Here is a 72089-nt window from a genome sequence, read left to right on the forward strand (position 1 = left end):
ATTTCAGGAGGTAGACTGGAATTGCATTGAAAGCATAGGAAAAGAGGCAGAACGTCCACAATGATGCACTTGGCCAAAAAGGGCGTATGCGTTTTTTCCTGAATATATTCAGGAAAAAACGCATACGCCCTTTTTGGCCAACCAAGCAAGCTTGCAAAGGAAATCTGCACTACAATGAAGTCTCACTTCCCCCCGGTCAAAAGGGCCATCTGAAAAAAGTGTAAAATCCAGAAAGGCAGGACAGGCCATGGAGAACTGGGAGCCTTGTTATGCTGATGGGCGGGATGTAAATTGCCAACAGACACTCGGGAGAAGTGTATGGTGTTTCCTGAAACATCTAAAAAACAAAGCAACAGAGCCTAGGGCACTTCCACTTATGGTCCTATAGCTTAGGGAAATTAAAATCAAAAAGACACAGCCACCCCAAAGTTTGGGACGCCTCTGTTTACAAGAACCTCGTTTACCGTACAAGTTCAATATCACAGAAAGTGAAAAATGGATAAAGAACTTGTGGTACTTACGTACAATGCAGTATCACTCAGCAATGAAATCTATGTCATCAGGCCCGTAGCAGCATAATGAGTGGATTCAGGTACGATGATTCTAACTGAAATAAGTCACACAGAAAAAGAAACATCATAAGATATCACTAATACACGGAATGTAAACTTGGCTACACAGGAACTGAATTCCAAAACAGAACAGGGTCTCAAATTTAGAAAACCAACTTATGCTTGCTTAAGGGGAAAGGTGAGTTGGGGTGCTGCATAAAACCAGAGATTGAAATGAGCACAGATAAAGTTCCTTAAGCCAAATATGGAATAGACAAGAGCTACTCCTTGCTCAACGAAATGGACTCAACACCCCATATTAAACGCCTAAGAATGTACCTGACTAGTAAGTATCTTAAAACCTATGGATTGCTATGTCTCCAAAAGAGAATCAAGCATGTGTACAGGGGCATAAACGCAGCAGTGATAGGATTGGAGAGGTTCGGTGAGTAAATGAAGACCCTTTGAAGTCATATTGCATGGTACCCATTCCACGGGTCTCAACTCTCCAGGTTTAAGGTATTCTTCCTTCAGCTAAAACATGCATGTGGAACCCAGAGTATGATCAACCGTGTGAACAGGAGACGTGTTCAAATATGTCTCAGTTTTCCTCCCCTGGTACTCGGGTGCAACATTCCAGACGCTTTACTAACACTCTCCCCACTTGGAGAGTCAGCGCCTTTAACCTCCTGTTTGGCCCAGTTTGCAATTTCTGTGGAAGATGAACAGGAATAGGGAGAACCAATGAGAGACTAGCTGGAGGTGTCTGGACGGGCAAATTTAACTCTCATTTCCCACCAGGAAGAGGAATTAACCAAAGGCTCAGCGTGCCGTGCCGGAACCAGATTAGGGCCTGAAGCCATCCTGCGGTGTTGCGGCCAGGTCACAGGAAAGCGAGTTGAAGAAAGGAGCTCAGGGGCACTGTAGTTCACAAACGTGCAGAGTTATAAATGACAGCTATCGTCCAAAAATATACTGAAGTAAGGCTGCCAAGAGGACTTGAAAGCGGGGCACAATTGCAGGAAACCGATTTCAGGACGTAGACTGGAATTGCATTGAAAGCATAGGAAAAGAGGCAGAACGTCCACAATGATGCACTTGGCCAAAAAGGGCGTATGCGTTTTTTCCTGAATATATTCAGGAAAAAACGCATACGCCCTTTTTGGCCAACCAAGCAAACTTGCAAAGGAAATCTGCACTACAATGAAGTCTCACTTCCCCCCGGTCAAAAGGGCCATCTGAAAAAAGTGTAAAATCCAGAAAGGCAGGACAGGCCATGGAGAACTGGGAGCCTTGTTATGCTGATGGGCGGGATGTAAATTGCCAACAGACACTCGGGAGAAGTGTATGGTGTTTCCTGAAACATCTAAAAAACAAAGCAACAGAGCCTAGGGCACTTCCACTTATGGTCCTATAGCTTAGGGAAATTAAAATCAAAAAGACACAGCCACCCCAAAGTTTGGGACGCCTCTGTTTACAAGAACCTCGTTTACCGTACAAGTTCAATATCACAGAAAGTGAAAAATGGATAAAGAACTTGTGGTACTTACGTACAATGCAGTATCACTCAGCAATGAAATCTATGTCATCAGGCCCGTAGCAGCATAATGAGTGGATTCAGGTACGATGATTCTAACTGAAATAAGTCACACAGAAAAAGAAACATCATAAGATATCACTAATACACGGAATGTAAACTTGGCTACACAGGAACTGAATTCCAAAACAGAACAGGGTCTCAAATTTAGAAAACCAACTTATGCTTGCTTAAGGGGAAAGGTGAGTTGGGGTGCTGCATAAAACCAGAGATTGAAATGAGCACAGATAAAGTTCCTTAAGCCAAATATGGAATAGACAAGACCTACTCCTTGCTCAACGAAATGGACTCAACACCCCATATTAAACGCCTAAGAATGTACCTGACTAGTAAGTATCTTAAAACCTATGGATTGCTATGTCTCCAAAAGAGAATCAAACGTGTGTACAGGGGCATAAACGCAGCAGTGATAGGATTGGAGAGGTTCGGTGAGTAAATGAAGACCCTTTGAAGTCATATTGCATGGTACCCATTCCACGGGTCTCAACTCTCCAGGTTTAAGGTATTCTTCCTTCAGCTAAAACATGCATGTGGAACCCAGACTATGATCAACCGTGTGAACAGGAGACGTGTTCAAATATGTCTCAGTTTTCCTCCCCTGGTACTCGGGTGCAACATTCCAGACGCTTTACTAACACTCTCCCCACTTGGAGAGTCAGCGCCTTTAACCTCCTGTTTGGCCCAGTTTGCAATTTCTGCGGAAGATGAACAGGAATAGCGAGAACCAATGAGAGACTAGCTGGAGGTGTCTGGACGGGCAAATTTAACTCTCATTTCCCACCAGGAAGAGGAATTAACCAAAGGCTCAGCGTGCCGTGCCGGAACCAGATTAGGGCCTGAAGCCATCCTGCGGTGTTGCGGCCAGGTCACAAGAAAGCGAGTTGAAGAAAGGAGCTCAGGGGCACTGTAATTCACAAACCTGCAGAGTTATAAATGACAGCTATCGTCCAAAAATATACTGAAGTAAGGCTGCCAAGAGGACTTGAAAGCGGGGCAGAATTGCAGGAAACCGATTTCAGGAGGTAGACTGGAATTGCATTGAAAGCATAGGAAAAGAGGCAGAACGTCCACAATGATGCACTTGGCCAAAAAGGGCGTATGCGTTTTTTCCTGAATATATTCAGGAAAAAACGCATACGCCCTTTTTGGCCAACCAAGCAAGCTTGCAAACGAAATCTGCACTACAATGAAGTCTCACTTCCCCCCGGTCAAAAGGGCCATCTGAAAAAAGTGTAAAATCCAGAAAGGCAGGACAGGCCATGGAGACCTGGGAGCCTTGTTATGCTGATGGGCGGGATGTAAATTGCCAACAGACACTCGGGAGAAGTGTATGGTGTTTCCTGAAACATCTAAAAAACAAAGCAACAGAGCCTAGGGCACTTCCACTTATGGTCCTATAGCTTAGGGAAATTAAAATCAAAAAGACACAGCCACCCCAAAGTTTGGAACGGCTCTGTTTACAAGAACCTCGTTTACAGTACAAGTTCAACATCGCAGAAAGTGAAAAATGGATAAAGAACTTGTGGTGTTTACTTACAAAGCAATATCACTCAGCAATGAAATCTATGTCATCAGGCCCTTAGCAGCACAATGAGTGGATTCAGGTACGATGATTCTAACTGAAATAAGTCACACAGAAAAATAAACATCATAAGATATCAGTAATACACGGAATGTAAACTTGGCTACACAGGAACTGAATTATAGAACAGAACAGGGTCTCAAATTTAGAAAACCAACTTATGCTTCCTTAAGGGTAAAGGTGAGTTGGGGTGCTGCATAAAACCAGAGATTGAAATGAGCACAGATAAAGTTCCTTAAGCCAAATATGGAATAGACAAGAGCTACTCCTTGCTCAACGAAATGGACTCAACACCGCATATTAAACGCCTAAGAATGTACCTGACTAGTAAGTATCTTAAAACCTATGGATTGCTATGTCTCCGAAAGAGAATCAAGCATGTGTACAGGGGCATAAACGCAGCAGTGATAGGATTGGAGAGGTTCGGTGAGCAAATGAAGACCCTTTGAAGTCATATTGCATGGTACCCATTCCACGGGTTTCAACTACCCAGGTTTAAGGTATTCTTCCTTCAGCTAAAACATGCATGTGGAACCTAGAGTATGATCAACCATGTGATCGGGAGACGTGTTCAAATATGTCTCAGTTTTCGTACCCTGGTACTCGGGTGCAACATTCCAGACGCTTTACTAACACTCTCCCGACTTGGAGAGTCAGTCCCTTTAACCTCCTGTTTGGCCCAGTTTGCAATTTCTGCGGAAGATGAACAGGAATAGGGAGAACCAATGAGAGACTAGCTGGAGGTGTCTGGACGGGCAAATTTAACTCTCATTTCCCACCAGGAAGAGGAATTAACCAAAGGCTCAGCGTGCCGTGCCGGAACCAGATTAGGGCCTGAAGCCATCCTGCGGTGTTGCGGCCAGGTCACAAGAAAGCGAGTTGAAGAAAGGAGCTCAGGGGCACTGTAATTCACAAACCTGCAGAGTTATAAATGACAGCTATCGTCCAAAAATATACTGAAGTAAGGCTGCCAAGAGGACTTGAAAGCGGGGCAGAATTGCAGGAAACCGATTTCAGGAGGTAGACTGGAATTGCATTGAAAGCATAGGAAAAGAGGCAGAACGTCCACAATGATGCACTTGGCCAAAAAGGGCGTATGCGTTTTTTCCTGAATATATTCAGGAAAAAACGCATACGCCCTTTTTGGCCAACCAAGCAAACTTGCAAAGGAAATCTGCACTACAATGAAGTCTCACTTCCCCCCGGTCAAAAGGGCCATCTGAAAAAAGTGTAAAATCCAGAAAGGCAGGACAGGCCATGGAGAACTGGGAGCCTTGTTATGCTGATGGGCGGGATGTAAATTGCCAACAGACACTCGAGAGAAGTGTATGGTGTTTCCTGAAACATCTAAAAAACAAAGCAACAGAACCTAGGGCACTTCCACTTATGGTCCTATAGCTTAGGGAAATTAAAATCAAAAAGACACAGCCACCCCAAAGTTTGGGACGCCTCTGTTTACAAGAACCTCGTTTACCGTACAAGTTCAATATCACAGAAAGTGAAAAATGGATAAAGAACTTGTGGTACTTACGTACAATGCAGTATCACTCAGCAATGAAATCTATGTCATCAGGCCCGTAGCAGCATAATGAGTGGATTCAGGTACGATGATTCTAACTGAAATAAGTCACACAGAAAAAGAAACATCATAAGATATCACTAATACACGGAATGTAAACTGGGCTACACAGGAACTGAATTCCAAAACAGAAACGGGTCTCAAATTTAGAAAACCAACTTATGCTTAAGGGGAAAGGTGAGTTGGGGTGCTGCATAAAACCAGAGATTGAAATGAGCACAGATAAAGTTCCTTAAGCCAAATACGGAATAGACAAGAGCTACTCCTTGCTCAACGAAATGGACTCAACACCGCATATTAAACGCCTAACAATGTACCTGACTAGTAAGTATCTTAAAACCTATGGATTGCTATGTCTCCGAAAGAGAATCAAGCATGTGTACGGGGCATAAACGCAGCAGTGATAGGATTGGAGAGGTTCGGTGAGCAAATGAAGACCCTTTGAAGTCATATTGCATGGTACCCATTCCACGGGTTTCAACTACCCAGGTTTAAGGTATTCTTCCTTCAGCTAAAACATGCATGTGGAACCTAGAGTATGATCAACCATGTGATCGGGAGACGTGTTCAAATATGTCTCAGTTTTCGTACCCTGGTACTCGGGTGCAACATTCCAGACGCTTTACTAACACTCTCCCGACTTGGAGAGTCAGTCCCTTTAACCTCCTGTTTGGCCCAGTTTGCAATTTCTGCGGAAGATGAACAGGAATAGCGAGAACCAATGAGAGACTAGCTGGAGGTGTCTGGACGGGCAAATTTAACTCTCATTTCCCACCAGGAAGAGGAATTAAACAAAGGCTCAGCGTGCCGTGCCGGAACCAGATTAGGGCCTGAAGCCATCCTGCGGTGTTGCGGCCAGGTCACAAGAAAGCGAGTTGAAGAAAGGAGCTCAGGGGCACTGTAATTCACAAACCTGCAGAGTTATAAATGACAGCTATCGTCCAAAAACAGACTGAAGTAAGGCTGCCAAGAGGACTTGAAAGCGGGGCAGAATTGCAGGAAACCGATTTCAGGAGGTAGACTGGAATTGCATTGAAAGCATAGGAAAAGAGGCAGAACGTCCACAATGATGCACTTGGCCAAAAAGGGCGTATGCGTTTTTTCCTGAATATATTCAGGAAAAAACGCATACGCCCTTTTTGGCCAACCAAGCAAACTTGCAAAGGAAATCTGCACTACAATGAAGTCTCACTTCCCCCCGGTCAAAAGGGCCATCTGAAAAAAGTGTAAAATCCAGAAAGGCAGGACAGGCCATGGAGAACTGGGAGCCTTGTTATGCTGATGGGCGGGATGTAAATTGCCAACAGACACTCGAGAGAAGTGTATGGTGTTTCCTGAAACATCTAAAAAACAAAGCAACAGAGCCTAGGGCACTTCCACTTATGGTCCTATAGCTTAGGGAAATTAAAATCAAAAAGACACAGCCACCCCAAAGTTTGGGACGCCTCTGTTTACAAGAACCTCGTTTACCGTACAAGTTCAATATCACAGAAAGTGAAAAATGGATAAAGAACTTGTGGTACTTACGTACAATGCAGTATCACTCAGCAATGAAATCTATGTCATCAGGCCCGTAGCAGCATAATGAGTGGATTCAGGTACGATGATTCTAACTGAAATAAGTCACACAGAAAAAGAAACATCATAAGATATCACTAATACACGGAATGTAAACTTGGCTACACAGGAACTGAATTCCAAAACAGAAACGGGTCTCAAATTTAGAAAACCAACTTATGCTTAAGGGGAAAGGTGAGTTGGGGTGCTGCATAAAACCAGAGATTGAAATGAGCACAGATAAAGTTCCTTAAGCCAAATATGGAATAGACAAGAGCTACTCCTTGCTCAACGAAATGGACTCAACACCCCATATTAAACGCCTAAGAATGTACCTGACTAGTAAGTATCTTAAAACCTATGGATTGCTATGTCTCCAAAAGAGAATCAAGCATGTGTACAGGGGCATAAACGCAGCAGTGATAGGATTGGAGAGGTTCGGTGAGTAAATGAAGACCCTTTGAAGTCATATTGCATGGTACCCATTCCACGGGTCTCAACTCTCCAGGTTTAAGGTATTCTTCCTTCAGCTAAAACATGCATGTGGAACCCAGAGTATGATCAACCGTGTGAACAGGAGACGTGTTCAAATATGTCTCAGTTTTCCTCCCCTGGTACTCGGGTGCAACATTCCAGACGCTTTACTAACACTCTCCCCACTTGGAGAGTCAGCGCCTTTAACCTCCTGTTTGGCCCAGTTTGCAATTTCTGCGGAAGATGAACAGGAATAGGGAGAACCAATGAGAGACTAGCTGGAGGTGTCTGGACGGGCAAATTTAACTCTCATTTCCCACCAGGAAGAGGAATTAACCAAAGGCTCAGCGTGCCGTGCCGGAACCAGATTAGGGCCTGAAGCCATCCTGCGGTGTTGCGGCCAGGTCACAAGAAAGCGAGTTGAAGAAAGGAGCTCAGGGGCACTGTAATTCACAAACCTGCAGAGTTATAAATGACAGCTATCGTCCAAAAATATACTGAAGTAAGGCTGCCAAGAGGACTTGAAAGCGGGGCAGAATTGCAGGAAACCAATTTCAGGAGGTAGACTGGAATTGCATTGAAAGCATAGGAAAAGAGGCAGAACGTCCACAATGATGCACTTGGCCAAAAAGGGCGTATGCGTTTTTTCCTGAATATATTCAGGAAAAAACGCATACGCCCTTTTTGGCCAACCAAGCAAGCTTGCAAAGGAAATCTGCACTACAATGAAGTCTCACTTCCCCCCGGTCAAAAGGGCCATCTGAAAAAAGTGTAAAATCCAGAAAGGCAGGACAGGCCATGGAGAACTGGGAGCCTTGTTATGCTGATGGGCGGGATGTAAATTGCCAACAGACACTCGGGAGAAGTGTATGGTGTTTCCTGAAACATCTAAAAAACAAAGCAACAGAGCCTAGGGCACTTCCACTTATGGTCCTATAGCTTAGGGAAATTAAAATCAAAAAGACACAGCCACCCCAAAGTTTGGGACGCCTCTGTTTACAAGAACCTCGTTTACCGTACAAGTTCAATATCACAGAAAGTGAAAAATGGATAAAGAACTTGTGGTACTTACGTACAATGCAGTATCACTCAGCAATGAAATCTATGTCATCAGGCCCGTAGCAGCATAATGAGTGGATTCAGGTACGATGATTCTAACTGAAATAAGTCACACAGAAAAAGAAACATCATAAGATATCACTAATACACGGAATGTAAACTTGGCTACACAGGAACTGAATTCCAAAACAGAACAGGGTCTCAAATTTAGAAAACCAACTTATGCTTGCTTAAGGGGAAAGGTGAGTTGGGGTGCTGCATAAAACCAGAGATTGAAATGAGCACAGATAAAGTTCCTTAAGCCAAATATGGAATAGACAAGAGCTACTCCTTGCTCAACGAAATGGACTCAACACCCCATATTAAACGCCTAAGAATGTACCTGACTAGTAAGTATCTTAAAACCTATGGATTGCTATGTCTCCAAAAGAGAATCAAGCGTGTGTACAGGGGCATAAACGCAGCAGTGATAGGATTGGAGAGGTTCGGTGAGTAAATGAAGACCCTTTGAAGTCATATTGCATGGTACCCATTCCACGGGTCTCAACTCTCCAGGTTTAAGGTATTCTTCCTTCAGCTAAAACATGCATGTGGAACCCAGAGTATGATCAACCGTGTGAACAGGAGACGTGTTCAAATATGTCTCAGTTTTCCTCCCCTGGTACTCGGGTGCAACATTCCAGACGCTTTACTAACACTCTCCCCACTTGGAGAGTCAGCGCCTTTAACCTCCTGTTTGGCCCAGTTTGCAATTTCTGCGGAAGATGAACAGGAATAGGGAGAACCAATGAGAGACTAGCTGGAGGTGTCTGGACGGGCAAATTTAACTCTCATTTCCCACCAGGAAGAGGAATTAACCAAAGGCTCAGCGTGCCGTGCCGGAACCAGATTAGGGCCTGAAGCCATCCTGCGGTGTTGCGGCCAGGTCACAAGAAAGCGAGTTGAAGAAAGGAGCTCAGGGGCACTGTAATTCACAAACCTGCAGAGTTATAAATGACAGAGCTATCGTCCAAAAATATACTGAAGTAAGGCTGCCAAGAGGACTTGAAAGCGGGGCAGAATTGCAGGAAACCGATTTCAGGAGGTAGACTGGAATTGCATTGAAAGCATAGGAAAAGAGGCAGAACGTCCACAATGATGCACTTGGCCAAAAAGGGCGTATGCGTTTTTTCCTGAATATATTCAGGAAAAAACGCATACGCCCTTTTTGGCCAACCAAGCAAGCTTGCAAACGAAATCTGCACTACAATGAAGTCTCACTTCCCCCCGGTCAAAAGGGCCATCTGAAAAAAGTGTAAAATCCAGAAAGGCAGGACAGGCCATGGAGAACTGGGAGCCTTGTTATGCTGATGGGCGGGATGTAAATTGCCAACAGACACTCGGGAGAAGTGTATGGTGTTTCCTGAAACATCTAAAAAACAAAGCAACAGAGCCTAGGGCACTTCCACTTATGGTCCTATAGCTTAGGGAAATTAAAATCAAAAAGACACAGCCACCCCAAAGTTTGGGACGCCTCTGTTTACAAGAACCTCGTTTACCGTACAAGTTCAACATCGCAGAAAGTGAAAAATGGATAAAGAACTTGTGGTATTTACTTACAAAGCAATATCACTCAGCAATGAAATCTATGTCATCAGGCCCTTAGCAGCACAATGAGTGGATTCAGGTACGATGATTCTAACTGAAATAAGTCACACAGAAAAAGAAACATCATAAGATATCAGTAATACACGGAATGTAAACTTGGCTACACAGGAACTGAATTATAGAACAGAACAGGGTCTCAAATTTAGAAAACCAACTTATGCATGCTTAAGGGTAAAGGTGAGTTGGGGTGCTGCATAAAACCAGAGATTGAAATGAGCACAGATAAAGTTCCTTAAGCCAAATACGGAATAGACAAGAGCTACTCCTTGCTCAACGAAATGGACTCAACACCCCATATTAAACGCCTAACAATGTACCTGACTAGTAAGTATCTTAAAACCTATGGATTGCTATGTCTCCGAAAAAGAATCAAGCATGTGTACAGAGGCATAAACGCAGCAGTGATAGGATTGGAGAGGTTCGGTGAGCAAATGAAGACCCTTTGAAGTCATATTGCATGGTACCCATTCCACGGGTTTCAACTACCCAGGTTTAAGGTATTCTTCCTTCAGCTAAAACATGCATGTGGAACCTAGAGTATGATCAACCATGTGATCGGGAGACGTGTTCAAATATGTCTCAGTTTTCGTACCCTGGTACTCGGGTGCAACATTCCAGACGCTTTACTAACACTCTCCCGACTTGGAGAGTCAGTCCCTTTAACCTCCTGTTTGGCCCAGTTTGCAATTTCTGCGGAAGATGAACAGGAATAGCGAGAACCAATGAGAGACTAGCTGGAGGTGTCTGGACGGGCAAATTTAACTCTCATTTCCCACCAGGAAGAGGAATTAACCAAAGGCTCAGCGTGCCGTGCCGGAACCAGATTAGGGCCTGAAGCCATCCTGCGGTGTTGCGGCCAGGTCACAAGAAAGCTAGTTGAAGAAAGGAGCTCAGGGGCACTGTAATTCACAAACCTGCAGAGTTATAAATGACAGCTATCGTCCAAAAATATACTGAAGGAAGGCTGCCAAGAGGACTTGAAAGCGGGTCACAATTGCAGGAAACCGATTTCAGGAGGTAGACTGGAATTGCATTGAAAGCATAGGAAAAGAGGCAGAACGTCCACAATGATGCACTTGGCCAAAAAGGGCGTATGCGTTTTTTCCTGAATATATTCAGGAAAAAACGCATACGCCCTTTTTGGCCAACCAAGCAAACTTGCAAAGGAAATCTGCACTACAATGAAGTCTCACTTCCCCCCGGTCAAAAGGGCCATCTGAAAAAAGTGTAAAATCCAGAAAGGCAGGACAGGCCATGGAGAACTGGGAGCCTTGTTATGCTGATGGGCGGGATGTAAATTGCCAACAGACACTCGGGAGAAGTGTATGGTGTTTCCTGAAACATCTAAAAAACAAAGCAACAGAGCCTAGGGCACTTCCACTTATGGTCCTATAGCTTAGGGAAATTAAAATCAAAAAGACACAGCCACCCCAAAGTTTGGGACGCCTCTGTTTACAAGAACCTCGTTTACCGTACAAGTTCAATATCAAAGAAAGTGAAAAATGGATAAAGAACTTGTGGTACTTACGTACAATGCAGTATCACTCAGCAATGAAATCTATGTCATCAGGCCCGTAGCAGCATAATGAGTGGATTCAGGTACGATGATTCTAACTGAAATAAGTCACACAGAAAAAGAAACATCATAAGATATCACTAATACACGGAATGTAAACTTGGCTACACAGGAACTGAATTCCAAAACAGAACAGGGTCTCAAATTTAGAAAACCAACTTATGCTTGCTTAAGGGGAAAGGTGAGTTGGGGTGCTGCATAAAACCAGAGATTGAAATGAGCACAGATAAAGTTCCTTAAGCCAAATATGGAATAGACAAGAGCTACTCCTTGCTCAACGAAATGGACTCAACACCCCATATTAAACGCCTAAGAATGTACCTGACTAGTAAGTATCTTAAAACCTATGGATTGCTATGTCTCCAAAAGAGAATCAAGCATGTGTACAGGGGCATAAACGCAGCAGTGATAGGATTGGAGAGGTTCGGTGAGTAAATGAAGACCCTTTGAAGTCATATTGCATGGTACCCATTCCACGGGTCTCAACTCTCCAGGTTTAAGGTATTCTTCCTTCAGCTAAAACATGCATGTGGAACCCAGAGTATGATCAACCGTGTGAACAGGAGACGTGTTCACATATGTCTCAGTTTTCCTCCCCTGGTACTCGGGTGCAGCATTCCAGACGCTTTACTAACACTCTCCCCACTTGGAGAGTCAGCGCCTTTAACCTCCTGTTTGGCCCAGTTTGCAATTTCTGCGGAAGATGAACAGGAATAGGGAGAACCAATGAGAGACTAGCTGGAGGTGTCTGGACGGGCAAATTTAACTCTCATTTCCCGCCAGGAAGAGGAATTAACCAAAGGCTCAGCGTGCCGTGCCGGAACCAGATTAGGGCCTGAAGCCATCCTGCGGTGTTGCGGCCAGGTCACAGGAAAGCGAGTTGAAGAAAGGAGCTCAGGGGCACTGTAGTTCACAAACCTGCAGAGTTATAAATGACAGCTATCGTCCAAAAATATACTGAAGGAAGGCTGCCAAGAGGACTTGAAAGCGAGGCAGAATTGCAGGAAACCGATTTCAGGAGGTAGACTGGAATTGCATTGAAAGCATAGGAAAAGAGGCAGAACGTCCACAATGATGCACTTGGCCAAAAAGGGCGTATGCGTTTTTTCCTGAATATATTCAGGAAAAAACGCATACGCCCTTTTTGGCCAACCAAGCAAACTTGCAAAGGAAATCTGCACTACAATGAAGTCTCACTTCCCCCCGGTCAAAAGGGCCATCTGAAAAAAGTGTAAAATCCAGAAAGGCAGGACAGGCCATGGAGAACTGGGAGCCTTGTTATGCTGATGGGCGGGATGTAAATTGCCAACAGACACTCGGGAGAAGTGTATGGTGCTTCCTGAAACATCTAAAAAACAAAGCAACAGAGCCTAGGGCACTTCCACTTATGGTCCTATAGCTTAGGGAAATTAAAATCAAAAAGACACAGCCACCCCAAAGTTTGGGACGCCTCTGTTTACAAGAACCTCGTTTACCGTACAAGTTCAATATCACAGAAAGTGAAAAATGGATAAAGAACTTGTGGTACTTACGTACAATGCAGTATCACTCAGCAATGAAATCTATGTCATCAGGCCCGTAGCAGCATAATGAGTGGATTCAGGTACGATGATTCTAACTGAAATAAGTCACACAGAAAAAGAAACATCATAAGATATCACTAATACACGGAATGTAAACTTGGCTACACAGGAACTGAATTCCAAAACAGAAACGGGTCTCAAATTTAGAAAACCAACTTATGCTTAAGGGGAAAGGTGAGTTGGGGTGCTGCATAAAACCAGAGATTGAAATGAGCACAGATAAAGTTCCTTAAGCCAAATACGGAATAGACAAGAGCTACTCCTTGCTCAACGAAATGGACTCAACACCCCATATTAAACGCCTAAGAATGTACCTGACTAGTAAGTATCTTAAAACCTATGGATTGCTATGTCTCCAAAAGAGAATCAAGCATGTGTACAGGGGCATAAACGCAGCAGTGATAGGATTGGAGAGGTTCGGTGAGTAAATGAAGACCCTTTGAAGTCATATTGCATGGTACCCATTCCACGGGTCTCAACTCTCCAGGTTTAAGGTATTCTTCCTTCAGCTAAAACATGCATGTGGAACCCAGAGTATGATCAACCGTGTGAACAGGAGACGTGTTCAAATATGTCTCAGTTTTCCTCCCCTGGTACTCGGGTGCAACATTCCAGACGCTTTACTAACACTCTCCCCACTTGGAGAGTCAGCGCCTTTAACCTCCTGTTTGGCCCAGTTTGCAATTTCTGCGGAAGATGAACAGGAATAGGGAGAACCAATGAGAGACTAGCTGGAGGTGTCTGGACGGGCAAATTTAACTCTCATTTCCCACCAGGAAGAGGAATTAACCAAAGGCTCAGCGTGCCGTGCCGGAACCAGATTAGGGCCTGAAGCCATCCTGCGGTGTTGCGGCCAGGTCACAGGAAAGCGAGTTGAAGAAAGGAGCTCAGGGGCACTGTAGTTCACAAACCTGCAGAGTTATAAATGACAGCTATCGTCCAAAAATATACTGAAGTAAGGCTGCCAAGAGGACTTGAAAGCGGGGCAGAATTGCAGGAAACCGATTTCAGGAGGTAGACTGGAATTGCATTGAAAGCATAGGAAAAGAGGCAGAACGTCCACAATGATGCACTTGGCCAAAAAGGGCGTATGCGTTTTTTCCTGAATATATTCAGGAAAAAACGCATACGCCCTTTTTGGCCAACCAAGCAAGCTTGCAAAGGAAATCTGCACTACAATGAAGTCTCACTTCCCCCCGGTCAAAAGGGCCATCTGAAAAAAGTGTAAAATCCAGAAAGGCAGGACAGGCCATGGAGAACTGGGAGCCTTGTTATGCTGATGGGCGGGATGTAAATTGCCAACAGACACTCGGGAGAAGTGTATGGTGTTTCCTGAAACATCTAAAAAACAAAGCAACAGAGCCTAGGGCACTTCCACTTATGGTCCTATAGCTTAGGGAAATTAAAATCAAAAAGACACAGCCACCCCAAAGTTTGGAACGGCTCTGTTTACAAGAACCTCGTTTACCGTACAAGTTCAACATCGCAGAAAGTGAAAAATGGATAAAGAACTTGTGGTATTTACTTACAAAGCAATATCACTCAGCAATGAAATCTATGTCATCAGGCCCTTAGCAGCACAATGAGTGGATTCAGGTACGATGATTCTAACTGAAATAAGTCACACAGAAATAGAAACATCATAAGATATCAGTAATACACGGAATGTAAACTTGGCTACACAGGAACTGAATTATAGAACAGAACAGGGTCTCAAATTTAGAAAACCAACTTATGCATGCTTAAGGGTAAAGGTGAGTTGGGGTGCTGCATAAAACCAGAGATTGAAATGAGCACAGATAAAGTTCCTTAAGCCAAATACGGAATAGACAAGAGCTACTCCTTGCTCAACGAAATGGACTCAACACCGCATATTAAACGCCTAACAATGTACCTGACTAGTAAGTATCTTAAAACCTATGGATTGCTATGTCTCCGAAAAAGAATCAAGCATGTGTACAGAGGCATAAACGCAGCAGTGATAGGATTGGAGAGGTTCGGTGAGCAAATGAAGACCCTTTGAAGTCATATTGCATGGTACCCATTCCACGGGTTTCAACTACCCAGGTTTAAGGTATTCTTCCTTCAGCTAAAACATGCATGTGGAACCTAGAGTATGATCAACCATGTGATCGGGAGACGTGTTCAAATATGTCTCAGTTTTCGTACCCTGGTACTCGGGTGCAACATTCCAGACGCTTTACTAACACTCTCCCGACTTGGAGAGTCAGTCCCTTTAACCTCCTGTTTGGCCCAGTTTGCAATTTCTGCGGAAGATGAACAGGAATAGCGAGAACCAATGAGAGACTAGCTGGAGGTGTCTGGACGGGCAAATTTAACTCTCATTTCCCACCAGGAAGAGGAATTAACCAAAGGCTCAGCGTGCCGTGCCGGAACCAGATTAGGGCCTGAAGCCATCCTGCGGTGTTGCGGCCAGGTCACAAGAAAGCTAGTTGAAGAAAGGAGCTCAGGGGCACTGTAATTCACAAACCTGCAGAGTTATAAATGACAGCTATCGTCCAAAAATATACTGAAGGAAGGCTGCCAAGAGGACTTGAAAGCGGGGCACAATTGCAGGAAACCGATTTCAGGAGGTAGACTGGAATTGCATTGAAAGCATAGGAAAAGAGGCAGAACGTCCACAATGATGCACTTGGCCAAAAAGGGCGTATGCGTTTTTTCCTGAATATATTCAGGAAAAAACGCATACGCCCTTTTTGGCCAACCAAGCAAACTTGCAAAGGAAATCTGCACTACAATGAAGTCTCACTTCCCCCCGGTCAAAAGGGCCATCTGAAAAAAGTGTAAAATCCAGAAAGGCAGGACAGGCCATGGAGAACTGGGAGCCTTGTTATGCTGATGGGCGGGATGTAAATTGCCAACAGACACTCGGGAGAAGTGTATGGTGTTTCCTGAAACATCTAAAAAACAAAGCAACAGAGCCTAGGGCACTTCCACTTATGGTCCTATAGCTTAGGGAAATTAAAATCAAAAAGACACAGCCACCCCAAAGTTTGGGACGCCTCTGTTTACAAGAACCTCGTTTACCGTACAAGTTCAATATCACAGAAAGTGAAAAATGGATAAAGAACTTGTGGTACTTACGTACAATGCAGTATCACTCAGCAATGAAATCTATGTCATCAGGCCCGTAGCAGCATAATGAGTGGATTCAGGTACGATGATTCTAACTGAAATAAGTCACACAGAAAAAGAAACATCATAAGATATCAGTAATACACGGAATGTAAACTTGGCTACACAGGAACTGAATTACAGAACAGAACAGGGTCTCAAATTTAGAAAACCAACTTACGCTTGCTTAAGGGGAAAGGTGAGTTGGGGTGCTGCATAAAACCAGAGATTGAAATGAGCACAGATAAAGTTCCTTAAGCCAAATATGGAATAGACAAGAGCTACTCCTTGCTCAATGAAATGGACTCAACACCCCATATTAAACGCCTAAGAATGTACCTGACTAGTAAGTATCTTAAAACCTATGGATTGCTATGTCTCCAAAAGAGAATCAAGCGTGTGTACAGGGGCATAAACGCAGCAGTGATAGGATTGGAGAGGTTCGGTGAGTAAATGAAGACCCTTTGAAGTCATATTGCATGGTACCCATTCCACGGGTCTCAACTCTCCAGGTTTAAGGTATTCTTCCTTCAGCTAAAACATGCATGTGGAACCCAGAGTATGATCAACCGTGTGAACAGGAGACGTGTTCAAATATGTCTCAGTTTTCCTCCCCTGGTACTCGGGTGCAACATTCCAGACGCTTTACTAACACTCTCCCCACTTGGAGAGTCAGCGCCTTTAACCTCCTGTTTGGCCCAGTTTGCAATTTCTGCGGAAGATGAACAGGAATAGGGAGAACCAATGAGAGACTAGCTGGAGGTGTCTGGACGGGCAAATTTAACTCTCATTTCCCACCAGGAAGAGGAATTAACCAAAGGCTCAGCGTGCCGTGCCGGAACCAGATTAGGGCCTGAAGCCATCCTGCGGTGTTGCGGCCAGGTCACAAGAAAGCGAGTTGAAGAAAGGAGCTCAGGGGCACTGTAATTCACAAACCTGCAGAGTTATAAATGACAGCTATCGTCCAAAAATATACTGAAGTAAGGCTGCCAAGAGGACTTGAAAGCGGGGCAGAATTGCAGGAAACCAATTTCAGGAGGTAGACTGGAATTGCATTGAAAGCATAGGAAAAGAGGCAGAACGTCCACAATGATGCACTTGGCCAAAAAGGGCGTATGCGTTTTTTCCTGAATATATTCAGGAAAAAACGCATACGCCCTTTTTGGCCAACCAAGCAAGCTTGCAAAGGAAATCTGCACTACAATGAAGTCTCACTTCCCCCCGGTCAAAAGGGCCATCTGAAAAAAGTGTAAAATCCAGAAAGGCAGGACAGGCCATGGAGAACTGGGAGCCTTGTTATGCTGATGGGCGGGATGTAAATTGCCAACAGACACTCGGGAGAAGTGTATGGTGTTTCCTGAAACATCTAAAAAACAAAGCAACAGAGCCTAGGGCACTTCCACTTATGGTCCTATAGCTTAGGGAAATTAAAATCAAAAAGACACAGCCACCCCAAAGTTTGGAACGGCTCTGTTTACAAGAACCTCGTTTACCGTACAAGTTCAACATCGCAGAAAGTGAAAAATGGATAAAGAACTTGTGGTATTTACTTACAAAGCAATATCACTCAGCAATGAAATCTATGTCATCAGGCCCTTAGCAGCACAATGAGTGGATTCAGGTACGATGATTCTAACTGAAATAAGTCACACAGAAAAAGAAACATCATAAGATATCAGTAATACACGGAATGTAAACTTGGCTACACAGGAACTGAATTATAGAACAGAACAGGGTCTCAAATTTAGAAAACCAACTTATGCATGCTTAAGGGTAAAGGTGAGTTGGGGTGCTACATAAAACCAGAGATTGAAATGAGCACAGATAAAGTTCCTTAAGCCAAATACGGAATAGACAAGAGCTACTCCTTGCTCAACGAAATGGACTCAACACCGCATATTAAACGCCTAACAATGTACCTGACTAGTAAGTATCTTAAAACCTATGGATTGCTATGTCTCCGAAAAAGAATCAAGCATGTGTACAGAGGCATAAACGCAGCAGTGATAGGATTGGAGAGGTTCGGTGAGCAAATGAAGACCCTTTGAAGTCATATTGCATGGTACCCATTCCACGGGTTTCAACTACCCAGGTTTAAGGTATTCTTCCTTCAGCTAAAACATGCATGTGGAACCTAGAGTATGATCAACCATGTGATCGGGAGACGTGTTCAAATATGTCTCAGTTTTCGTACCCTGGTACTCGGGTGCAACATTCCAGACGCTTTACTAACACTCTCCCGACTTGGAGAGTCAGTCCCTTTAACCTCCTGTTTGGCCCAGTTTGCAATTTCTGCGGAAGATGAACAGGAATAGCGAGAACCAATGAGAGACTAGCTGGAGGTGTCTGGACGGGCAAATTTAACTCTCATTTCCCACCAGGAAGAGGAATTAACCAAAGGCTCAGCGTGCCGTGCCGGAACCAGATTAGGGCCTGAAGCCATCCTGCGGTGTTGCGGCCAGGTCACAAGAAAGCTAGTTGAAGAAAGGAGCTCAGGGGCACTGTAATTCACAAACCTGCAGAGTTATAAATGACAGCTATCGTCCAAAAATATACTGAAGGAAGGCTGCCAAGAGGACTTGAAAGCGGGGCACAATTGCAGGAAACCGATTTCAGGAGGTAGACTGGAATTGCATTGAAAGCATAGGAAAAGAGGCAGAACGTCCACAATGATGCACTTGGCCAAAAAGGGCGTATGCGTTTTTTCCTGAATATATTCAGGAAAAAACGCATACGCCCTTTTTGGCCAACCAAGCAAACTTGCAAAGGAAATCTGCACTACAATGAAGTCTCACTTCCCCCCGGTCAAAAGGGCCATCTGAAAAAAGTGTAAAATCCAGAAAGGCAGGACAGGCCATGGAGAACTGGGAGCCTTGTTATGCTGATGGGCGGGATGTAAATTGCCAACAGACACTCGGGAGAAGTGTATGGTGTTTCCTGAAACATCTAAAAAACAAAGCAACAGAGCCTAGGGCACTTCCACTTATGGTCCTATAGCTTAGGGAAATTAAAATCAAAAAGACACAGCCACCCCAAAGTTTGGGACGCCTCTGTTTACAAGAACCTCGTTTACCGTACAAGTTCAATATCACAGAAAGTGAAAAATGGATAAAGAACTTGTGGTACTTACGTACAATGCAGTATCACTCAGCAATGAAATCTATGTCATCAGGCCCGTAGCAGCATAATGAGTGGATTCAGGTACGATGATTCTAACTGAAATAAGTCACACAGAAAAAGAAACATCATAAGATATCACTAATACACGGAATGTAAACTTGGCTACACAGGAACTGAATTCCAAAACAGAACAGGGTCTCAAATTTAGAAAACCAACTTATGCTTGCTTAAGGGGAAAGGTGAGTTGGGGTGCTGCATAAAACCAGAGATTGAAATGAGCACAGATAAAGTTCCTTAAGCCAAATATGGAATAGACAAGAGCTACTCCTTGCTCAACGAAATGGACTCAACACCCCATATTAAACGCCTAAGAATGTACCTGACTAGTAAGTATCTTAAAACCTATGGATTGCTATGTCTCCAAAAGAGAATCAAGCATGTGTACAGGGGCATAAACGCAGCAGTGATAGGATTGGAGAGGTTCGGTGAGTAAATGAAGACCCTTTGAAGTCATATTGCATGGTACCCATTCCACGGGTCTCAACTCTCCAGGTTTAAGGTATTCTTCCTTCAGCTAAAACATGCATGTGGAACCCAGAGTATGATCAACCGTGTGAACAGGAGACGTGTTCACATATGTCTCAGTTTTCCTCCCCTGGTACTCGGGTGCAACATTCCAGACGCTTTACTAACACTCTCCCCACTTGGAGAGTCAGCGCCTTTAACCTCCTGTTTGGCCCAGTTTGCAATTTCTGCGGAAGATGAACAGGAATAGGGAGAACCAATGAGAGACTAGCTGGAGGTGTCTGGACGGGCAAATTTAACTCTCATTTCCCGCCAGGAAGAGGAATTAACCAAAGGCTCAGCGTGCCGTGCCGGAACCAGATTAGGGCCTGAAGCCATCCTGCGGTGTTGCGGCCAGGTCACAGGAAAGCAAGTTGAAGAAAGGAGCTCAGGGGCACTGTAGTTCACAAACCTGCAGAGTTATAAATGACAGCTATCGTCCAAAAATATACTGGAGGAAGGCTGCCAAGAGGACTTGAAAGCGAGGCAGAATTGCAGGAAACCGATTTCAGGAGGTAGACTGGAATTGCATTGAAAGCATAGGAAAAGAGGCAGAACGTCCACAATGATGCACTTGGCCAAAAAGGGCGTATGTGTTTTTTCCTGAATATATTCAGGAAAAAACGCATACGCCCTTTTTGGCCAACCAAGCAAACTTGCAAAGGAAATCTGCACTACAATGAAGTCTCACTTCCCCCCGGTCAAAAGGGCCATCTGAAAAAAGTGTAAAATCCAGAAAGGCAGGACAGGCCATGGAGAACTGGGAGCCTTGTTATGCTGATGGGCGGGATGTAAATTGCCAACAGACACTCGGGAGAAGTGTATGGTGTTTCCTGAAACATCTAAAAAACAAAGCAACAGAGCCTAGGGCACTTCCACTTATGGTCCTATAGCTTAGGGAAATTAAAATCAAAAAGACACAGCCACCCCAAAGTTTGGGACGCCTCTGTTTACAAGAACCTCGTTTACCGTACAAGTTCAATATCACAGAAAGTGAAAAATGGATAAAGAACTTGTGGTACTTACGTACAATGCAGTATCACTCAGCAATGAAATCTATGTCATCAGGCCCGTAGCAGCATAATGAGTGGATTCAGGTACGATGATTCTAACTGAAATAAGTCACACAGAAAAAGAAACATCATAAGATATCACTAATACACGGAATGTAAACTTGGCTACACAGGAACTGAATTCCAAAACAGAACAGGGTCTCAAATTTAGAAAACCAACTTATGCTTGCTTAAGGGGAAAGGTGAGTTGGGGTGCTGCATAAAACCAGAGATTGAAATGAGCACAGATAAAGTTCCTTAAGCCAAATATGGAATAGACAAGAGCTACTCCTTGCTCAACGAAATGGACTCAACACCCCATATTAAACGCCTAAGAATGTACCTGACTAGTAAGTATCTTAAAACCTATGGATTGCTATGTCTCCAAAAGAGAATCAAGCGTGTGTACAGGGGCATAAACGCAGCAGTGATAGGATTGGAGAGGTTCGGTGAGTAAATGAAGACCCTTTGAAGTCATATTGCATGGTACCCATTCCACGGGTCTCAACTCTCCAGGTTTAAGGTATTCTTCCTTCAGCTAAAACATGCATGTGGAACCCAGACTATGATCAACCGTGTGAACAGGAGACGTGTTCAAATATGTCTCAGTTTTCCTCCCCTGGTACTCGGGTGCAACATTCCAGACGCTTTACTAACACTCTCCCCACTTGGAGAGTCAGCGCCTTTAACCTCCTGTTTGGCCCAGTTTGCAATTTCTGCGGAAGATGAACAGGAATAGGGAGAACCAACGAGAGACTAGCTGGAGGTGTCTGGACGGGCAAATTTAACTCTCATTTCCCACCAGGAAGAGGAATTAACCAAAGGCTCAGCGTGCCGTGCCGGAACCAGATTAGGGCCTGAAGCCATCCTGCGGTGTTGCGGCCAGCTCAAAAGAAAGCGAGTTGAAGAAAGGAGCTCAGGGGCACTGTAATTCACAAACCTGCAGAGTTATAAATGACAGCTATCGTCCAAAAATATACTGAAGTAAGGCTGCCAAGAGGACTTGAAAGCGGGGCAGAATTGCAGGAAACCGATTTCAGGAGGTAGACTGGAATTGCATTGAAAGCATAGGAAAAGAGGCAGAACGTCCACAATGATGCACTTGGCCAAAAAGGGCGTATGCGTTTTTTCCTGAATATATTCAGGAAAAAACGCATACGCCCTTTTTGGCCAACCAAGCAAGCTTGCAAAGGAAATCTGCACTACAATGAAGTCTCACTTCCCCCCGGTCAAAAGGGCCATCTGAAAAAAGTGTAAAATCCAGAAAGGCAGGACAGGCCATGGAGAACTGGGAGCCTTGTTATGCTGATGGGCGGGATGTAAATTGCCAACAGACACTCGGGAGAAGTGTATGGTGTTTCCTGAAACATCTAAAAAACAAAGCAACAGAGCCTAGGGCACTTCCACTTATGGGCCTATAGCTTAGGGAAATTAAAATCAAAAAGACACAGCCACCCCAATGTTTGGGACGCCTCTGTTTACAAGAACCTCGTTTACCGTACAAGTTCAATATCACAGAAAGTGAAAAATGGATAAAGAACTTGTGGTACTTACGTACAATGCAGTATCACTCAGCAATGAAATCTATGTCATCAGGCCCTTAGCAGCACAATGAGTGGATTCAGGTACGATGATTCTAACTGAAATAAGTCACACAGAAAAATAAACATCATAAGATATCAGTAATACACGGAATGTAAACTTGGCTACACAGGAACTGAATTATAGAACAGAACAGGGTCTCAAATTTAGAAAACCAACTTATGCATGCTTAAGGGTAAAGGTGAGTTGGGGTGCTGCATAAAACCAGAGATTGAAATGAGCACAGATAAAGTTCCTTAAGCCAAATACGGAATAGACAAGAGCTACTCCTTGCTCAACGAAATGGACTCAACACCGCATATTAAACGCCTAACAATGTACCTGACTAGTAAGTATCTTAAAACCTATGGATTGCTATGTCTCCGAAAAAGAATCAAGCATGTGTACAGAGGCATAAACGCAGCAGTGATAGGATTGGAGAGGTTCGGTGAGCAAATGAAGACCCTTTGAAGTCATATTGCATGGTACCCATTCCTCGGGTTTCAACTACCCAGGTTTAAGGTATTCTTCCTTCAGCTAAAACATGCATGTGGAACCTAGAGTATGATCAACCATGTGATCGGGAGACGTGTTCAAATATGTCTCAGTTTTCGTACCCTGGTACTCGGGTGCAACATTCCAGACGCTTTACTAACACTCTCCCCACTTGGAGAGTCAGCGCCTTTAACCTCCTGTTTGGCCCAGTTTGCAATTTCTGCGGAAGATGAACAGGAATAGCGAGAACCAATGAGAGACTAGCTGGAGGTGTCTGGACGGGCAAATTTAACTCTCATTTCCCGCCAGGAAGAGGAATTAACCAAAGGCTCAGCGTGCCGTGCCGGAACCAGATTAGGGCCTGAAGCCATCCTGCGGTGTTGCGGCCAGGTCACAAGAAAGCGAGTTGAAGAAAGGAGCTCAGGGGCACTGTAATTCACAAACCTGCAGAGTTATAAATGACAGCTATCGTCCAAAAATATACTGAAGGAAGGCTGCCAAGAGGACTTGAAAGCGGGGCACAATTGCAGGAAACCGATTTCAGGAGGTAGACTGGAATTGCATTGAAAGCATAGGAAAAGAGGCAGAACGTCCACAATGATGCACTTGGCCAAAAAGGGCGTATGCGTTTTTTCCTGAATATATTCAGGAAAAAACGCATACGCCCTTTTTGGCCAACCAAGCAAACTTGCAAAGGAAATCTGCACTACAATGAAGTCTCACTTCCCCCCGGTCAAAAGGGCCATCTGAAAAAAGTGTAAAATCCAGAAAGGCAGGACAGGCCATGGAGAACTGGGAGCCTTGTTATGCTGATGGGCGGGATGTAAATTGCCAACAGACACTCGGGAGAAGTGTATGGTGTTTCCTGAAACATCTAAAAAACAAAGCAACAGAGCCTAGGGCACTTCCACTTATGGTCCTATAGCTTAGGGAAATTAAAATCAAAAAGACACAGCCACCCCAAAGTTTGGGACGCCTCTGTTTACAAGAACCTCGTTTACCGTACAAGTTCAATATCACAGAAAGTGAAAAATGGATAAAGAACTTGTGGTACTTACGTACAATGCAGTATCACTCAGCAATGAAATCTATGTCATCAGGCCCGTAGCAGCATAATGAGTGGATTCAGGTACGATGATTCTAACTGAAATAAGTCACACAGAAAAAGAAACATCATAAGATATCACTAATACACGGAATGTAAACTTGGCTACACAGGAACTGAATTCCAAAACAGAACAGGGTCTCAAATTTAGAAAACCAACTTATGCTTGCTTAAGGGGAAAGGTGAGTTGGGGTGCTGCATAAAACCAGAGATTGAAATGAGCACAGATAAAGTTCCTTAAGCCAAATATGGAATAGACAAGAGCTACTCCTTGCTCAACGAAATGGACTCAACACCCCATATTAAACGCCTAAGAATGTACCTGACTAGTAAGTATCTTAAAACCTATGGATTGCTATGTCTCCAAAAGAGAATCAAGCGTGTGTACAGGGGCATAAACGCAGCAGTGATAGGATTGGAGAGGTTCGGTGAGTAAATGAAGACCCTTTGAAGTCATATTGCATGGTACCCATTCCACGGGTCTCAACTCTCCAGGTTTAAGGTATTCTTCCTTCAGCTAAAACATGCATGTGGAACCCAGACTATGATCAACCGTGTGAACAGGAGACGTGTTCAAATATGTCTCAGTTTTCCTCCCCTGGTACTCGGGTGCAACATTCCAGACGCTTTACTAACACTCTCCCCACTTGGAGAGTCAGCGCCTTTAACCTCCTGTTTGGCCCAGTTTGCAATTTCTGCGGAAGATGAACAGGAATAGGGAGAACCAACGAGAGACTAGCTGGAGGTGTCTGGACGGGCAAATTTAACTCTCATTTCCCACCAGGAAGAGGAATTAACCAAAGGCTCAGCGTGCCGTGCCGGAACCAGATTAGGGCCTGAAGCCATCCTGCGGTGTTGCGGCCAGCTCAAAAGAAAGCGAGTTGAAGAAAGGAGCTCAGGGGCACTGTAATTCACAAACCTGCAGAGTTATAAATGACAGCTATCGTCCAAAAATATACTGAAGTAAGGCTGCCAAGAGGACTTGAAAGCGGGGCAGAATTGCAGGAAACCGATTTCAGGAGGTAGACTGGAATTGCATTGAAAGCATAGGAAAAGAGGCAGAACGTCCACAATGATGCACTTGGCCAAAAAGGGCGTATGCGTTTTTTCCTGAATATATTCAGGAAAAAACGCATACGCCCTTTTTGGCCAACCAAGCAAGCTTGCAAAGGAAATCTGCACTACAATGAAGTCTCACTTCCCCCCGGTCAAAAGGGCCATCTGAAAAAAGTGTAAAATCCAGAAAGGCAGGACAGGCCATGGAGAACTGGGAGCCTTGTTATGCTGATGGGCGGGATGTAAATTGCCAACAGACACTCGGGAGAAGTGTATGGTGTTTCCTGAAACATCTAAAAAACAAAGCAACAGAGCCTAGGGCACTTCCACTTATGGGCCTATAGCTTAGGGAAATTAAAATCAAAAAGACACAGCCACCCCAATGTTTGGGACGCCTCTGTTTACAAGAACCTCGTTTACCGTACAAGTTCAATATCACAGAAAGTGAAAAATGGATAAAGAACTTGTGGTACTTACGTACAATGCAGTATCACTCAGCAATGAAATCTATGTCATCAGGCCCTTAGCAGCACAATGAGTGGATTCAGGTACGATGATTCTAACTGAAATAAGTCACACAGAAAAATAAACATCATAAGATATCAGTAATACACGGAATGTAAACTTGGCTACACAGGAACTGAATTATAGAACAGAACAGGGTCTCAAATTTAGAAAACCAACTTATGCATGCTTAAGGGTAAAGGTGAGTTGGGGTGCTGCATAAAACCAGAGATTGAAATGAGCACAGATAAAGTTCCTTAAGCCAAATACGGAATAGACAAGAGCTACTCCTTGCTCAACGAAATGGACTCAACACCGCATATTAAACGCCTAACAATGTACCTGACTAGTAAGTATCTTAAAACCTATGGATTGCTATGTCTCCGAAAAAGAATCAAGCATGTGTACAGAGGCATAAACGCAGCAGTGATAGGATTGGAGAGGTTCGGTGAGCAAATGAAGACCCTTTGAAGTCATATTGCATGGTACCCATTCCTCGGGTTTCAACTACCCAGGTTTAAGGTATTCTTCCTTCAGCTAAAACATGCATGTGGAACCTAGAGTATGATCAACCATGTGATCGGGAGACGTGTTCAAATATGTCTCAGTTTTCGTACCCTGGTACTCGGGTGCAACATTCCAGACGCTTTACTAACACTCTCCCCACTTGGAGAGTCAGCGCCTTTAACCTCCTGTTTGGCCCAGTTTGCAATTTCTGCGGAAGATGAACAGGAATAGCGAGAACCAATGAGAGACTAGCTGGAGGTGTCTGGACGGGCAAATTTAACTCTCATTTCCCACCAGGAAGAGGAATTAACCAAAGGCTCAGCGTGCCGTGCCGGAACCAGATTAGGGCCTGAAGCCATCCTGCGGTGTTGCGGCCAGGTCACAAGAAAGCGAGTTGAAGAAAGGAGCTCAGGGGCACTGTAATTCACAAACCTGCAGAGTTATAAATGACAGCTATCGTCCAAAAATATACTGAAGGAAGGCTGCCAAGAGGACTTGAAAGCGGGGCACAATTGCAGGAAACCGATTTCAGGAGGTAGACTGGAATTGCATTGAAAGCATAGGAAAAGAGGCAGAACGTCCACAATGATGCACTTGGCCAAAAAGGGCGTATGCGTTTTTTCCTGAATATATTCAGGAAAAAACGCATACGCCCTTTTTGGCCAACCAAGCAAACTTGCAAAGGAAATCTGCACTACAATGAAGTCTCACTTCCCCCCGGTCAAAAGGGCCATCTGAAAAAAGTGTAAAATCCAGAAAGGCAGGACAGGCCATGGAGAACTGGGAGCCTTGTTATGCTGATGGGCGGGATGTAAATTGCCAACAGACACTCGGGAGAAGTGTATGGTGTTTCCTGAAACATCTAAAAAACAAAGCAACAGAGCCTAGGGCACTTCCACTTATGGTCCTATAGCTTAGGGAAATTAAAATCAAAAAGACACAGCCACCCCAAAGTTTGGGACGCCTCTGTTTACAAGAACCTCGTTTACCGTACAAGTTCAATATCACAGAAAGTGAAAAATGGATAAAGAACTTGTGGTACTTACGTACAATGCAGTATCACTCAGCAATGAAATCTATGTCATCAGGCCCGTAGCAGCATAATGAGTGGATTCAGGTACGATGATTCTAACTGAAATAAGTCACACAGAAAAAGAAACATCATAAGATATCACTAATACACGGAATGTAAACTTGGCTACACAGGAACTGAATTCCAAAACAGAACAGGGTCTCAAATTTAGAAAACCAACTTATGCTTGCTTAAGGGGAAAGGTGAGTTGGGGTGCTGCATAAAACCAGAGATTGAAATGAGCACAGATAAAGTTCCTTAAGCCAAATATGGAATAGACAAGAGCTACTCCTTGCTCAACGAAATGGACTCAACACCCCATATTAAACGCCTAAGAATGTACCTGACTAGTAAGTATCTTAAAACCTATGGATTGCTATGTCTCCAAAAGAGAATCAAGCGTGTGTACAGGGGCATAAACGCAGCAGTGATAGGATTGGAGAGGTTCGGTGAGTAAATGAAGACCCTTTGAAGTCATATTGCATGGTACCCATTCCACGGGTCTCAACTCTCCAGGTTTAAGGTATTCTTCCTTCAGCTAAAACATGCATGTGGAACCCAGAGTATGATCAACCGTGTGAACAGGAGACGTGTTCAAATATGTCTCAGTTTTCCTCCCCTGGTACTCGGGTGCAACATTCCAGACGCTTTACTAACACTCTCCCCACTTGGAGAGTCAGCGCCTTTAACCTCCTGTTTGGCCCAGTTTGCAATTTCTGCGGAAGATGAACAGGAATAGGGAGAACCAATGAGAGACTAGCTGGAGGTGTCTGGACGGGCAAATTTAACTCTCATTTCCCACCAGGAAGAGGAATTAACCAAAGGCTCAGCGTGCCGTGCCGGAACCAGATTAGGGCCTGAAGCCATCCTGCGGTGTTGCGGCCAGGTCACAAGAAAGCGAGTTGAAGAAAGGAGCTCAGGGGCACTGTAATTCACAAACCTGCAGAGTTATAAATGACAGCTATCGTCCAAAAATATACTGAAGTAAGGCTGCCAAGAGGACTTGAAAGCGGGGCAGAATTGCAGGAAACCGATTTCAGGAGGTAGACTGGAATTGCATTGAAAGCATAGGAAAAGAGGCAGAACGTCCACAATGATGCACTTGGCCAAAAAGGGCGTATGCGTTTTTTCCTGAATATATTCAGGAAAAAACGCATACGCCCTTTTTGGCCAACCAAGCAAGCTTGCAAAGGAAATCTGCACTACAATGAAGTCTCACTTCCCCCCGGTCAAAAGGGCCATCTGAAAAAAGTGTAAAATCCAGAAAGGCAGGACAGGCCATGGAGAACTGGGAGCCTTGTTATGCTGATGGGCGGGATGTAAATTGCCAACAGACACTCGGGAGAAGTGTATGGTGTTTCCTGAAACATCTAAAAAACAAAGCAACAGAGCCTAGGGCACTTCCACTTATGGTCCTATAGCTTAGGGAAATTAAAATCAAAAAGACACAGCCACCCCAAAGTTTGGAACGGCTCTGTTTACAAGAACCTCGTTTACCGTACAAGTTCAACATCGCAGAAAGTGAAAAATGGATAAAGAACTTGTGGTATTTACTTACAAAGCAATATCACTCAGCAATGAAATCTATGTCATCAGGCCCTTAGCAGCACAATGAGTGGATTCAGGTACGATGATTCTAACTGAAATAAGTCACACAGAAAAAGAAACATCATAAGATATCACTAATACACGGAATGTAAACTTGGCTACACAGGAACTGAATTATAGAACAGAACAGGGTCTCAAATTTAGAAAACCAACTTATGCATGCTTAAGGGTAAAGGTGAGTTGGGGTGCTGCATAAAACCAGAGATTGAAATGAGCACAGATAAAGTTCCTTAAGCCAAATACGGAATAGACAAGAGCTACTCCTTGCTCAACGAAATGGACTCAACACCGCATATTAAACGCCTAACAATGTACCTGACTAGTAAGTATCTTAAAACCTATGGATTGCTATGTCTCCGAAAAAGAATCAAGCATGTGTACAGAGGCATAAACGCAGCAGTGATAGGATTGGAGAGGTTCGGTGAGCAAATGAAGACCCTTTGAAGTCATATTGCATGGTACCCATTCCACGGGTTTCAACTACCCAGGTTTAAGGTATTCTTCCTTCAGCTAAAACATGCATGTGGAACCTAGAGTATGATCAACCATGTGATCGGGAGACGTGTTCAAATATGTCTCAGTTTTCGTACCCTGGTACTCGGGTGCAACATTCCAGACGCTTTACTAACACTCTCCCGACTTGGAGAGTCAGTCCCTTTAACCTCCTGTTTGGCCCAGTTTGCAATTTCTGCGGAAGATGAACAGGAATAGCGAGAACCAATGAGAGACTAGCTGGAGGTGTCTGGACGGGCAAATTTAACTCTCATTTCCCACCAGGAAGAGGAATTAACCAAAGGCTCAGCGTGCCGTGCCGGAACCAGATTAGGGCCTGAAGCCATCCTGCGGTGTTGCGGCCAGGTCACAAGAAAGCGAGTTGAAGAAAGGAGCTCAGGGGCACTGTAATTCACAAACCTGCAGAGTTATAAATGACAGCTATCGTCCAAAAATATACTGAAGTAAGGCTGCCAAGAGGACTTGAAAGCGGGGCAGAATTGCAGGAAACCGATTTCAGGAGGTAGACTGGAATTGCATTGAAAGCATAGGAAAAGAGGCAGAACGTCCACAATGATGCACTTGGCCAAAAAGGGCGTATGCGTTTTTTCCTGAATATATTCAGGAAAAAACGCATACGCCCTTTTTGGCCAACCAAGCAAGCTTGCAAAGGAAATCTGCACTACAATGAAGTCTCACTTCCCCCCGGTCAAAAGGGCCATCTGAAAAAAGTGTAAAATCCAGAAAGGCAGGACAGGCCATGGAGAACTGGGAGCCTTGTTATGCTGATGGGCGGGATGTAAATTGCCAACAGACACTCGGGAGAAGTGTATGGTGTTTCCTGAAACATCTAAAAAACAAAGCAACAGAGCCTAGGGCACTTCCACTTATGGTCCTATAGCTTAGGGAAATTAAAATCAAAAAGACACAGCCACCCCAAAGTTTGGGACGCCTCTGTTTACAAGAACCTCGTTTACCGTACAAGTTCAATATCACAGAAAGTGAAAAATGGATAAAGAACTTGTGGTACTTACGTACAATGCAGTATCACTCAGCAATGAAATCTATGTCATCAGGCCCGTAGCAGCATAATGAGTGGATTCAGGTACGATGATTCTAACTGAAATAAGTCACACAGAAAAAGAAACATCATAAGATATCACTAATACACGGAATGTAAACTTGGCTACACAGGAACTGAATTACAAAACATAACAGGGTCTCAAGTTTAGAAAACCAACTTATGCTTGCTTAAGGGGAAAGGTGAGTTGGGGTGCTGCATAAAACCAGAGTTTGAAATTAGCACAGATACTGTTCCTTAAGCCAAATATGTAATAGACAAGACCTACCCCTTGCTCAACAAAATGGACTCAACAATGAGGTATCACCTCACACCTGATAGAATGGGCATCATCAGAAAATCTACAAACAAAAAATGCTGGAAAGCGTGTGGAGAAAAGGAACCCTCTTCCACTATTGTTGGGAATATAAATTGATACACTCACTATGGAGCACAATATGGAGTTTCTTAAGAAACTAACAATAGAATTACCATATGATACAGCAATCCCAGTACTGGACATATACCCAGACAAAACCATAAATCAAAAAGAGACATTCACCGCAATGTTCATTGCATCACTATTTACAATATCGAGGTAATGGAAGCAACCTAAATGCCCACAGACAGACGAATGCATAAAGCTGTGGTACATATATAAAATGGAATATTACTAAGCCATGAAAAGGAATGAAATTGGGTCATTTGTAGAGACGTCGATGGATCTAGAGACTGTCATACAGAGTGAAGTAAGTCAGAAAGAGAAAAACAAATCTTGTATATTCATGCATATATGTGGAACCTAGAAAAACTGTACAGATTAACCATTTTGCAAGGCATAAATAGAGCAACAGATGTAGACAACAAACGTATGGACAACAAGGGGGGAACGCTGTTGGGGGGGTGGTGGTGGGAGGAGTTGAGAGACTGGGATTGGCATGTATACATTTTTATGTATAAAATAGATAACCAATAAGAACCTGCTGTATAAAAATATAAAATAAAATTCAAAATTAAAAAGAAATAAAATTTAAAAAATAAAACAGAAAAAACAATTATTCCCTGCACATACATGTATTTATATGAATAAATTATTTCCATGCTTATATCTGTAAATACAAAAAAGAGGAATAAAATCTACCTTGAACCAAAAACGAAAAAGAGAAAAAAAACACAGAACCCACCAGTTCCACAGAGGAAAACCGTATCAGGGCACTTGCTCCAGTTGTAAACAATTCTGAAGTTGGTCAGTGGTGGGGAATCGTCTCCCATTCAGCCAGCAGCCCCCACGCAACAAGCGTCCTCATTGCAAAGCTGGGGCACCGTGCCGAGGCATCTGTGAGTAAACGTGAGCTGAGCCCCAGGCCAGTTGCTGCTGAACTATTCCCACCCGTCCCAGGTAAAACACCTGAATATATACAAGGACTTGAAAGCCTAGAGGAAGGGCCATAGAGCCACACGAGTGACAGCATGCCGGCCGACTTGGTGCCTGCAGGCCAGCCAGGATGGTCCTGGCCCTGGGTGCTCTTCTGGAAGATTTCCATTTCCCTGCCTGAGATACCCGTCCTGTCCCTGCCCCCACTGCTTTTTTCCTTCCTCACCTCTGCCCAGGGAGAAATTCCAGCAGCAGGTATGGGTGACACATCCTCTTCTTTAGCAGGTGGCAGCCTGGCAACTGCTGCAGAAAGTCCAGCAGAGCCCCACTCACACTGGGCCACCCACAAAGCCGTGGCCTCTCACTCCCTCCCACCAGCCCAGCCCCGAGACTGCTGACAGGGCAGAGAAAATGGCGTCAGGCACGGCTGCAGGGGCTCTTGCTGCCTGGAGTGGTATTTATATTGATCTCAACCCAGGCACACCTGGGGAGGGCTGGCCGGCACGGTAAGGCTGCCCAGGTCAGCCAATCATCACCCCTCAGGGGCTCACAGTTGCAGAAAATGGAACTTGCTGAACTGGCCAGGTCCAAGGAACAGGTGTGGGCTCCTGAGAGTCAAGATAGACAAGGGGCTGCAGCTTTGGCTTGTTTTCTAATCATTTTATCTGGCCCATGAGTGGGAGACAACTTCAAGAAAACCCTCTCCTAATGAGAGGAACCCAGGAGTCAGGGAGAGGAGAGGTGGGTGGTGGTTGGAGACAGAGGCCTGGTGCCCCGGGTGCAGTGGAAGTCTCTGGAAGACCAGGTGGAGGGAGGCCGCACAGAGTGATGCCCAGGGTCACAGACCTGTCGCAGCTGCTGTTTGTTAGTTCAAGTCCTGCTCTGAGGTGCTCTGTGTCAGCTCTGAGCGACAGGTGAGCTGGGGGTGCTCTGCAATGAGGGCTATGTGCACGGTTCCTGTGTGCCCAGCCCTGCCACGGTACCTGCAAGGGTAGCTCTGTATCCTGGGAGGGGCCTGACCACGAGAGCCCCGTGGGCTGGGGTGGGGGTGGGGTACCTGCCCAGGTGAGCTCCATATTCTGCGATTGGTCTGACCACGAGAGCCCCATGGGCTGCTGGGGACCTGGTAAAGGATGTCAGGACAGTCAGTGAAGCCACCGAGGATATACCTCCAGTTGCTCCTAATTCCTACACCCTGCTGGTCATTCTACCAACCACCAGGACATGGTATTCTGTATTAGTCTTCAATGATGCCTTCTTTTGTATTCCATTAGTCCCAGAGTCACAAGAAATTTTGGCTTGTGAGTGGCAGGACTCAACATACAACTAAAACAATACTTCCGGGCCGTCTTGCCCCAAGGGTGCAAAAATTCCCACACCATCTTTGGGGAAAGCTTAGCTAAAGACCTAAAAGTTCTACCTCTGGAAAAGGAAACCCTCCTTCAGTACGCAGACGACATTCTGATCGCCAGCCCTACTAAGGAGGCCTCTGAACTACCAAGCCAATAAAGGATAGAAGTTGTCCAAGAAAAAGCTCAAATATCACAGACTGCGGTGACCTGCCTGGGCTTCATTCTCACAGAAGGTCGGAGAAGCCCATCCCAGGAAAGGGAAGAAACCATTTTCAGCCTTACCCCTTTCTAAAACTAGAAGACAGCTTAGGGGTCCTGGGGAGGCCAGGGTTTGCTGCTTCTGGATCCCTAACTACAGTCTACTAGCTGGGCCTCTATATGAAACACTGAAAGGAAAAGATGATGATCCTTTTGAATAGAATCCAGAAGTGGCCTTTCAAGAATGGAAAGAGCAGTCAATTCAGACCCTTGCCCTGGAACTCCCTAATTTAGCTAAACCCTTTGATCTTTACATTCCCGGTGAAAGGTGAATCGCCATTGGAGAATTAGTGCAAAAACTGGGACCACTTGAAATGGAACAATGCAAGAATGCCATCCAGGTAGGATAAACTACGGTCACCAAGGGGCTTGGCCCACTGCCACATCTGGCCAAGATACTGGCGGTATCTAAAATCCTGGAAATCAGCAGCCCACAAGGCCACCTCCCTCCTAAGGGAAAAGGACCCCACGTGGTGATCCTAACCACCAACCATGCCCTGAAGTTGCAGGGTTCGCTCCGTGGGCACACCGACCTCGAGTGAGGAGGCCCTCCAACTCCAACATCCAGAGAGATAACCGGGGGCAACAGGGCACCATGACGACTCGTGTGAACATCACTTGACCTGGAGTTTCTCTCATAAAACAACAAGAGTGTGTCCCAAAAGAGTAGACTACTGCTTGCAGGACTTACTGCACCCAGAGGGGAGCTAATAATCTTGGCGGGGGAACCGTATACCACACTGTCACCATAGAAAAGCCTACAGACACCGTGATGATGGTGGCCAATAAGACCGGCTGGACTCCTGTTTACTTCAAAAGGCTGTTGACTCAGTGGTCATCATGGTCCTTGATCACCACTGACCCTGGACTGTCTGGGAGTTGAGCGGGCAGGGCTCTGACACCTGGTGCTGTTTGTACGTTAATTCAGGGGCCTAATTGAAGAAAGCACAGACTACTGGTCAGAGCATCTAGGCTGGCAGAAACCGTCAGCCTAAGGTGGCCGAACAAATGTGGGGCGGGGTGAAACTGGACCCCCCAGCGTCTCTGCACATCTCTTTCCTGGACCCTTAAAGGTCATTAGAATCTATAACACTTCCAATGCTGGTGCTCAGGCGGACAAGCAGGGAGGCAGGGGGCCTGGGGACAATCAACGTCACCTGGAGGCTGCTCGGGAGAAGTTCTGACCCTCGCCCCTGGGTATGAGGGCTCCCAACTCAGCACTCAGCAGTTACAGAAGAAGGGTCTGCACCCTCAGCACTCCAAGAATGAGGAACGGGACAAAAGGCAGAGGAGGGGTTTGTCCCCAGCAAAGCCCATTAAAAATCCCTGGGAGATAAAAATAGAATCTGGGCAATAAAGTCAAGTCTAACCTTTTTTATCCTTTGTGCTTTGTCTAATTTCATGTGTTCCTAGGGTCCCGCATACAGAGGTTCCACACCCGGCACTTCAGACCAGATTTCCTAGTGCAGAATGGCTGGGTCGACACCTCAGCTCCTGGGGCCCAGTGCAGACTCCGCGATATAGAGCCTGAGCTGCAGCCAACCCGGCCCTCGAGAGCTCCGCCCCCTCCCTCCCACTGACTCTGACAGGATCTCTACACAGCAGCCCAGCCCACAGCCCACGGGGTAGTGCATGCTCTCACCTCTCCATTCTCTGATCAAAATATAAAGTTTCCTTTGCTTGTGAACCAAACTCAGTCTCGATCTGTTGGCCCCAATGACACTGGGCAGGGGGACACTTGTTGGGGTCCACTCTGGAGGATCAGTAACAGAAATTGAGACTATTGTAACCTCAATGAACAGATGTGTGAGCCAAACTGTAGTTAACATACAACAGTGTATAAGGCTCGGGTAAAATAAGATGTTTCTAACACTTCCATTTGATATTTCCATCACTTTATTATAAGCAAGTTCAGTGAAAAGGTTTGTCTTATTTGTCAGGTCAATATTAGAGAAACGAAGTGATTTCTTTCCAAGGATGTACATCTAATAATCTTGGTTAAAGCTTCAATCTTGTTTTAAATGCTTTTCCATTGAAAATGATACCTCTCTTTCAGCTCCCCCATTTCTGAGAAGTATAAAATCTTATAATTTATTATTACCAAAGGGGAAAGGTGGGAGGAGGGATAAATTAACAGTTTGGAATTAACACATACACACTGCTATGTGTAAAACAGATCATCAACAAGGAACTACTGTATAGCACAGGGAACTACTCTCAACATTTTGCAATAACCTATAAGGGGAAATAATCTGAAAAAGAATAGATATTTTTATTGACATCATCTATCAATGACAGTTAAAGTGTAACCTAAGGGAAGCTGGTGGTGAGTGCTTCTGACCCTGAAGACTTCAATCATCTAAAGTTTGGACTCTGCCTACTTCCCAAGGCCCTTAATGAACATATGTGTAGCCGTAGCTTAAAAAATTCCCCAGTTTGGGTTTCGGGGAGACACTGATTTTGAAAAAGCCCTGGTGTTCTCCTTACATGAATGGGACTCTTCCTACTGCTAAAACATGTCTGTCACACCCAGAGGATGGTATACCGTCTGATCGGGAAGAGTTTGGAAAAGGCATCTCATCTCCTCATCTCCTGGTGCTCGGGTTCACCCCTCCAGCGTCTTTACTAACAGTCTCCCCACTTGGAGATGTCAGCACTGTCAACATCCTGCTGCGTACAGTTTGGAATTTGTCCAGAGGATGAAGTGGAAGGATGAGGAACAATGAGACACAAGTCCTAGGTGTTTGGACAGGCACAAGTCGCTCTAATTTCCAATCCGGAAGACGTACTGACCAAAGACTAAGATTACCCACGGAAACAGAATAGGGCTTGAGGAAATCCTGCTGTTTTGTGGCACGTTTCCAAAAACGCAAGTTGAAAAATGGAACTCAGGGGCACTAAAATTCACGAAACTGAAGAGCTGAAAATATCTATCGTCGAAAAATGTCTTGAGGTAAGTCACTGAAAAGGACTTGTAAGCAAGGGGGAATGGCAGGAAAGGGATTTGAAGAGGTAGAAAGGACTCGCCATTAAAGCACAAGAAAAGGGGCTGAACATCGCCAACGATGCAGTGGGCCAAAAAGGGCGTATACGTTTTTTCTGAATATATTCAAGAAAAGGGCATACAACCTTTTTAGCCAACCAAACAGGTGGGCACTGGAAATCAATACTACAAAGTGTATCAATTCGCATCAGTCAGAGAAGCCATCCTCATAAAGTGTAAACACCAGAAATGCAGGATAGGGCGAGGAGAAAAGGGAGCCCTGTGAGGCTGATAGTGGAAATGCAAATTGCCAAAGGCCACTCTGGAAAAGGGTATTGTCTTTACTAAAACATCTAAAAAATGAGCTACAGAGCATAGGGCACTTGCACTCATGGGTGTATATGTCAGGAAAAACAAAAATCGACAGGACACAGGCACCCCAACATTTACCGCCTCTCTGTTTAAAAGAGCCTCAACTTGGATACAACCTAAATGTCCCTGGAAGGAAAAAATGGATAAAAGAGATGTGGCACTTATGTAGAGTGGAATATTACTCAGTCAGGAAATCACTGAAATAAAGCCAGTTGCAACAACTCGGGAGGAGTTACATATGATCATTCTAAGTGACGTAATTCAAAAAGAAAAAGATACATATCATAAGATATCACTTAAAAGTGGAATCAAAAATGGCTACACATGAAATAAATTACAAAAGATAAACATAGTGAAATATGTAGAAAACAAGGCTGCTAAAGGGGAAAGGTGAGGAGGGGTGAGGCATTATCCAGGAGGTTGAAATTAGCAAAGATACCGTTCCAAATACCAAATTGATAATCGAAAAGGCCTACACGGTACCTCAAAGAACGGCGCTCAGCACACTCAAGTCACCGAAAAAGAATATATACGACTGGTAAGAATCTGAAGAAGAATTTATTGATGTCTCTCTGCACATCAATGAAGTGGAAATACAGCAGCAAGAAACAAGAGCACTGAAAATCAGCTGTAACCAATATAATAATAAATTTTTTAAAAAGACAGACATAAAAATTCTTACAACTTTTGCTCAGGGGCTGTTAATCAACATGGATTGAACACATATAGACCCACAGCAGGATGAGACATAAGGCTGGAAACCATTCGCGCTAAGAGAATTAGTGAGGTTGGGTGAGCAAATGGAGACCCTTTAAAGTAATACTGCCTGGTACCCATTCCATGGGTCCCAAATCTGCAGGTTCAAGGGAACTGCCTACAGCTAAAACATGCATGGGAAACCCAGAGGACTGTACACCACGTGAATGGGAAACGTGTCTAAAATGCACCTCATTTTTCATCTCCTTGTGTTTGGGTTCGTCATTCCAGCCACTTTACTAAAAAGCTCCCCACTTGGAGAATCAGAGCCTTTAACCTCCTGTTTCGCACAATTTGCAATTTGTGCAGAGGATGAACGGGAAGAGAGAGAACCAAAGAGACACTAGCTGTGGGTGTTTCGACAGGCACATGTCAGTCTGATTCACCATCGGGAAGAAGAATTAACCAAAGGCTCAGCCTGCCGGCCCGGAACCAGAATAGGGCCTGAAGCAATCCTGCGGTTTTGCGGCCAGCTCACAAAAAAGCGAGTTGGAAAATGGAGCTCAGGGGCAGTGCAATTCAAAAAGCTGCAGAGTTATAAATGACACCTAACGTCCAAAAATATATTGAGGTAAGGTAACAAAGACGCTCTGAAGGCAAGGCAGAATTGCAGGAAACAGATTTCAAGAGGTAGATTGGTCTAGCCTTTAAAGCACATGAAAAGCGTCAGAACTTCAACAATGATGCAGTTGGCCAAAAAAAGGGCGTACGCGTTTTTTCCTGAATATATTCAGGAAAAAACGCGTACGCCCTTTTTTTGGCCAACCAAGCAAGCAGGCAATGCAAATCTGCACAACAAAGAAGTCTCACTTCCCACCACTCAAGAGGGCCTTCCGAAAAATGTGTAAAAACCAGAAATGCAGGACAGGCCACGGAGAACAGGGAGCCTTATTACTGGGATGTGCGCGGGGTAAATTGCCGAGAGCCACTCTAGAGAAGTGGATGGTGTTTCCAAAAACATTTAAAAAACAGAGCGACAGAGCATAGGGCACTTCCACTCACGGGCGAATATCTTGGAAAGATTAAAAATAAACAAGACAAAGGCACCCCAAAGTATAGGGTTGCTCTGTGTACAGGAACCTAGATTTCAGTTCACCTTAAATATCCCAAGAAAGAGAACAATGGATAAAGAAGTTGTGGTACTTATGTACAATGGAATATCACTCAGCCATGAAATCAATGTCATAAGGCCAGCAGCAGCACAATGAGTGGATTTAGGCATGAGGATTCTAAGTGAAAGAAGTCACACAGAAAAAGAAACTTATCATAAGATATCACTTATAGAGGGAATGTAAACATGGCTACACATGAGCTGAATTACAAAACAGAACAGAGTCACACATTTAGAAAAAGCACTTATGCCTGCTTAATGGGAAAGGTGAGGTGGGGTGATGCATAAAACCAGAGTTTGAAGTTAGCACATATACCATTCCATAAACCAAATATGTAATAGACAAGACCTACACTTTGTTCAGTGAACTGGACTCAACATCCCCTATGCACTGCAGAGGAATATATGTGACTAGTAAGAATCTTAAAACCTATCTATTGATATGTCTCCATAAGGGAAACAAGTGTGTGTAGAACGGCGTAAACACTGCAGTGAAAATCAGCTAAACCCCATTATAAAAATAAATTTCAAACAACAAAAAAACACAAAGAGAGTGAACGAGACAGAAATTCTTACAAAATTCTTTCAGGGGATGTGATGCACGCTGAATTGACCTTATCTACACCCACAGCTGGATGAGGCATAAGGTTGGACACTTGGGGCTGAGAGGATTGGTGAGGTTGGGTGAGCAAATGCAGACCCTTTAAAGCAATACTTCGTGTTACCCATTCCATGGGTCCCAACTCTCCAGGTTTAAGAGAATCTTCCTACAGCTAAAACAGGCATGGGAAATCTAGAGGATGGTACACCGTGTGATCAGGAAAGGTTTCTAAACCGCACCTCATTTTTCCTCTCCTTGTGCTCGGGTTCGCCATTCCAGCCGCTTTACTGACAATCTCCCCATTTGGAGACTCAGCGCCTTTAACCTCCTGTTTCGCACAGTCTGCAAATAGTGCGGAGGATGAACGGGATGAAGGGGACCCAATGAAAGAATAGCTGTAGGTGTTTGGATGGGCACATGTCACTCTAATTTCCCATCAGGAAGAAGAATTAACCAAAGGCTCAGCCTGCTGCCCCGGAACCAGAATACGGCCTGAAGAAATCCTGCGGTTGTGCGGACAGCTCACAAAAAAGCGAGTTGAAAAACAAAGCTCAGGGGCACTGCAATTCACAAACCTGGAGTTAAAAAGGACAACTTTCGGCGAAAAATATATTGAGGTAAGGCAAAGAAGAGGATGTGAAAACAAGGCAGAATTGCAGGAAACACATTTCAACAGGTATATTGGAGTTTACCAGAAATGCAGGACAGAAATGAAAAGCGGCAGAACTTCGACAATGATGCAGTTGGCCAAAAAGGGTGTATGCATTTTTTCCTAGAAAAAAAAATGCATACGCCCTTTTTGGGCTACCAAGCAAGCGGGCAATGCAAATCCGCACAACAAAGAAGTCTCTCTTCCCACCAATCCAAAGGGCCATCCGAAAAATGTGTAAAAACCAGAGAGGCAGGACAGGCCATGGAGAACTGGGAGCCTTGTTACACGGATGGGCGGGTTGTAAACTGCCAGCAGCCACTGAGGAGAAGTGTATGGTCTTTCCTGAAACATCTAAAAAACAAAGCAACAGAGCATAGTGCACTTCCACTCATGGGCATATATCTTGGGAAGACTAAAAATCAACAAGACACAGCCACCCCAAAATTTAGGGATGTTCTGCTTACAAAAACCTCGACTTCGTAAACCTTAAATATCCCAGGAAAGAGAAAAATGGATAAAGAAGTTGTGGTACTTATGTACAATGGAATATCACTCAGCCATGAAATCAATGTCATAAGGCCAGCAGCAGCATAACGAGTGGATTTAGGCAGGAGGATTCTAAATGAAAGAAGTCACACAGAAAAAGAAACTTATCATAAGATATCACTTAGAGAGGGAATGTAAACATGGCTACACATAAGCTGAATTACAAAACGGAACAGAGTCACACATTTATAAAACGCACTTATGCCTGCTTAATGGGAAAGGTGAGGTGGGGTGATGCATAAAACCAGAGTTTGAAGTTAGCACAGATACCGTTCCATAAACCAAATATGTAATAGATAAGACCTACTCTTTGCTCAATGAAATGGACTCAACACCCCCTATGCACCACAGAGGAATATATGTGACTAGTAAGAATCTTAAAACCTATGTATTGATATGTCTCCGTAAGGGAATCAAGTGTGTGTAGAGCGGCATAAACACTGCAGTGAAAATCAGCTAAACCCCATTATAAATATAAATTTCAAAAAACAAAAAAACACAAAGAGAGTGAAAGAGAAATTCCTACAAAATTCGTTCAGGGTCTGTGATGCACGCTTATTTCACCTTATCTACACCCACAGCTGGATGAGACATAAGGGTGGACACTTTGGGCTGAGAGGATTGGTGAGGTTGGGTGAGCAAATGGAGACGTTTTAAAGCAACACTGCGTGTTACCCATTCCATGGGTCCCAACAGTCCAGGTTTAAGGGAATCTTCCTACAGCTAAAACATGCATAGGAAACCCGGAGGATGGTATACCGTGTGATCTGGAAAGGTTTCTAAAACGCGCCTCATTTTTCCTTTCCTGGTGCTCGCGATCGCCATTCCAGCCGCTTTACTGACAATCTCCCCATTTGGAGACTCAGCGCCTTTAACCTCCTGTTTCGCACAGTCTGCAATTTGGGCGGAGGATGAACGAGATGAGGGGGAACCAAATAGAGAATAGCTGTAGGTGTTCGGCCGGGAACATGTTACTCTAATTTCCCATCAGGAGGAAGAATTAATCAACGGCTCAGCATGCCGCGCCGGAACCAGAATAGGGCCTGAAGCAATCCTGAGGTTTTCAGGCCAGCTCTCAAAAAAAGCGAGTTGAAAAATGGAGCTCAGGGGCACTGCAATTCACAAACCTGCAGAGTTACAAAGGACAACTATTGTCGAAAAATATATTGAGGTAAGGCAAAGAAGAGGATTTGAAACCAACGCAGAATTGCAGGAAACAGGTTTCAAGAGGTAGATTGGAATCTCCTTTAAAGTAGGAAAAGCAGCAGAACTTCAAAAGATTGAAAGATTGGAAAAGATTCAACCTCCTCAGGGGTTTGTGGATGCTGAGCAGGAGGCTCGTGCTGGGGTAAAGATTCAGCCTCCTCAGTGAGCTCTGGATGAGGATTTTGGCCTCCTGCTGGGATGGAGAAATTTCAGCCTCCTCTGGGGGCTCCATAGTTTTATCTGGGCTCCCAAAAAAATCCCTAGGTAGGCTCTCCTCAGGGTAAATGGCATCCATACTGGGATCTAAATAATCACCCTGCAAATGTTGTTCTAGACCCTGAGTGTATTTTTTGAAATTGGCCTGTAGTTCCAACAACAATTTTGGCAAGCTGTTGATGCTGAACTACATCTTTCTTCAGGTTTGGGGTGAACCAATAAACATCATTGGTTTTGAGCTCTTACTACCTAGAGGTGGAACAAGTATTTCAAATGATTGGTGACCTTCAGCCTGATCTAGACCTATGTTTTTAGTCTTATTTTTGTGTCCAGAAGGCAGAACCAAGGGCTAATTCTGATCCCAGTCTAGAACTGGAACTGCCTCTGGGAGCTTTTGCACTGGAACTGCCTCTGGGAGCTTTTGATGTTGGGTTTGCTTGTTATTCAGATCCTGATGTGGAACAGCAAACTGATCTGGCCCTGTAGGCAGCTCTCCAACCGAATCCGTGTCCGGGTATGGAACCTCAGTCTCAGTCAACTCCTGATGAGGCGGGGCCAACATCTGCACTGGAGACGAGGACGTCAAGTAATTAACCCCCCCAGCTTCTGCCAGGGATGTAAGGGCATGGGGCAATTTGGGAGGGGTTCTGAGGCGTGTAAAGACAAAGCCTCGTTCAGCCGTGCGGGGTTGGGGGGTCACCTGGACAGGGCCCAGGGCCCACTCCAGAGGCTGAACTGCCTGGACTAGAAGCCACCGTCGTTGCCATGTGAGAAAGAGACGTGGGGCGCAGCCACGACACAGAGGCGCAGCTGCGACATAACATGCGGCGGCTCCCGGGCGCAGCGACCCAGGCCAGTGAGGAGCCGGGGCCACATCCGCCTTCAGAGCCAAACCGAACTGCTATGCCAGCGCCGCGATGCGAGGGCTCAGGTTAGCAACTGCCTGCCCCGACCCCGCCTAACGTCCCACCCTTTATTTATGAAGTCTTTAGTTATGCCACCATTATTAGGCTCGTGCAGAGATCCAATCCGCGCCACCAGAGTGGGCCTTTTTCCCAGACTCCCCAGGGCGCAAGCCATCCTTCCCCTTGCAAAGGTGACAATTACCTCCTGCCGGGCCCTCTTCCAAACCCCTCCCTGCCCACCCTGGCCCCAAACAATGAGGCGGGATTTGGGCTGCAGACCCGAGTGCAACAAACTCCAGCAGCCCAGGGGTGGAGGGGGGTGGGAAGGATGCAGAGCTTCCCGAGGAAACCAAAGGACCTGGCATTCTGGGAAATTCAAAAGTGCTAGTCCATTTCTGGCAATCTGAACTTTTCCTCCTCAAAGCTGAAATCTGAGAGACATTCTTCCTCCCTTGGCCACACGGCTGACATGAAAAGTAGCTGACCTGCAAAATGATCACCAGTTAGGGTGGCAGGAGGGGGACACTCCTTACAATTATGCTAAAATGTTGCCATTTCCTGCAAACTCTCAGTATTCACGTCTCATGATTCATTCACCACTCTATTATAAGGGGGTCACCACTGAATCAGAGATGACTCCAGAACTTCTGTAGGAGGGATTTGGTGCAGGTGAGCAATTCATTCTGGGAAAGAGAGTCTAAAACCAAGTGAATGGCTCTTTACATTAGCATGGGAAAACTTCCCCCATCCCAAATTGCCTCAACAGAGCCATTAATCTAGAAAAAACTACAGTGTCACTTTCCACAGGTCTACCCTGTGTGCACACATGGAGAAGACACTTAGAATGTTAAAGTCAGCATATTAAGTAATTTTCTTGAAATACTGTAACTAGCACCCAGTTTACTTTCTTCACAGTTCTTTTTATAATCTATTAATTTTACTCCTTTTTAATTGTCTGCTATACCTTTAACACCTAAACTCCAAGAGAGAAGGAGCTTCATCCTATTTCCAGTGCCTAGCACATAATGGTTTCGAAACGGAACTGATTCCAAGATTGGCCTCATTTAGGAGTGGATCTGTTGTTATAATCAGGTTTCCAAAATCTTTAGTATCAATACGGAATCCTTTCCTCTCACATTTCACAGGAAGCTAGACTTCTTAAAGCCCAAACATGGATACGTTTGAAGTTTCCTTGACTGATTTAAATTGAAATGAAGTAATTATTTTGTACAGGAAAAACTTTCAAAAATTTTTCATTTTTCAGAACATAACCACCTTTTCTCTACTTTCTTCCCTTCAAAACAAACTTTGCAACATTGGGGTGACTTAAATAATCAGAAATCTTGCCCCAAATTAAGCTGTTAATGGTATGAAACACATATTTTGCTCCTTTTAAATAAAAATCCTATATGCAGTACATTAATGTTTTCTTTCAGAAATTATGTTGACAACTTAAGCCCTAATTCGAGGCATCCATATAACTGGTTTACAGAAAGGTTCTTTGGCAAAATATTTAACACAAGATATATATGAGATGCTGAGATCTGGGTAATACACCTCACTGGAAAGGCATGAATAGTTTTTAAACACTGTAGCATAATCACACTTAAGACCACAGTTACTTTGTTCCCAAATCCCTGCAATTCTATTTGAGGGGAGTTCTAAAGGCCTGTGTCTTCTCCTGTGTCCACACGTAGACGTACACTGGTGGCCCTCAATCCTGCTCTCCAAACTTCAAGTAAGGGGCCAGAGCCAAGGCTCGGAACTTGGGAAAGTCCTAGAAATTCCCTGCCTCAAAAGCACTTTCAGAGTTTCACCTTTTCCTAAGGAAGACAGAACTGAATAGATATGCCGAAGTCTTCCAAATCCTGCTGGTTGTTTTGAATTATGGCTCCACTGGCTGTGTACCCCTTGAGCTTTTATCTCCACATACTTGAATTAAATCCTGTAGCTCCTCTTCGATTCTAGCATCTGTGACCTCTTCACAGGGTCTAGATGCCACAGCTGTTTTACCACTTTCTGAAATAAAGTTAACAACGATCAATTCAGAAGTTTTCTTGTTCTAAAACTTCCTTTATACAATGGTAGCACCCAATAATTAAACATTCTTTTGATTTCTAAAAGCAGAAAATAAGAGCATTTTCCTAGAAGTTCCCTCATCTGACACTTCAGTTTTTGTCATAATTATTTGTGAAATAATATATAAGATGTAACAACTTTGGTTCAAAAACCTTTATGATCTTAGAAATAAGAACTAAGGAATAATGACAGAGGAATTAAAAGCTGTGAAAACAAAAATGTTCAATCACAATACAATTAAATAGGAAGGCATTAGGTGCAGGTCAAAGTGAGCTCAAACCTGGGATAGATATCACTGGGCTATAATAGATACTTCCTATTAGAAGCAAGGCAAGTGCCTACTCCTTGGGACCAAAATTCTACCAGATACAATGAACAAAGCTTTGGAGGTAGAGACAGAGACAGAGGGCATTTGAACACTCTACTGGCAGAAACCGGCCCATGTACCTTTTGGACAATACAGCTTTCCTCAAGGCAAGCTAGAACCACCAGGCTTTTTGGTCTAAGGACTTTTGGGTACATATAAGGAGTACCTTGGCATATTAGGCACAAACAACCCAGGCATTTAGTTTGGTTCTTAAATGTTGTTACCCAGAGTTGACAGCTGATGGAGCTTCTGCCTGATGACCAGGGAAGTCAAACTTCACTTGGAAGGACTGCCCAGGCTGGAAGGCCACGATCAATCCAGGGTCAACTCTTTCTTACAAGCAAATAAGGTCTCTGACAACTTATCTAGGATTTCTCAGTCTCTCAGCCTGCAGGGCTGTGAAGCAGGGGAGCAATTCTGTTCTGGGAATCTACTAATCATAAAGTTTCCTTTGGGCACAGACTGTGACATTCTCACCGCTGTATAACCCAATAGGGAACACAATCAACGCTCTTCAGTAGCATGACCAGTTTCAAGGCTCACAAAAACGTAGCCGATTATTATATAAGAATCATACTCACCCAATATATCAGAAATGAAGACTGAAATTAAATTGATTCCAAAAACATAATCTAATAAACTTTTCAATAAGAAAATAACAATGATAATAATAGTCAATATATTTTGTCTGTTTACTATGTTTCAGGCATAGTTCTAAGCTTTTCACATTCATCATCTCATTTACTCTTACAATATCTCCCATTAGGTGGTAAGCTGAATTACTAACCCTATTTGCAGATAAAGAAATTGCAGCTTAGAGATATTAAATACTTTCAAATGTCTCTGGCTACAAAAACCTAAATTTGCAACAACAACAACAAAAAAATTTAAGAGACAAAGTTAGGCCCCAAACACAGGTGTCCAAGGCTTATAATGACTACACTATTCTGTATGATAAGCAAGCAATTGAGGAAGAAGTGGATCAAAAACTTTCTGTATGAATTGAGGCAAGTCATTCTACATCTAAACACTGGGGACAATAATATTTGCTGTCGTTTTTCTCATAAATGACACAAAGAACAAATTTAAGATTGCTGCTGTGAAAGCATCTGGTGATTGAAAGAATATGTCATGTTGTAGATAAACATTATTTTCATCCAATTAACTTTTCAAATAAGTTTATTTCCTCACTGAAACTGAAGCACTTCAATGACAATCAAAAAGGTCTTACCTAAAACCACAATCAGCAGTTTCTGGATGCATCTGTCATAGCTTTCTGAATAGGAAGCTTCTGAGTTACCTTCCTTTTCATAAGGAATGAAAACGACCCTAAATACAACCAAAAGAGTTGAATTTAAAATGTCTATCTGAAAAACTGATTTCTAGGTAGTATGTTTAAAACTAAAAATGCATCTGTGATTCTTAGATCATAACCTCAGTGATTAAGGGCAGGAACAACACTGGGGTACGGGTGAATGTCTCTGTTGCAGGTATACCCTGGCATGGCACATTTTTACTGCTCAGATCTACTCTGGAAGTTCCTAAAATACTAGACGGGAAATGCAAACTAAAAACGTGGCACAAATCTCATATTACTCACAGATTTCAAATGGACAAGCTGAGGCTACACTGCTACAGACACTGCCCTCGTGTGCGTAAAGGGCTGGATTCATACAGTGAGGTAGATTTGGTGGTAGTGCAGATGATCTGGCCTGTCCTCAACCATCACCCACTCAGGTGGATGGTGGAGCCTCCTCCACTCCATTCGCTAACAGCCCTGCCTCTGACTTAAAACCCTAAGCCCAAGTGCCATGGATTCTAGGAATAAACTCAGTACCAATCGGAATCCCCTTTCTAGGGATCTACATTTACTCTTTATGCTCAGGCCCTTCTATAGGAGGCAAAGGACTGAACATTTACACATGAGTTTATTTCAATCTTCAGACAATGATTTTGTTGGGATAACTGAAGGCCAGAAGACATCTGTATATGAAGGACTATTTTAGCACAAAACAAATTATTAACCAAAAAAACCACTAATTTTCCCTCCTCCTAAGCTTCTTGGCAGGCAGTCAGTTCTCAAATTCTAAGTTTAAGGTGCTGTCAGGTATTGCCTAAGATAAAAACCTATATTGTCGGGCAGAAAAATTCTGCCCAGGGCTATAGTTGCTTAGCAAAGGTGATGATGTATCTGAAAAGTTGAGTTTCAGAAAGAAAGGAAAAAAGAGAAATCCCACTGCCTCACCTCCCCACACACACACACGCATACTGGAAAACAGACCTTCCTCCAACTTACCCAAAGGTTCCTCAGCCACGACAACTCCAGGACTCCTGCACTCGTGGAAGGGAAACACCACCTCTAAAGCACAAAAGAACTTCAGGCTTTGCTTCTGAAGTGGTGGCACAGTATCTTCATTTTCCCTTTCTTCAAGGTTAGAAAGATCCTGAAGCTGTTAGGATTTTGAAGTAAAGGCTAGACTTCAACATATTCTGTTGTTAGAAATAAATACTAAACTCCAGCAATCCCAGGTAATAGTTTAGGTATGCTATAGCTTCAAAATCAAGTGAGACTTGCAAATGAATGACTAGATATGGACAACTATTTTTTATTATATACCAAAAAAATACTGGAGAAAATTAGGGACACCACCATCCAAGTCATTGAGATTATCACTAATTCTAGGTGGCAGGCCAATGCTCAGATACTTCCATGTGGAAGTATCTCACATCTCCTCCCCAAAGCCCTGTTCTATTCTTCTCTCTAAAGTATAGGAGTTCAATGTTGGAAGGAGTCTGGTTAGTCGAAGAAAATCTACAGAGTTTACCTTGATGATCCTTTTTGACCACCCATGGAAACCAAAGTATTAATTTGCCAATTCTTGGCATCTGGAGCTGTTTAGGGCAAGCGTATTATGATGAACCGCCTTCTGTCTGGTGCCGAGATGAACCTAAAGACCTAAAAATATCACTACCCTACATAGAGATTTATTTTGGATACACCTGAGATTTACCAATACCAATTTCATAGAGTGGTTGTGAAGATTAAGTAGGACATTTTAAGCAATGAGTTCACAGTGAGCCCTAAATACATGTTATTTATTATTTTTAAGTCAGTACTTTTCTGCATCATTTCCAGGGCCCCTGATTAACCAGAAGGTTCCCTGACCTCTGGTGGTGAAAGTGATGATGAAAGCAACCAAGGAAGCCCAGCAGAAGCCTATTATGGGGCTGGGGGTAAGCAAAGGAAGTGAACTCTTTTAGTCGTCTCATCCTGTGGTTCCTGCTTGAGAATATGACCTGAAGAGGAGACAAGATGGACCTGCCACTGAATTAGGACCTTAATCTGTAGCACCCCCTCCCCAAATTACTAATCCTGTTAGAAGAGGGAATACGAATACCTCTATAAATGTAAATAAAGCAACCAAATGAATTAGAGGTTCATCTGAATTAACAAGCTTCTTTGAGAGTGCAAATATATCCACTCTTAACTCTCTAAAGAACTTACATATTACTGTGGATTTTTTACATCACTAGTTCTTTCTTAAATGTCTATTTCCATTTTGAACAGGATGTAGTATATTAATATAGTCATAAAAATTCAAATAACACAAATAAAGTCAAAGCATTGTTAATTCTTCATTGATTTGTTTGTGCATCTTCCTCTGTCACTAGTTTATGAGCTCCTTAAGTGCTTGAAGGAACCATATATTATTCTTCCCTTGTTAACAAGAAACAAGCATAGATCTTGGCATATAATAGAGTGATGGTCTGTTGACTGAGTGAATGAATGAGTACATAAGAAATTGAAATTACTTTCTCCAACTGAAGCTGCATGCGGGGAAGGAGAAATGAAGATTAATTTTTAAATGTTGAGTGTCGCATGGGAGGCTAGGCCATGTACAGTGAGTCAAATGGAGCTGTCCTGAACAATTAGGAAGCTTCAGAAGGGCTCTGAGCCCCTGGGTAGTAGAGACAGTTGACATCCGGGATAACCTTGCCACAGTTCTTGTTGGCAAACATTTCCCTTCATGCTACTGAGAAAAATTCAGATACTTTTGGCCTTTCCTTCATTTTATTGTAAGATGTTATTCTCTTTTCTCTATTTATAAGAAATACAGGGGAAAAAGATAAGAAGTATGTATAACTGCCAATAAATAAAAGAACACATAATTGGATCTTCACTGCTGGTGCAGTGGTTAAGACTCCATGCTCCCAATGCAGGGGGCCCTGGTTCAATCCCTGGTCAGGGAACTAGGTCTCACATGCATGCTGCAACCAAGAGTTCGCACACCACAGTTAAGGAGCCTGCAAGCCACAACTAAAGGAGCCTGCCTGCTGCAACTGGGGAGCCCACGTGCCCCAACTGGGAAGCCCTTGAGCCACAACTAAGGAGGCCGCCTGCTGCAACTAAGACCCGGTGCAACCAAATAAATAAATAAATAAAATTTTAAAAGAATGCATAATTAAAGTAGGTAACAATTTCAGGGTTGTGGGCATTAAACTAAGGCTCTGCATTAACACAGAAATCTAATACGAATGCCCTTTCCTCTGAACTCTATAGTGACTTGTAGAACATTCTATCAGTGACGGGCTTTATGCTGTGAAAATCTCAGAACCTACGCTTATGGAATGGTCTTAATGTCCAATATAAGAAAAGAACTCATTACTCACAACTGATACCAAGTAACTGTTTCATAATCTTTCCAGGACCATCTGTCATATCTGAGTGGTTATGTGAAATGGTCGCAGGGTCTGCAAAAACAAGAATGCCTGAAACAAAATCATTTCAATCCCAGGGAGTACAGCCAGGATTGAAGAGGATGTTAAACAGGGTACAGAAGTGGGAGGCAGTGTACATGGAGTCCCATCTGAGGAGAGTTCTCAGATTCAATAAAGGTGAAATCAGTGAGTAAAGAAATATGGGTGAGAAGAGGCAGCAAGGTCAGTAGGAAGTAGCCAGAGCAAGAAGCCAATCAGAGAAGACACACAATTATAAAGGGAAAGGTCTGGGAAATCTAAGCCTCACTCACTTATTCAGAGGAACTGAAAAGATCCTGAAAAAGGAATGGTGGCTGAATGGAGGCATATAATGAAATGTTAATTCTGGGGAAGTAAAATTGGATGGCATGTTGATATGGAATAAGGTTTCTACAATGCATTAAAGAATATTTTAACCATTTTCTGGAATCTGAAGGGAGTTCTGATTAGGCAGTTTGAGAGTGATGATGATGATGAAGCCTCCTTTATCTTACATCTGACAAAAGTTCGTCAAGCTCCGTACATCCCTGGTGGCACAGTGGTTAAGAGTCCGCCTGCCAATGCAGGGCACACGGGTTCGAGCCCTTGTCCGGGAAGATCCCACATGCCGCGGAGCAACTAAGCCCGTGTGCCACAACTACTGAAGCCCGCATGCCTAGAACCCGTGCTCCGCAACAAGAGAAGCCATTGCGATGAGAAGCCCACGCACCACAAGGAAGAGGAACCCCCGCTCTCCACAACTAGAGAAAGCCAGCGCTCAGCAACAAGACCCAACGCAGCCAAAAATAAATTAATTAATTAATTAACCAAAAAAAATTTTGTCAACCTCACATATTTAAAATCCACATAAAAGTAAATATAAGGAAAACTCTTGTGAAGATTTCTTAAATTAAGGGGCAGCATAAAATGACATTGGGTTTAACATCAGTTAAGTTTGGGTTTGCCCTCTAGTTTCCACATTTACTGTCATGAACCTTACGTAAGTCACTTAACCATCCTGAGTTCAAGTTTCTTCATCTAAAAAAAAGAAAGAACTGGGGAACTGGGGGATCAGTGGAGCAGTGCATTTGAGAGCATTCTGTACACCACAGTGCTGTACAAACGCTGGCCTTCCCCCCCCCCCGCCCCCCGGGATCTTAGTTCCCCGACCAGGGATTGAACCCAGGCCCTCAGCAGTGGAAGTGCAGAGTCCTAACCACTGGACCGCCAGGGAATTCCCGATGGCCTATTAGTTTTAAATTCAGCACTTCATCCCAGTAGAGTAAGGAATTCCACATTTGGACCCACCTTGACTGGAGATGTGTGAAAAAGCTGCTTCTGGTCGCACGCCTTTTGGGCGCTGTGGGCATCCCTTGCTGAATAAAACTTGATGATGGCATAGAACCCAGGACCAGCCACTGCTGTGTTTGGGAAGACTCGGACCGAATACAGAAGGCCAAACTGGGAGAATACTGTGAACAGAGAATGCTGTAGGGTGGTCCCACGCTAAATAAGTGCAGTAAATTTCAGGCCCAGGAAACCAAACCGCCCATTCCCTTATACTCCCCCAGCCTTTCGCCACAGGCAACTGTGGTGAGGATGCAACTCCAAACACTTCTCATTGCATGAACAAGGTTCCCTCTGAAATCCTAAGCTTCGAGAAGCATTAAGAGGCAATGCACCACCACTTCCCTGGTGGTGCAGTGGTTGAGAGTCCGCCTGCCAATACAGGGTATACGGGTTCGTGCCCCGGTCCGGGAAGATCCCACATGCCGCGGAGCGGTTAGGCCCGTGAGCCGTGGCCGCTGAGCCTGCGCTCCGCAACGGGAGAGGCCACAACAGTGAGAGGCCCGCGTACCGCAGAAAAAAAAAAAAAGAGGCAATGCCGTCTGTTGGGAACTGTCTCTCAAAAATCTATGGGGAAGAGCTGACTGCTCAGGTCGGCTCTAGAACTACGATTCCTCTCAGCGGAGACCACAGGCAAATTAGGTACTGAAGCAGTACCCCGGGGCGCCCAGTTACTGGGGCGCGGGGCAGTTTCCTCCACCCCTCCCTCCGCCCCGGCTCGGCTCACTTGCAAGGCCTCAGCCGTGGGTCCAGAGCGCAGCTCCCACACCAGCAAGGTTTTCTCACCCACTGTGAGAACCGGAAAAGGTACCAACTCCACCATCCTACTGCCACTGCGCGTGCGCGGCTCGAGGCGCAAACGGACTGCGCCTGCGCACGCGCGCTCGCGCGTTTTTAGAACCGGGAGCCTGAGGGGCGGACCCAGCTTGGTGGGAGTGGGACGAGGGCGGTGCTCGGACCTCTCCCTCGACCCTCCCACTCCGGGCGTGTCTCTTTCTCTAGGTCTGCTTCTGCAACCCAGGTGGCCAGAAGTCTTGGAGTTTAGCGCTTTTATTCAAGTGTATTTTTAGCGTAGAGTCCAAAGTGTGAGTTTACGGGATCGAATGGTGCGGACATCTTTATAGCAGCTGGCTTCATCTTCAAACTCCCGGAGAAGACTAGAGTACCAAGTAGTTAGCGCTAACTATCCACTGAACTTTAAAAATTTAGATTTCCCGACTCTGTGTGAGAAATGACCACCAAAGATGCAATCCTTCGACTTGAGTGTTTTCATGAGTCTTGAATATAAAAATCAAGGTATAACATTAAAGCCATCAACAGTCTAGTATGAAATTCTTAAAAAGCTATTTTCTAGCTCATTTTCCTAAAGTACCCCCAAATCACCGAGCACATTTCTCCATCCCCACGACTTTCTCCACCTCAATATATCAGACCCTTATCCCCACCCATTACCTACTTCTGAGCTCTTTTACTTCAAAAATTGTTGACTTTGGAGGAATTACTTGGATCTTGATACTGTTTTAAACCAATAACTATAGATTTATTATCCATATCATCCATTGCATTCATTGTATGTATCCATTTATTCATTGTATCCATTATCTGTGTATGGAGATTATCTCCATAATCTTCTCCAGATAGATTATGAACACCTCATGAACAATATTTACAGATTTATCATCCTTTTTCTGGTACCTATTACACTCATACTCTATTAGGTACTCAAGTATACTTGGGATTAATCCGTTGCGGAGCATGGGCTGTAGGCAAGAGGGCTTCAGTAGTTGCAGCACGAGGGCTCAGTAGCTGTGGCTCGCAGACTCTAGAGCACAGGCTCAGTATTTGTGGCACACAGGCTTAATTGCTCTGCGGCATGTGGGATCTTCCTGGGCCAGGGCTCGAACTCATGTCCCCTGCATTGGCAGGCGGATTCGTAACTACTGCTCCACGAGGGAAGTCTGGAAGGCGGATTCTTTACCACTGGACCATCAAGGAAGTCCCAGGATCAGCGTTTTAAAGAAGCATCCCAGAAATGTTTGAGTGTAGAGGGCCACAGACCATATTTTGAGAAATGATATTTCCCTATGGACACCTTTCCTCTGGCAGCCCTTTTAAATGGCAGCTATGTTCTCTCTGATGCTGCACTGCCTGCAGTCTACCCAGCTTTCAGCTTTCATTGCAGTGAGAACATTCCAGAGACCAACAAAGGATGAACTCCAGGTGTTTCTCCAGTCACCTCTGGGGCTGACTGCATGCAACCAGTACCTCACCTGCTGCCCAACTACAGTGACACCTTCCAGATTTGTGACTCAGCTAGCTCTCCACCATGTTATTCTATGTAGACACCACCCGCCTTTTACAAAGACTCGGACACCCATAAGCCTATAAAAACAAAGGAGTAGGGCTCCAGGACTTCTCCAAGTACAGGCGGTGCCTCCTCACCATACCTGTATATGGACGCATGTTGGATAGTGTTGGTTGGCTCTTGACACCCATTTCTACCCCCTTCTCTGCAGGTGCTGGAAGCCTGGGAACCATATTTCACAGATCCCCTCGACAGCAAGGTTCTGCCAATAAAATGTACTTGTGTGAAATTTGGAAGGTGGAAAGCAGATGGAAATCATTCTTTCCTCCTCTGCAGCAGACTCCATATTCCCCATCTAGTCATCACCCTTGGGGCTTTGGGGCTGCAATGACCTCATCAGTGGTTTCCCAAAGTTTCCTGACTTCTGAGTGGCAGCAGCAGTTTTGAGTCTATGGAAAGCAGCTGTGATGAAGTAACCTGAAGGCTAGTGCTACAATGCCCCCATCCCCAACTTTCACCACCATTAGCCCCTTCAATGCTAAGCACCAACTGTTTGGATATAATCTTTCTCTCTTTCTGGCTTTTTTTTTTTTTGCTTGAAATATCTAGAGTGCTTTCTATTTTCTTGTCTATGGTAGTTTTAAAATATATCCGCAAATTCTTTGACTCTTCTTTCCTCAAAAGGTGCCGTCCAAATCCCCTCATCTTGAATGTGAGCTGGAACGAGTGACTGACTTCTAACCATGCTATGTGGCAGAAGTGGTGCTATGTGCCTTCTGAGGCCAGGCCATAAGAGGAATAATAACCTCTGTCTCTCTCTTGGACAGCTCCCTCTGGAGGAAGCCAGCCATCATGTAGTGAGGACAATCAATCAAGTAGCAGGTGGACAGACAGCCCCATGCAGGGAGGAAATGAGGCCTCCCTCTAACAACCAGCACCACCCTGGCAGCCAGGTAAGGGAGTGAACCATCTTGGAAGTGGGCCCTGCAGCCTCAGTCCAGCCGTCAGATGACTGCAGCCCTGGCCGATATCTTGAGGACCTCATGAGAGACCCAGAGCCAGAACTGCCCAAGATATTCCTAAAGGTTTGACACAGAAACTGTGAGCAATAAATGTTTATTGTTGTTTTGAGCCACTATTTTGGTGTGATCTGTTACATACCACCAGATAATCAATACACTGTCTGATTCAGGGGTTGAAACAGACAGACTTGAGACCCTCAATATACTGAACTGGCATATTAATGAATGATGCCCTCGTAACGATTGGGGACTTCGGTCCTGGGCTCCAAGTCTTATCCTCTACCACAATACTTGCCATGCCAACAACCCACAGATTTTCCTGGACACGAAATTCCTCAACCCCCTACTGTGCAAATATACAATAGGGTTTTATTGTTCGTGGGGGAACTTATAAGCAGAAGAGTAAGAGTGCACTCAATCCCCCAAGCTTTCAGAGAAGGGGATTAGACCAGACTTACCTGGATTGTGTATCCCATGACGTGTTGAGTTCCCATAGGGGAGGAGACAGCCAGGAGTGCATCACAGTTACAGGGATGGTGAGGCAGGGAACATCACAGTTACAGGGATGGTGAGTTACAGGGATGGTGAGTCAGGGTACTACTAAAAATGGCAACTGCTTGGTGACAGAAATGGTCACAGTAGGAGGGGGAGCCTATTTCTCCATTGCTCTCGCTGGTACCTGCTGAGCTAGCTTTTTGCTGAGCTACTGAAAGGGGAAAGGAATGAGTGTCCAGGACTACCCGAATTATTTCTCATCACCTTCTGGATTCCCAACACCTCACTGATCTCCATTCCCAGGTTACATTTGGACCTTATCATCATCTGGAATTTGTCATAAAATATCTTAAAAGTACAATCTTTCATTCTCTGAACATAAGCTCTTGTCCTTTCAGTTCTCACTCATGTGTATCTACCATACATGGTCTTCAGTTGCATCAAAACCTCTGGTCTGGTGCCCCATTTTCTCCCAGTTCCTACTTGGTCTAAACACCCAAGTTGACCTCTCGGCCTCTCTACTTTTAGGCCACCATCAAAGTACTCTTTATAAAACTCGAGCTTGGTCATGTCTCTTCTCTCTTTAAAACATTGTAGTTTGTGCTCTGTTCGCTCAAGGCCATGTGCCTTGACCAGGCCCTTTGGGATTTGTTCTCTGCTCGCCCGCACAGCCTCACCTACTGCCCTTTCCTCCTTGTGCTTCATGCTTGGGAACACCGGACTGCACACGCTTCAAGCCCACCCAAAATTTCATGCCTCTTGCCTCTGTACTGTCCTCCGTCTAGAATGCCTTTCCTTCATTTCATCCTCCCAAGAAACTTCTGTTTGGCTTCCTTCTTCTTCCCCTCCTCTAAGACATCCCTCACATTTACTCCTTTCCAGCCAACCAAGAAGTGAACCACTTCTTGGTACACTGCCATTGTCATGTCAACACACTGTCTTCTATGTATAATATGTCTTCAGGTGTCTGTGCCTTCTCTCAGTCTTAGGGCCCCACAATAGCAGGGACTTTGTCCTAACCAACTCTTTCCCCAGCACCAGGCACAGTGTCTGGCATATAATCCAGGCCCAGAACAAGTTCTACCTTTTTCATGGACCCTCCCCAGTTTCCTAACCTTCCCTCCTCTAAATCCTACAATTTTCTTCTCTGTATCACTTTTGCCCTAATCATATATGGTCTCATTTATTATCTTTTAAAAAGTGACTCATTTCTCCGACAGATTTCATCGGAATCAAAATTTTCATTCATTTAGTAGCTGTTGGCCTTGTATCTCCCTCTCCCCTTCTATCTCTCAGGTCTCAGTAAGGAGTTGGACTCTGAGCTAGTTTGTCCATCATAAGATGGTGACAGAGGCAGCCCCAGGCGGCCATGTTTTGTACCACCTGACCCTGGGCACCCCTCCTGCTTCTGGGCCACGGCCAGGGATGAGTCCCTGATGCAAGGAGAGACAGCTCACTCACAGGCTGCCCAGGTGAAGTCTCTGGCTCTGGCAAAAACACTGCCCAATCTAGGTCAAGCTGGGCAAAGCAGAATCTTACTCTTGGGAATTTCAATTTACAAATACGGTAGGGTAGCATTTGAGACTAATAAAAAATTGTACAAATCTGTGGTAGTATGATACGAAAAATATTATCTAAGCCTCATTTATGTACTGACTTTGACATAATGGAAATCTCCCAAAATAGGAACCTGGAGGTACCCAGAATCCTGGTCGGCACGCTGGGAAGCCCAGCAGTACAAGGATCTCTACCCCTGGTTTCTCGTCAGCTCCCTGTCTTTGTGATCACCTCTCTTATTGAAATCGGACCCCCACTCATTACAGAGTTTGAGCGGGCATGGGGACCTTCCGCTCTTGTGACCTAATAGTGTAACCAAAGTGCCTAGTACTGTACCTGGTCCATAGCAGGTGCTCAATACACAGCAGCTGCCTCCTTCTCCTCATTATTATCATTGTTATCAACTCTTTGGTGGCAAACACAGCTTATACTTCTCTGCATCCCTGTTGGAGGCTAACAGTTCTGGGCTCCAACCTTAACTCACACTTTTGGACATGGGGCCTTGGGCCCTTGAGCAGATTACCTACATTCTTTAAACCCTGTTTCCTATCTGTCAAACGAGGATAACAAGATATGCTTCCACGGATTGTTGGGCTAAATAAGACCATAAGATGCCTAACCCAGGTCTTGGCACCAAGCAAGCAAGTGGTAAATGTTAGCTGCTGCTGCTTCCTATTGTTAGTAGTATTAGTCATGCGCCTTAAACACAGTAAATACTTGTTGCCTCACTGAAGTCACCACCCAGAGAAAAACACTTGTTTTTCATTCTCAGTAAGAAACTTTGGGAGGTGACTTGGGCAGGCACTGAGAGAACAGATGTCTCTCATGAAGCATCAGCAAACTAATAAATCAGAAGAACTGATGGGCCGTTCACTTTTCTCGGAACCCCACCCAACCGGCAGAACCTTCTGGGCTGTCTCCCAGGCCCACTGATCCTCTGGGGGACCGTGTGCTATCACCCCATGGCTTGCACCGTTCTTCACCTCACATTACTAAACCGCCAGCACTCTCTGTGGTCATTTAGGTACATTATCAAATCGTGTTCCTCCAGAATTTCTTTTACTCATTAATGTATTTAACTCTCACTGACTTAATAAATGTGATTAATGACTTTCTTGGCAGGAGCGGAAGAGCCTTTGCACCTTCCTCAGGTGGCACTGTCTTTATATAATCATTTGGAATCATGCAGCCCGGGGCCTGTGCTGGGTGAGGCAGGAGGTGGGTAGGTTTGGTGCTGGGCTGAGCTGTAGGGAGCCGAGCAGCACACAGCTGACCCGCAGTGGGGTCAGGAGAGGCCAGGGCCTGAGGAGGGCCGTCTTGGGCAATGGCTGCTCTCACACGTTCTTCTTTACCCTGTCTTTCTGGCACCTCCCTGCTAGTTATCCAAGGGTTGGGATTTTTTTTAAAGAAAAAAAACAACCTAATGGGAATTTTCCACCAGCTTGAAATGGTGGAGAACCCCCTACCAAGACAGGGTACACATTTGTCATGAGTTTGAGAACCTGGAAGAAAAGTCAGGCCTTGGCTCCACAGTGGAGGGAGGCCCAGTGATCCAAATATTCTGGCAACCACAATGACCGTACGTGAGGGGCCAGAAGTAGATGATCCTCTATGGGCAGGAGGTCGAGCATGTTGTAAATAACTGGTACTTGATGAACCAGGAGACAGAGAACCAGAATCAATTGTTATTTGATTGAATGATCTACGCCCCTTGAGGATGGTATGTTTTCCAGTTCCCAGGGACAGATGATACTGGGGAAACAACGCAGGGAAGCCCCTCTTCATCCTTCTACTCATCCTCCTTTGCCCACATTTCCTCTTGTGGAAGTACTGGCTACCATGAAGGATTCTAGTTTCAGCTCTGCTTCTTCTTGCAGGCCCTTGTTATTGGTATATAAATATTCAACTATTTACATTTTAATTCCTTACCACATGGTTAGACTTGGTTATGAATTTATACATTTTAATATGAGAAAAATAAGTATTTTACAAGCAATGCTGAAAGCCAATATTAAAAAATAAAATCTGCAGGTGGCTTGAGGCAGAACAGCGCTCACTCTGTGGCAGTCTCATCTGCTGTCTCACTTTCCTCACCCGCCTCTTCATCAATCCAATATGCAGCCAGAAGCTTCTCTGCTGGGGCTTTGATGACTTCCCTGGGGTAAGACGAATAATGCCAAGGCTTTTACTTTTGAAAGGAACAATTATAGTTTTCATTATTTCCTCATTTTAGATGAGAATTTTATACTGTCCCCTATCATTTACCCTGCATCCTTATAGAATATCTCATCCTCATCAGAAGACTCCCTGTCGTGTAGCTTTTGTGCCATGTTTTCCTTGCATGTGGCGTTGAGAGGCCTATACGTATTCCTAAGTCAAAGTGGCCGCCTTCTCCCGAAAAAGCCCTCCTAGAACACAGAAAGGGAAATATTAATTCTGCATCTACCCTGCTTTCTCTGGCCACAGTACTTTATCCTCCTCAAATTTACCTGACTCTCACTTTCCCCTGAGCTTCTCTTACGCAGCAGAAATCGAAAAAAGCCCCTTGGAGGAAACACACACAGTTAGTGTTACACGTCATTTTTCATCTCTCTCACAATGTGTTATCTCTGGTTGTATTAGGACTAAATGGGTACCTCAGTCCATAATCACAATGAGCAAAATCACCACAGATCCGGGATCTTGAAAATCATTGCATGCATGCTGTCCTTCCAGAAGTTCTCTGTGTCTGTCCAAATTGGCCCCCCAGTGTCTCTGGGGAGACCTCTGCATGTGGCTTAGCATGGAGTATAGGCAGGATAGGTAGGTAATAAGGATCTATTATTATTATTCTCATTTTATTCAGTAGAACATTGAGACCCAGAGGTTGAAATGACCCACTTTTCTCTATAAGAATTTGTCCATGAAGAAAAAGTAGTCCAAGCTGGCAAGGTTCAGTGATATTTATATGTCTAAACATGAGAGTGATAATCATCTGTGCCCATGAGGAATCAAACCTGGGACCTTGACCTCATTAGCACTGAGCTACTAGCTCTTTGGAAATATAAGGCAGTGAATGGTACGAGAGAATTAATGCACATCACAACTGTCTAATGTGTTACTAGCCTGAGAAGGTCCAGGGGCAAATACAGTTCATTCTATGACTACAATATGAGCTATATGTCATTAGGAGCCCTTGGAGAGGATTTATAAAGAAACACATTTTATGTACTTAGAAGCAAACCCACTTTTTTTATTCATTGTTGACTGTTTTTTTTTAACATTGAGGTAATTGATGCTTAGTCTAAAGAAGCTATAAATGTGTTCAAGGCACAGTAGAATAGGATCTGTGGTTCTTCTGGAAGGGTGATAAATCATAGTCACCATTAGCCTGGCTCTCCTTGATCAAAAGGTGTGACAAGTTGAGCTTAGGAAATGAACCACCATTGCCTACTGTGATTATGAATCTGAGGTTTAACAGGCTTTCCTGAATCATCTACAGCTTTAAGAGATATCTCAGTCTGAGGCTTGTGCTATCAAAAAATGTCAATAAAAAGAAACGAAAATGAGCTATTTGTAATGAGGTGGATAGACCTAGAGTCTGTCATACAGAGTGAAGTAAGTCAGAAAGAGAAAGACAAATACCGTATGCTAACACATATATATGGAATTTAAGGAAAAAAATGTCATGAAGAACCTAGGGGTAAGACAGGAATAAAGACACAGACCTACTAGAGAATGGACTTGAGGATATGGGGAGGGGGAAGGGTAAGCTGTGACAAAGCGAGAGAGGCATGGACATATATATATACACTACCAAACGTAAAATAGACAGCTAGTGGGAAGCAGCCGCATAGCACAGGGAGATCAGCTCGGTGCTTTGTGTCCACCTAGAGGGGTGGGATAGGGAGGGTGGGAGGGAGGGAGACGCAGGAGGGAAGAGATATGGGAACATATGTATATGTATAACTGATTCACTTTGTTATAAAGCAGAAACTAACACACCATTGTAAAGCAATTATACTCCAATAAAGGTGTAAAAAAAATGTCAAAAAGTGAATTGCATAAAAATATCAGGAATATTAACTGTTTCTCCACTTTCTACTGGAGTTAATCTAGCAAAAGGAGGCAGCACACTCCTGTGAACAATTATTCATTTAAGACATATTTCATAAACATTTATTGTGTACCTTGTGTCTGTCAAGCACTTGGGTTAAATGGACACATGTGGTCCTTTTTCTCAAAAATCTTACTATCTGTATTGGAGTGGGTAAAATAATAAATAGTACAAGAAGACAGGCAGACATTAGATCGAATCCTCTCATCTGAAAATGTTAAAATTTATGCTCTTAGTTTCATTATCTTTAAATAGGTGAATATTACCTCTTATAGAAATAAAGTTAAAGAGACCATGTCTCTAGAGTGCCTATCATGTGACAAAAATTAGGATGTCAGGAGTTTTAGCACTTTTCCTGTGTTCTACCATTTTTTCTTGACAAATTACCCTTCTCTTCTTTCTCCCTCGTAACTGATCAAGAACTGAAGGCAAAACTTACTTTATTAGGGGACAGTCCACCCTGCCTAGATTCTCCTGTATTCTCCCCGTACTAGGTAGGACTCACTGACTGAGGCAGGATGCTGGGATGGAGCATAGACTAGTCCATCTTGGAGGAAATAAACATTTTTCCCTCAAAGGAAAAGAATCACCTTAAACCCAGGGAACACTAATGCATATGCTTTTTATTTATTTTTTTCCCATTATGGTTTATTATAGGATGTTGAATACAGTTCCCTGTGCTATACAATAGGACCTTGCTGTTTATGCATTCTATATATATTAGTTTCCATCTGCTAGACCCAAACTCCCAATCCAACCCCTCCCTGGCCCCCTCCTCCTTGGCAACCACAAGTCTGTTCTCTCTATGTCTGTGAGTCTTTTTCTCTTTCGTAGATAAGTTCATTTGTGTCATATTTTAGATTCCACATATAAGTGATATCATATGGAATTTGTCTCTTTCTGGCTTAACGTCACTTCGTATGATAATCTCTAGGTCCATCCATGTAGCTGCAAATGGCATTATTTCAGTCTTCTTTATGGCAGAGTAATACTCCAGTGTGTGTGTGTGTGTGTGTGTGTGTGTGTGTGTGTGTGTGTGTGTGTATCTTCTTTATCCATTCATCTGTTGATGTACATTTAGGTTGTCTCTGTGTCTTGGCTATTGTAAATAGTGCTGCTATGAACATAGGGGCGCATGTATCTTTACGAATTATAGTTTTGTCTGGATATAATGCATATGCTTTTTAAATCCAGGAGAAAATATTTACCATTATCTAGCCCAGGTGTGCATTAGAATCACCTTGAGGACCTGGTTAAAATATGTGTAAAAACTCTGATGTAGTAAATCTCAGTTGGGCTTTTCTGTTTAAAAAATTGTTCAAAGGTAAATAAGAGTATGTTAATAGGATATTTACAATTTCTAAGAAAGGCTAAAAGAAAATGGAGACCAAGATGTGGTAACATTCAGAGATAGTTGAAGAAATGGAGTCACCTTGTAGAGAAATTGTGGTCCTTGCGCACTGTTTGTGGAAATATAAAATGGTGCAGCTGCCATGGAAAACAGTATAACAGTTCACCCCAAATTAAGAATGTAATTACTATATGATTCAGCAATCCCACTTCTGTGTATATACCTAACAGGATTGAAAGCAGGGTCTCAAAGAGGTGTTTGCACAACATGTTCATAGCAGCGTTATACATAATTGCCAAAAAGTTGGCACAATCAAGGTGTCCGTTGATGGATGAATGAATAAACAAAATGTGGTGTGTACATACAATGGCGTATTATTCAGCCTTAAAAAAGAGGGGAATTCTAATGCACGCTACAACATGGATGAACCTTGAGGACATTCTGCTAAGTGAAATAAGACAGATGCAAAAAGACAAATGCTGTGTGATTCCATTTCTATGAAGTACCTAGAGTAAAAAAATTCATAGAGAAAGAAAGGAGGTTAGTTGCCAGTGACTCAGGGCAAGGGGAAATGAGTTGTTTAATGGGTGTAGCATTTCAGTTTTGCAAGATGAATAGAAATTTTGAGATTGCTTGTCCCAAAATGTGAGTGTACTTAACACTACTGAACTGTATTAACCTCAAAATGGTAAAGATGGTAAATTTTATCTTATGTATATTTCACCACACTTTAAAATAACTGATAAAGAGAAATCATCCTCATTATATATATCACAATTATGTCAGACTAATTCATCACAAAGGTATTTTAATATCTATAATTTTGGTTATAAATTTCGGGGTAGCGAGTTTATTTTTATTTTATTTTTAATTTTTTTAACATCTTTATTGGAGTATAATTGTTTACAATGGTGTGTTAGTTTCTGCTTTATAACCAAGTGAATCAGCTATACATATACATATATCCCCATATCTCCTCTCTCTTGCATCTCCCTCCCACCCTCCCTATCCCACCCCTCTAGGTGGACACAAAGCACAGAGCCGATCTCCCTGTGCTATGTGGCTGCTTCCCACTAGCTATCTATTTTACATTTGGTGGTGTATATATGTCCATGCCACTCTCTCACTTCGTCCCAGCTTACCCTTCCCCCTCTCCATGTCCTCAAGTCCATTCTCTACGTCTGGGTCTTTATTCCTGTCCTGACCCTAAGTTCACCAGAACCTGTTTTTCTTTTTAGATTCCATATATATGTGTTAGCATATGGTATTGTTTTTTCTCTTTCTGACTTACTTCACTCTGTATGACAGACTCTAGGTCCATCCACCTCACTACAAAAAACTCAATTTCGTTTCTTTTTATGGCTGGATTATATTCCATTGTATATATGTGCCACATCTTCTTTAGCCATTCATCTGTCGATGGACACTTAGGTTGCTTCCATGTTCTGGCTTTTGTAAATAGTGCTGCAATGAACATCGTGGTACGTGACTCTTTTTTAAGTATGGTTTTCTCAGGGTATATGCCCAGTAGTGGGATGGCTGGGTCATATGGTAGCTCTGTTTTTAATTTTTTAAGGAACCTCCATACTGTTTTCCATAGCGGCTGTATCAATTTACATTCCCACTAACAGTGCAGGAGGGTTCCCTTTTCTCCACACCCTCTCCAGAATTTATTGTTTGTAGAGTTTTTGATGATGGCCAATCTGACTTGTGTGAGGTGATACCTCATTGTACTTTTGATTTGCATTTCACTAATGATTAGTGATGTTGAGCATCCTTTCATGTGTTTGTTGGCAATCTGTATATCTTCTTTGGAGAAATGTCTATTTATGTCTTCTGCCCATTTTTGGATTGAGTTTTTTGATATTGAGCTGCATGAGTTGCTTGTATATTTTGGAGATTAATCCTATGTCAGTTGCTTCATCTGCAAATATTTTCTCCCATTCTGATGGAGAATGTTTATGTTTTCGTCTTGTTTATGGTTTGCTCTGCTGTGTAAAAGCATTTAAGTTTCATGAAGTCCCATTTGTTTATTTTTGTTTTTATTTCCATTTCTCTAGGAGATGGGTCAAAAAGGATCTTGCAGTGATTTATGTCACAGAGTGTTCTCCCTATGTTTTCCTCTTAGAGTTTTATAGTGTCTGGCCTTACATTTAGGTCTTTAATCCATTTTGAGTTTATTTTTGTGTATGGTGTTAGGGAGTGTTATAATTTCATTCTTGTACATGTAGCTGTCCAGTTTTCCTAGCACCACTTATTGAAGAGGCTGTCTTTTCTCCATTGTGTACTCTTGCCTCCTTTATCAAAAATAAGGTGACCATATGTGTGTGGATTTATCTCTGAGATTTCTATCCTGTTCCTTTGATCTATATGTCTGTTTTTGTGCCAGTACCATACTACCTTGATTACTGTAGCTTTGTCGTATAGTCTGAAGTCAGAGAGTCTGATTCCTTGGCTCTGTTTTTCTTTCTCAAGATTGCTTTGGCTTTTCGGGGTCTTTTGTGTTTCCATACAAATTGTGAGTTTTTTTGTTCTAGTTCTGTGAAAAATGCCAGTGGTAGTTTGATAGGGCTTGCATTGAATCTGTAGATTGCTTTGGGTAGTATAGTCATTTTTACAATATTGATTCTTCCAATCCAAGAACATGGTATATCTCTCCATCTGTTTATATAATCTTTAATTCCTTCCATCAGTGTCTTATAGTTTTCTGCATACAAGTCTTGTGCCTCTTTAGGAGGTTTATTCTTAGGTATTTTATTCTTTTTGTTGCAATGTTAAAGGGAGTGTTTCCTTAATTTCTCTTTCCAATTTTTCATCATTAGTGTATAGGAATGCAAGAGATTTCTGTGCATTAATTTTGTATCCTGCTACTTTACTGAATTCATTGATTAGCTCTAGTAGTTTTCTGGTAGCATCTTTAGGATTACCTATGTATAGTATCATGTCATCTGCCAACAGTGACAGTTTTACTTCTTCTTTTCCAATTTGGATTCCTTTTATTTCTTTTTCTTCTCTGATTGCAGTGGCTAGGACTTCCAAAACTGTTTTGAATAACAGTGGTGAGAGTGGGCAACCTTGTGTTGTTCCTGATCTGAGAGGGAATGTTTTCAGTTTTTCATCATTGAGAATGATGTTGGCTGTGGGTTTGTCATATATGGCCTGTATTATGTTGATGTAAGTTCCCTCTGTGCCTATTTTCTGGAGGGTTTTTATCATAAATGGGTGTTGAATTTTGTCGAAAGTTTTTCCTGCATCTATTGAGATGATCATATGGTTTTTCTCCTTCAGTGTTTTAATATGGTTTATCACATTGATTGATTTGCATATATTGAAGAATCCTTGCATTCCTGGGATAAACCCCACTTGATCATGGTGTATGATCCTTTTAATGTGCTGCTGGATTCTGTTTCCTAGTCTTTTGTTGAGGATTTTTGCATCTATGTTCATCGGTGATATTGGCCTGTAGTTTTCTTTTTTTGTGACATCTTTGTCTAGTTTTGGTATCAGGGTGATGATGGCCTTGTAGAATGAGTTTGGGAGTGTTCCTCCCTTTGTTATATTTTGGAAGTTTGATAAGGATAGGTGTTAGCTCTTCCCTAAATATTTGATAGAATATTTTTAATTTTTTAAGTATAGTTGATATACCATGTTGTGCTAATTTCTGCTGTACAGTGAAGTGACTCAGTTATACACATATATACATTCTCTTTTTATATTCTGTTCCATTAGCCTTTATCCCAGGCGATTAGATATAGTTTCCTGTGCTATACAGTAGGACCTTCTTTTTTATCCATTCTGAATGTAATAGTTTGCATCTACTAACCCAGAACTCCCAGTCCATCCCTCTCTCTCTCCCCCCACCCCCTTGGCAACCACAAGTGTGTTCCCTTTTACTGTGAGTCTGTTTTGTAGATAGGTTCATTTTTGCCATATTTTACATTCCACATATAAGTGATATCACATGTTATTTGTCTTTCTCTTTCTGACTTGCTTCACTTAGCATGATAATTTCTAGTTGCATCCATGTTGCTGCAAATGGTATTATTTCCTTATTTTTTTATGGCTGAGTCTTATTCCATTGTATATATGTACCACATCTTCTTTACCCATTTATCGGTCGATGGTCACGTAGGTTGCTTCCATGTTTTGGCTATTGTGAATAGTGCTGCTATAAACATAGGGGTGCATGTATCTTTTTGAATTATAGTTTTGTCTGGGTATATGCCCAGGAGTAGAATTGCTGGATCATATGGTAGTTTTACTTTTAGTTTTCTGAGGAACCTCCATACTGTTTTCCATAGTAGCTACACCAACATACATTCCCACCAACAGTGTAGGAGGGTTCTTGGGGCAGCTAGTTTAAATAGAGATTATCCTGTTGTTGCAGAGATATCCACATGCAAAAGAGAATTTACTGTTTTATAATTTTAATACCAATCCAATAAGATGAATTTATTGCATATTCACAGCGTTTCATAACCTTTAGTCATTGGGAGAAAGGATAAAAATGAATATCAAAAAGGTGACTACCTGACTGTATTCTAAGGGTTTTTATATAGTGAAGTCATAGCTCATAACACATTAAGGGAATTGACACAGTTGCTTTGTAAAGTCAGACATTCTGGAATTGTTCTAGAATAAATCTTAGCTGAAAATTAACTCAAGAAATTCAGAGCACTGACACCAGTAAGAAAGGAGAATGAGCTTTCCAGCAACATACTAGGTCAGTTGGATCTACTATAATTGTTCTTAAATGCTCACCTAGCAGTTGCTTTAGCAATATACTTCTCCAGGGGAAAAATGGCCAAGCAGGAAAACCTGAGTGTCCTCAGCTATTTCTCCGCAGTGATGTAAGTCTTTTAAATCAGATCTGTCGAGTTTCACGTTCCTACCTCTGAAGCTGTTGGGGATGGCCTAGAGAAAGGCAAGTTGAAAGGCAGCTATCGAAAGTGGGTTCAGGGGGGTGGCCACACATGTGCAGCCTGAGCCGGGTGATTGGATGGTGCTGCCGTGGCAGGAGCAGTGCAGAGTGGGGTGGCCGCTGAAGGTGCCTGACCTGTTCTGTTCTGTTATGAGGCCAGCGGTGTGATGGAGCAGGCCAGGGACCATATACACCTGAGATAGACTGTGGAACAGCACGTACCAGAGGTAGAAGTCCCAGTCAAACATAGAAGGATAGCCTCACTGAGCAACCAAGAGTGTCACCTGTACCCGAGGCGATCTCAGCAGCAGCAGCAAGTCCCTGTGGTGGATTTCCATGCAGAATTGAGACAGGCATTCTAAGCTGAGATACCAAGAGGTGGTTAAAGCAGTATTGGAACACCCAGGTAGCTGATTTCAAGAGAAAACAAACAAACAAAATAAAAACAGGCTCTATCTGCTGTTTGAAGCTTCTGCCCCAGCTTGCATTGTTTGGTGGAGAACCTTCGACTTACCTTAATCTGTAGCCTTCCCTTAGGTCTTAAGGATCCTGAAACTTTCCTGTGGACATTGGATTTGGTGGAGCAGCAATCATGACTGTGGGGAAGAGCAGCAAGATGCTGCAGCACATTGACTATAGGATGAGATGTGTCCTGCAAGATGATTGGATCTTCACTGGCACCTTTAAGGCTTTTGACAAGCATACGAACTTGATGCTCTGTGATTGTGATGAGTTCAGGAAGATCAAGCCAAAGAATTCCAAGCAGCCAGAGCGTGAAGAAAAGCGGGCTTTGGATCTGGTGTTGCTGTGCCAGGAGAACTTGGTTTCCATGACTGTGGAGGGACCACCCCCCAAAGATACTGGCATTGCTTGGATATCACTTGCTGGAGGTGGAGGAGGCCCTGAGGTCAGCAGAGCAGCTGGCAGAGGTGTTCCACCTGGTGTTCCAATTCCCCAGGCTCCTGCCCTGTCTGAGGGGTTGGGGGTGAGGCATCCCAACAGGTAATGACCCTACAGGGAAGAGGCACTGTAGCAGCTGCTGCAGGTGCTGCTACTGCCAGCACTGCTGGAGCCCCAGCTCAGTAACCACCAGGACAGGGGACTGTCCCCACACCTGTTGGTTGAGCAACCCTACCTCCAGGAATTATGGCTCCTGCACCTGGTATGGGACCACCCATGGGCCCACCAATTAGGCTTCCCCTACTTGAGGGACTCCAATAGGCATGCCCCCTCCAGGAATGAGACCCCCTTCTCCAGGAATAAGAGGTCCACCTCCACCATGAATGTGGCCACAAGACCCTAGGATACTATTGATCCTTCTTAGTCACATTTTTCCTGCAGTGCATCTTGTGGAATGTGTGTAGTGTTTGTGAGCTTTTGTCTCCTCTGCTGCATTAATATCAGCTAATAAATGCATAGAGCAATAAAGAAAAGTGGGTTCAAAAGGAGGTAGATGAACTTCATCTAGAAATTTCAGAGATTGATTGGGGATTGAGACAACTATCAAGAGGAAAGGTGTGGACCCAAACAGAGAACCAATACTGGCAAAATTAAGGGGAAGTAGGTCAGAGGAGACAAATAATGCGAGATAACAACGCACAAATAACGTTTATGAACCATAGACTACATCCCAGGCACTCTTCTAATCACTTTACTTGTATTAACTCAGTGAATCCTTTCAACAACTTTATGTGATAGGTACTTACATTATTCCCCAATGTCTTACCTCGTATCATCCCAAAAGGAGACCTGGGGACAAGGATTTGGATTCAATCCCCGGGCAATGATATCAGGTGCTCTGTCTTCTATGAGAGAGTGGAGAAGTCAGTCAAGGAAGGGAGGAAAACCAAATAAGTTCTGTTAATTAGTGGTGTCTGCCATGGGCAACCAGGGCTCCAAATGCCAATGGAAATGCTGTATAGAATATGCCTCAGCATTGTTCCACTGAGGGACAGGGAAGCGTTAGATTTTATCCGCCAGCTCCTACCTTTCATTAGTTGAGGATTGCTTCTGAGGCATTAATTCCTAGGCACTGTCATGTTATCATATTCCAAGACATCATCAGGAAGAGAAGCAGTCTTTGATATATAAGGAGCTGCAGATGGTGTCAGAGCAATGACAGCATCTGCTTCACTGAGTTTGCATATGAGGAACATGGGACACAAAATTAACATCATTCAGTTTGGATTTATTCTAGAAATAATGACCATTGACTGAAGCTAGGTTTCTATATTCTGCCTGTGTTTACATGGGTAACTCAGTGCAGCTAAAGCTGATGAAACAGACAAGAATAGAAAGACATCTTACACATGAAATCCATAGCTAACAGTGAGACACAGTTCATTGGTTCATTCATTTATTCAATCATTTGTACTTTCATCCAAATATTTACTAAGTGCCAGTGTTGAGTTTAGTAGTGTTTTGTGCACTGGGGATGGGGTGGGGAGAGGGATATAAGGAGAACAATTATGACAAGATTTCTGTTGTCATGCGGTTGGCATGTTATTGGAGAGACAAAATAAATAATTTCAAATGATAATGAATACGTTGAATAAAATAGACATCTACGTGACTAATTACAATGCTAATAGTTACTCAGAGCACCAGCAACTTGCCATAATTGCCAAAGAAAAAGTAAACATCCACTTCTTACCAGAATTAAACTCCTAAATATGATACTGAGGACTGTGTAGTTAGCAGGTGGATGGCGGTACAGCAAAGGAGCGGTGGATAAAGAAATTGGAAACACATTGCCAGCAGGGCTTGGTGCATGCCTGCCCTGATTAGAATGATGAATTGTGATGTTTTGAAAGGAAGAAAATGGTTGTGTATACTATCCTATATTTAACTTTGCATAAAAGATTAAAAGCATATCATCACATATTCTGTATCATTCATTTTAGTAGGCTGAGTGTGTGCTCAAATATGTGATAACTCTAGATCAGGGATTAAGAACTTCTTCAGGACATGCTTTTTTTTTTTTTTTTTTTTTTTTGGCCACTGCTCGACTTGCCAGATCTTAGTTCCCCGACCTGCCCTCGGTAGTGAAAGTGTGGAGTCCTAACCACCGGACCGGCAGGGAATTCCCAGGGCATGCTTCTTTCTATGGAATGTACTTCGAGTTACATGCTGTAGGTCACCCTTGGAGACTAGTCTGTCGTGGGATGTCTGTAATCAAAGTCTGCTCATGCATTCTCTCATTCCTTTAGTTTTATCTTTATTCTCACATTTACTGAGTGCCTTATCGGGCAGGTGCGGTTTGGGGCACTGAATTGAGCAGGAGAGACGTGGTAACTGGAGCGCACATTCTAGTGGGGGAACCTGACAACAAGTAAACAAGAAACTGATCAACAAAAATGTTAACAACCCTTTCGATTCGGCCCCAGCAGGGTCCTCCAGCCCAGTGTCATTGGAGCCAAATAGAATGATATACTGAGTTCGGTTCAGAAGCAAAGGAAAGTTTTATTCTTTGATCAAAAAATGGAGAGGTGTGAGCTCGCACTCTCCCCATAGGCAGTGGGCAGGGCTGCTAGGGCTCTCCTAGCGGGGAGGGGCGCCGAGTTCTCGCGGCTCTGGCGCAGGCGTATTGCTCACACTCCAGGTCACGGTGTCACGCACAGCGTCTCCGCACACGGGCCCGCCGCCCCCATCTTGAATCGCAGTGCAGTGCGTCGAGCCTTTGCGTGGAGCTGTGGTGTCAGGCGCTGCTGTGTGGCTCTAGGAGCTCTGGTCCAAAGGGCTGGGTACAGGGCCTCTGCGTGTGGCAGCCTATGGGCAGGTGAAACTAGAATAAGCACAAAGGAGAAGAAAAAAAAAGGTTAGACACTATTACCCAGCTTCTATTTTTATTTCCTGGGAATTGTTAATGGGCTTTACCGGTGGCAAATCCCTCCTCTGCCTTTTGTCCTGCTCTTCATTCTCGAGGGGCGCTGAAGGGCGCAAGTTCATTTTCTGTAACTACTGCCTCCTGATTTCGGGCGTCGTCATAACCCGGGGTAGAGGAGCAGAACGTCCCAGCTCCCTTTAGCTATGTATGTCACCAGGCTTTGGCTCTAACTGTTCGTATCCCTGAGTGAGACAATTTAACCTTTTGGCGACAGAGGATGTTACCGACTTAGACGTGAGGCCCCCCTCTTGGGGTCCTAGCTGAACCGAAGTCCCCTGGCTCGGTCAGGGTGTTCTTTCCCCCTCAGGTTCGTGCTGCCAATAATGAAACTGAGTTTGGCTCAAGCAAGACCGGGTTTTATTCAATGGCCAGGGAATGGAGAAGGGTAGCTCATGCTCTAAAGGCACATTATTCCTGAAAGGAGGAAAGTGCGTCATCAGAAATTGGGGAAAAGGATAGAGATTTCCAGGAACAGCCCGGGTATGCGCAGTCCCTCAGGCCCTCTTGCACACGCAAGGCCCTCTTGCACTTGCACATGCACAAACTGTGTCTAGCAGAGTACAAATGCCCTTTTCGGTGGAGATCGTAGTGTGGTAATGAAGTAAAGGTAACTTTAAGACACCTCCAGATTTCATCTGCGCAGGTGTGTTCCTGTGGTCAATTCAGAGCCGGTTTGGGGCAGTTGACCACTGTATATCTCTCAAAACATATACCTCTCAAAGCACAGCTGCAAAACATCTCTGCCAAACACCAGGTGCTTTTGAAACAAACACAGAAATGAATCTGGGCAAGTGTTGTTCAGCTCTCAGGAGTTGGTATGGAAACACAGAGATAAATGAGGGGAAGGAAAGTGGTGACCTTTATTTTGCCTGCTATCTTGGATCTAGCCAGTTTGGTCTGGTTTTGTTGTGGGCTTTTGTGGCATCCTGTTGATAGAACACAACTAGCTTCTATAGTTAAAAGCAGTTTCTGCACCCAGGGCCTGGGCCGCATAGCATGGGTGACAAGGACACCAGTCAAGTCAAGGTACATGGCCG

General features: G+C 43.8%; 1 long non-coding RNA gene and 3 pseudogenes across 1 annotated transcript; 2 read left to right on the forward strand and 2 right to left on the reverse strand.

Moving 5' to 3' along the window:
- Window positions 1-43273: 43273 nt before the first annotated feature.
- Window positions 43274-52242, reverse strand: LOC137225900 (RAD52 motif-containing protein 1-like; annotated as a pseudogene).
- Window positions 52243-58819: 6577 nt separating this feature from the next.
- LOC137225901 (uncharacterized) lies at window positions 58820-59433 on the reverse strand. Its single transcript, XR_010944084.1, has 3 exons — window positions 59288-59433; window positions 59064-59206; window positions 58820-58954 (listed from the first exon to the last, which is right to left on the reverse strand). It is a non-coding gene; the product is annotated as an uncharacterized lncRNA (long non-coding RNA).
- Window positions 59434-67333: 7900 nt separating this feature from the next.
- Window positions 67334-67552, forward strand: LOC137225902 (SNRPN upstream reading frame protein-like; annotated as a pseudogene).
- Window positions 67553-67628: 76 nt separating this feature from the next.
- Window positions 67629-68453, forward strand: LOC137225903 (small nuclear ribonucleoprotein-associated protein N pseudogene; annotated as a pseudogene).
- The last annotated feature ends 3636 nt before the right edge of the window (window positions 68454-72089 follow it).

Source organism: Pseudorca crassidens, chromosome 6, assembly GCF_039906515.1.
Source record: "Pseudorca crassidens isolate mPseCra1 chromosome 6, mPseCra1.hap1, whole genome shotgun sequence".
NCBI lineage: Eukaryota > Metazoa > Chordata > Mammalia > Artiodactyla > Delphinidae > Pseudorca > Pseudorca crassidens.